This window comes from Saccopteryx bilineata, chromosome 3, assembly GCF_036850765.1.
Source record: "Saccopteryx bilineata isolate mSacBil1 chromosome 3, mSacBil1_pri_phased_curated, whole genome shotgun sequence".
Lineage (NCBI taxonomy): Eukaryota > Metazoa > Chordata > Mammalia > Chiroptera > Emballonuridae > Saccopteryx > Saccopteryx bilineata.
In genome coordinates, this window is record NC_089492.1 from 132,744,012 (window position 1) to 132,816,100 (window position 72,089).

The following is a 72,089-nucleotide window of genomic DNA, read 5'->3' on the forward strand; positions in this document are numbered from 1 at the left end:
AAAGCCTTGAAACTAGAATTCAACTGCAAAAAAGAGGGGGAAAAACCCACAAAAATGTGGAAACTAAACAACATACTTCTAAAAAATGAATGGGTCAAAGAAGAAATAAGCGCAGAAATCAAAAGATATATACAGACAAATGAAAATGAAAATACGACATATCAGAATCTCTGGGATGCAGCAAAAGCAGTAATAAGAGGAAAGTTCATATCACTTCAGGCCTATATGAACAAACAAGAGAGAGCCAAAGTAAACCACTTAACTTCACACCTTAAGGAACTAGAAAAAGAAGAACAAAGACAACCCAAAACCAGCCGAAGAAAGGAGATAATAAAAATCAGAGCAGAAATAAATGAAATAGAGAACAGAAAAACGATAAAAAAAATCAATAAAACAAGGAGCTGGTTCTTTGAAAAGATCAACAAAATTGACAAACCCTTGGCAAGACTCACCAAGGAAAAAAAACACAGGACTCAAATAAATAAAATCCAAAATGAAAGAGGAGAGATCGCCACAGACATCATAGATATACAAAGAATTATTGTAGAATACTATGAAAAATTATATGCCACCAAATACAACAATCTAGAAGAAATGGATAAATTCCTAGAACAATACAACCTTCCTAGACTGAGTCAAGAAGAAGCAGAAAGCCTAAACAGACCAATCAGCAGGGAGGAAATAGAAAAAACTATTAAAAACCTCCCCCAAAATAAAAGTCCAGGCCCAGACGGTTATACTAGTGAATTCTATCAAACATTCAAAGAAGACTTGGTTCCTATTCTACTCAAAGTCTTCCAAAAAATTGAAGAAGAAGCAATACTTCCAAACACATTTTATGAGGCAAATATAACCCTCATACCAAAACCTGGCAATGATGGCACAAAGAAAGAAAACTACAGACCAATATCTCTAATGAATACAGATGCTAAAATACTAAACAAAATACTGGCAAACCGAATACAACAACATATTAAAAAAATAATACATCATGATCAAGTGGGATTCATCCTAGAATCTCAAGGATGGTTCAACATACGCAAAACGGTTAACGTAATACACCATATCAACAAAACAAAGAACAAAAACCACATGATCTTATCAATAGATGCAGAAAAGGCTTTTGATAAAATACAACACAATTTTATGTTTAAGACTGTCAACAAAATGGGTATAGAAGGAAAATATCTCAACATGATAAAGGCCATATATGATAAACCATCAGCCAACATCCTATTAAACGGCATAAAACTGAGGACTTTCTACCTTAAATCAGGAACAAGACAGGGTTGTCCACTCTCTCCACTCTTATTCAACGTGGTGCTAGAAGTTCTGGCCAGAGCAATCAGACAAGACAAAGAAATAAAAGGCATCCATATCGGAAAAGAAGAAGTAAAGCTATCACTTTTTGCTGATGATATGATCCTATACATCGAAAGCCCGAAGGACTCCACAAAAAGATTATTAGAAACAATAAACCAATACAGTAAGGTCGCAGGATACAAAATTAACATACAAAAGTCCATAGCATTTCTATATGCCAACAATGAAATATTAGAAAACGAACTCAAAAAAATAATCCCCTTCACGATTGCAACAAAAAAAATAAAATACCTAGGAATAAACATAACAAAGAACGTAAAGGACCTATATAATGAAAATTACAGAGCATTGTTAAGGGAAATCGAAAAAGATACAATGAGATGGAAAAATATTCCTTGTTCTTGGATAGGAAGAATAAATATAATCAAAATGGCCATATTACCCAAAGCAATATACAAATTTAATGCAATTCCCATCAAAATCCCTATGAGATTTTTTAAAGAAATGGAACAAAAAATCATCAGATTTATATGGAACTATAAAAAACCCCGAATAGCCAAAACAATCCTAAGGAAAAAGAATGAAGCTGGGGGCATTACAATACCTGACTTTAAACTATATTATAGGGCCACGATAATCAAAACAGCATGGTATTGGCAGAAAAATAGACACTCAGACCAATGGAACAGAATAGAAAGCCCAGAAATAAAACCACATATATATGGTCAAATAATCTTTGATAAAGGGGCCAACAACACACAATGGAGAAAAGAAAGCCTCTTCAACAAATGGTGTTGGGAAAACTGGAAAGCCACATGCAAAAGAATGAAACTCGACTACAGCCTGTCCCCGTGTACTAAAATTAATTCAAAATGGATCAAAGACCTAAATATAAGACCTGAAACAATAAAGTACATAGAAGAAGACATAGGTACTAAAATTATGGACCTGGGTTTTAAAGAACATTTTATGAACTTGACTCCAATGGCAAGAGAAGTGAAGGCAAAGATAAATGAATGGGACTACATCAGAATTAAAAGTTTTTGCTCAGCAAGAGAAACTGATATCAAAATAAACTCACAGCCAACTATATGGGAACTGATATTTTCAAACAACAGCTCAGATAAGGGCCTAATATCCAAAATTTACAAAGAACTCATAAAACTCAACAACAAACAAACAAAGAATCCAATAAAAAAATGGGAAGAGGACATGAACAGACACTTCTCCCAGGAAGAGATACAAATAGCCAACAGATATATGAAAAGATGCTCAGCTTCATTAGTTATTAGAGAAATGCCAATCAAAACTACAATGAGATACCACCTCACTCCTGTTAGATTAGCTATTATCAACAAGACGGGTAATAGCAAATGTTGGAGAGGCTGTGGAGAAAAAGGAACCCTCATTCACTGTTGGTGGGACTGTAAAGTAGTACAACCATTATGGAGGAAAGTATGGTGGTTCCTCAAAAAACTGCAAATAGAACTACCTTATGACCCAGCAATCCCTCTACTGGGTATATACCCCAAAACCTCAGAAACATTGATACGTGAAGACACATGTAGCCCCATGTTCATTGCAGCACTGTTCACAATGGCCAAGACATGGAAACAACCAAAAAGTCCTTCAATAGAAGACTGGATAAAGAAGATGTGGCACATATACACTATGGAATACTACTCAGCCATAAGAAATGATGACATCAGATCATTTACAGCAAAATGGTGGGATCTTGATAACATTATAAGGAGTGAAATAAGTAAATCAGAAAAAAACAAGAACTACATGATTCCATACATTGGTGGAACATAAAAATGAGACTAAGAGACATGGACAAGAGTGTGGTGGTTACCAAGGGTGGGGGGGGGAGGGAGGACATGGGAGGGAGGGAGGGAGAGAGTTAGGGGGAGGGGGAGGGGCACAGAGAACTAGATAGAGGGTGACGGAGGACAATCTGACTTTGGGCGAGGGGTTTGCAACATAATTTGATGATAAAATAACCTAGACATGTTTTCTTTGAATATATGTACCCTGATTTATTAATGTCATCCCATTACCATTAATAAAAATTTATTTAAAAAAAAATAATACTGCAATGAACATAGGGTGCATATATAATTTCAGATTAGTGTTTCTGTTTTCTTTTGTGATATTCCTAGAGGTAAAATCACTGGGTCATAAGGCCATCTTATTTTTAATATTTTTAAGAAACTTCATACTGGTTTCCACAGTGGTTGCATCAAGAGTACACGGTTTCCTTTCTCCACATTCTCACCAACACTTGTTTTTTGTTGATTTTTTTATGAAAGCCATTCTGACAGGTGTAAGGGATATTTCGTGCGGTTTTAATTTATATTTTTCCAATGCTTAGTGATGTTGAGCATTGTTTTATATGTCTAGTGACCATCTGTATGTCTATTTTGGAGAAGTGTGCATTCAGGTTATTAGCCCATTTTTTAATTAGATTTTTTTTTTTGGTGTTGAGGTATATAAGTTCTTTATAAATTTTGGGTATGTCCCCTTATCAGATGTATCATTAGTGAATATGTCTTTCCAGTCAGTGGATTTTATTTTTATTTTTTTGACAGTTTCCATTGCTATGCAATAACTTTGTATTTGATTTAATTCCATTTGTTTAGTATTGCCCCATGTATATACTTGGAGAGTAAGAAAGGCAAAATGGAAATCAGTAAAGATGTTTGCTCTTTTTTCTTCACTGAGCTCCAGGGCTCCAGTCAGAGCAATCAGTTCTGCTCATTGAATGAGGTGCCTTGGGGTAGAGGCTGCTCCTCCACAGTCTCAGTCAGAGTTACCACTGCATACCCGGCCTGCCTCTCTCCCCTGATTTGACAGAACTGCTTCTTTCTACACAAAGCTTTCAGTCTGGGTCTCTCATGGGCTGGTCTAGCAAGTCCTACCAGCTTGAATACACTGAATCAGCACCTTAAGGCAATTGTGCCATGGTTCTTCCTCCTGCACTGGGAGTAGCGTAGCTAGATTTAATGTGGTGCACACTTCTATTACTAGTCTTGGGCTTTCACATAGCAAGATTTGGTATGTAGTGAGGCAGGTATTGGTGAGCCAATGATGTCCTTTGACATTCATCAGAATCACTACAGCATGTGGTACTTGCACCTTTTGGTCTTTTTCTAAAGTTAATTTGTCTGCCTCTTGTACTAACATAGCTGTAGTTTCCAATGTTGTTAAACAAGGGGTCCAGCCTTAGCAACCCCATCTAATTGTTTGGAAAAGTAAGCAACTGATCTAGGCCATGGTCCTAGGTTCTGAGTTAACACAGAGACATACAGTATAAAAGGTTTTGTTGGATTGAGAAGGCCTAGTTCTGGGGCAACTTGCAATTCCTTTTTGAGAGTCTGCAAAACACAGTTCTTATCAGGCCCCCCTCCATGGGTTCCTTTTCTCTTTCCTTTGTGATCTCATAGAGAGGTTTTGCCAGTGCTTCTAAATTGGGGATCCACAAATGTCAGAATCCTACTGGACCCAGGAAATCTCTGATCTGTCTCCTAGTGGTGGGATCAGGATGTTTTGAATGACTTGCTTCCGTTCACTTCTAGCCTTCTCTCCCACTGCTGGAGAATGAATCTCAGGTACTTTACTTGCCTCTGAAAGATCTGGGCCTTTTTCTTGGAGACATTATATCTATTTTTTTCTAGACGATATAAGAGCTCATCAATTCCTTGAGCCCATCCTTGCAGTCTTGTGGCCCAGCAACAAGTAATCTACATTCTGAAGGAGGATGCTTCCAATGTCTTGTGCTGGAAACTGCTGGAGGTCACAAGAAAGAGCTCCCTCAGAGATAGTGTGGGGGGGTTATTGAACCCTTGTGGATGTCGGGTACAGGTGTGCTTTACCTTTGCTCCTGTAGATGGCTCTTCCCACTGGAAAGCAAACAGTTCACAGCTCTCAGGAGCTAATCTTATACTGAAAAAGGCATCTTTTAAGTCCAAGCAAGTCAAACAAGTGGCTTGAGCAGACAGGAGTCTTGGGTGTGTGTGTAGGGGTTTGGTACTGTTGGATGTAGAGTTACTGCTGCCTGGTTACTGCTTCAGTTCTTGTACTGGTTGGTAGTCATTGGTTCCCAGTTTCCTGTCAGGGAGTAAGAGAGTGTTTCAGGGCAACCCGTATGAGATGATAATGTCATATTCCTTGAGACTCTGCAAATATACTTGGATTCCTTCCAAGGCCTCTCAAGGACTTGGGTATTGTCTCTGGTTGACAGGCAGGACCCCAGGCTTTACCTCTATTTACAGTGGCAATTGGTTTATGACCAGCCCAGGAGTATTGTGAACCAGTGTGACTAGTAATTCCAGGTCCTGAGTGGGAGCAGCATGGAATTAAAAAATTACACTTAAAGAATTAAAGAATGGGATTGGGAAGGCTCTGCAAAGCTGATAGCAGAAACAGATCATGACCCAAAATCACATCTTCCTTTATTTATAGGGCACAGTGGGCCATTAGCAAATCAATGAGATCTCTGGTCATGTTTCCAAGGCAACCCAAGAATTTTACCAAGTGCAGAAAACCCCCACCATACATTACATCTTAACTTTGCTAAACAAAGGATAGAAGAAACTTACCTTCAGTCTTTCTGGGGAACATGTGGGGTAGGATGAGTATTAGCTAACATGAAGGTGTGGGAAGGACTTAGACTTTTGCAACTTAATCAGGCAAGTGAGGTGGGGGGTTGAGCAGACTGCTATCTTACAGCTGGTTCCCCATACTTCTGTCCCCCAAATATCTAAGCTGCAAAAATCCTGTTGGCTTTTTTGGTCCCCAACATATCCCCCTTTTCTATTTTTAACTTCTATTTATGTGCTGTGATTCATATTCATCTGATTTAAAATAGCCAATACAAACAGATACCAAAACAAGTGTCATAATACAATGAAGGGATTAAAGCCTTTTAGATTCTCAAGCAAATTCTTAGCTAATACAGAAGGATCTAAAATAAAATCTGTGTAGTTTTTAATGTCCTTAACATGTTAATGCAATTTTACCAAGTCCATGTTGACACCATCACAGCTTTATATTATTCATAAATGCAACCTAACCCCATTTCATTCTGAGAACTGTCCCAAGGAGCAGGAGTCACACACATTCAGGAAATGTTTGTATGGCACTGGAATTATTCACACAATTCTATACTCTGCAGCTAGTGTCCAATTCCCAATGACCACTGTTTCTAGCATATTAAGCTTTTGTCTCAAGCTTAATGTCAATACTAGATTTCTGGCAATGATTCAGATAGACTGGAAGGGCCATCTGAAGCATGTATGGAGATGGAACCTCTGTTCTCTTTAACCTGGAGAGATGAAACCAGGGGGTCCTTGGAGTTTTGCAGCTCTGGGGTGGTGAAAAGAACTTTGGGATACACTATGCTGGTGGTAGAGGTAAATTCATAACAGAAGTGGGCAAAAAGGAGAGAGAGAGAGGCTTTACATTTGGAGTAGGTCCCACCCTAAAATAAGCATGGGGCATTGAGGCTGGAGGAGAAAAATGTGTATAAAGGAGACACTGTATATTAAGGCAGTGGATCCATGGCAAATGGGGAGGAGAATAAGACCATCAACACGCACAACAGAGATCTTTGAGGGATGAGCATAACCCAAATATTCAGGCAAGGCAGAGTAAGCAGCCCTCGTGTCCATAAAAAATGAGATCTGTTTACCTGCTACTTGAATGATTGCCCTAGGCTCGTCTACAGTGACATGAGATGATGCCAATGATCCTGGGCACATTCAGTCTTCAATAGCAAGTGCCAGCAGGCTGGGCAAGGTTAGGTTAGAGGTGGCTGGAGCAGGGCTGGAAGAGACTGAGCCTTTCCTTCGAGAAGCAAGGGGGATGCCTACCTTCCAGTGTACCTTTTTCCCACAGCAAAGGCATGGCCCTGGTGAGGGCCAAGAAGCCAGGCAGGTCTTAGCCCAATGACCTTCCTTTCTACTCTTGAAGCAGGGCCCCAATGGAATCTTATGAGGCCCCTTTGGGGCAATGGAGCCTTTAAGGGCTCATGCCAAGAGCTGGTATTTTTCCTGATCGTTTTGGGCTCTGTCTGCCTTTTCCTGTTCCCTTTGGTCATTATAAACTTTAAAAGCCATGCTCAGAAGATTTCACTGAGGGGCTTGAGGATCCTCCTTTGCTTATATAAATGTTTTCTGTATATTTGGAGCTGATTAAGAAAAGATAGCTGGATCAAATAAAGGAGGGTAGGAATTTTTAGGAGAAAGAGGTTTGGAGTGTGCTAAGAGGATTTGATAGATGAAACGGTTTGACAGAGAAAGAGATGAGAGCATAGTGAATACAATTGCTCTTGTGAAGTGAGTCTCTCATCCTGGCTCATGGTGTCTCTCACCAAACGTTCAGGAACCCACCGAGGACCTTCAGCAGACCTAGGAAAAACACACACATATCCTCGGCCCTATAAGAAAACAGGGTCTGGCCCTTGCCAGATTCCTGTGAGTGGGTCCCTCCATCGCACTTCAGGGGAAGCTTTCCTTAAAGGATTCCAGAGTCTCTCGGCTGCTGAATGGCCCTGTACATCAGCATTCAAAAATTTTTTTTAAAGTAAACAGCATAATCAGAAAGATTTGCAGGAGTTCCAGGGTATGACTCCCCTTTTTTTATTTTTTAAAACTGACCTTTAAGCATTTGCTGGGTACACTTTATCATGCCTTGACCTTGAGGATTATAAGGAAATACCTGTTGTCAGGTTAATTCCAAAAGTATGACAAAATATAATAAATGCTTTTCTAAGTAACACTCCCATGTTCTTCAAAACATTTCTACCCTATTAATTAATAAGCAATTTAGAGAGTATATTAGGGCTGGAAAAATCTGATATGACTTTCATTATATTCCCATTTTTTTAAAAAAAGTTACACTTTTGTTACGGAAAATCCACCCTGCCTCAGCCTTGCAGCTTGTAGCTTGCAGCTTGCAGCAGCTTGGTGACTGTTTCATGAGTGGGTAATCAATGTTGCTTAGCAATTACAGATGCATCTGCTTAAACAAATTAGCAAGTCTTTAGGACCCACATTCCATTTTATTTAAATTTAAATGAGTGCTCCTTACAAATTCCAATTAAAAAAATGTAGGGATAAAATCATTTTATTTTTTCAATATTAGAGCTGGCATTTTCAGTTTTTGCATGCAATAACTTAATTCAGGCTTTAAAAGCAGACACATTTTAGACAACATTAAACAAAGACTAAGCACAAACAAAATCAGATGATTCAGACAAACAAGAGAGAAACCCGGTATTTCATTTTTTGAGAGAGAAACAAAAGATGAATGAGGCTAAACAAAATTCTTTTGAGAAAAATCTCCGGCGGCCGCAAAAAATTTTGCATATCAAGATCCAAACAGGTGTCTCCTGCCCCAATTTCCAGGCAAAGAATAGGAAAACAAAATAATAGTTCAGAGGATTGTAGCTAAAATATTAAAGAAAATTAGACAATAATAAGAAAAGCTGTAACTTTCCTAACACCTGAGTCTTCTATTTATTTTCATATTCCAATAGCTGCTGCAATGGGCAGTTCAGATTGATTATGCTGAGATTTCTCTACCTCAATTTTAGCTGAGTGACAAACTTAGTTGATGGGGGTGAGGAAGGCTCCATTGTCCATTTGTTGTAAAGTACTGTTTTGCCAGGTTTATGCAGAGACAACAAGTCCAAATGAATTTTTAGGAGTTTTACTAATTTCTTATTAATTTCTTATATATTAATAAGCCAGCTGCATATGACAAACACGGGGTATAGCTGACCCAAATTGTGCCATCTCGAATATAGCTCTGAGGCTGGCTATATACACTTAATCACATACAGGTTGGCGGGAAAAGGAGGGGGGCATGACATAATCATTTTCAAGCTTATAACATTCCTCTATAGGATCTATAAAAAACATCCCTACATATTAAAATTTATAAGGTAACACAATAGCAAAAAATGTTGTTTTATATATTAAAAGACATTCCCAAATCTTTTAGTGTTTATCTGCCATCCCTTTGTATTAGAGGTATATACATTAATCACACGATTTCAGGATGGGGGGCTTACATGATGTCAGAGGATAAGCATTTGTAAATTGTCCATTAAAGAGAAAGAATGAAGGGAGAGGAAAGGGCTGCTTAATCTTTCTTCCCTTCACTCACACCTGGCTAGCTATTTACCTTCTTCCTAACACCTGTGAGGAAGGCACAGGGTCCAAGTTTCCTTCCTACTTTCATTTAAAACCTAGTACATTTACAATACAATGCTGTCAGCCATCCTGAGCTGGTGTAAATCACACAAGCATAAAAATAATATTTATAAAATCTCTTTGTATGCTTAGCCTAAATTATAAAATGCCATTTAAACTTCTTAGTAAAAGGGGGTTTCTTATATGGTATGTCCCCGTAAGCCAGGAAACTTCCACATTCCTCTCCCTTTATTCTCTACAGAAAGGAGAGGGCAAGAAACCTGACTCTTTCTCCTAAAATATTAATATTAATTTTTGCAATTCTTTGGTACCTTACCACACATTTCCCTGAATAACCTGCCCTTCAGCAGTATATTTACATTCATTCACCCAATGTTTCCTGCTCCTCCAGAGTGGACAGAGCTCTGGAACCTTAAGAGCTGGCTGCCCTTGAGGGAGAGGCTGAGACTGATATCTGGGGGGAGAAGGACAGTTTTTAGCAAAATACCCCAAACCCCTGCATTGGAAACAAGATCCATGGGCAAAAGTACTTTCCTGTCCTTCCTTCTTTTGTTTGTTTTGCCTTTTATTAAAGTATCCTGAAAGTCTCACCTTAAGCGCTATGGCAATAGCAAGACCTTTCATATGTGAAGTCCCAATATCAGCACATATTCTGATATAGTCCTCTGTATCTCCCTTCTTACAGTCAGAGCAAAGTGCAGCCTGAAAAACGGAATTAGCATTTTCATAATCCATAATCCTCTGAAAACCCATTCTTAAAGTTTTTGATCACGTTGGCCAGGGGAGTGGGTTTTCCCTGTGAACCTCTCATACCTCCTACGACAGGCAATAGTCATGCCATATGGAGAAAATGGGGAAACAGTAGGGGGAATTTAGAGGGGACATCATTCACTTCCTCCTTTACTAGCAGCTCTAGTTGTGGAGGTGTCAGACCATCTTGGCTTATGGCAGGCTGATACAAACCATCAGCATGCAATTCTTTCTCTGAGCCATATGAGGTATCCTATGAACCTGTGCTTTGAGACTCAACAGTAACTTTGGCCTTGTTGGAAGAATCTGGAATCCTCCAATGTCTGTCTTATTTACTCCATACTCACTCTTTTACATAGCCTCCCAATACTCCTAACCTGTCCTCCGGAGGGTGATCAATACTCCTAATCAGCCCAACTGGGCAGGACCTCTTAGCTAGCTACCCTTGCCCAGTTTGCCTTACTGTAACTCAGGCATACCTGTGATCTCCTATTACTGCATTGTCTGATCCTTGCTGGGACGATGGAGGGACTGCCTCTCAACCCCCTGCTGTTCCATTTTTGGGAGACATTCATAAAGTGCCCCAGTGGGCTGTGTCTACAGAACAGTTCTGGGGCTCTCCAATGGAGTGCCCACAGTTCACCAATTTCTCTACGCTTCCTAGCCAATGCAGCAGAAATTTTATTGCAGGGAACAAAGGAAGCAACTCGTGGAAGACAAACACACTCTGACCATGTGCTGGAGGAAGGGGATTTATTTGCTGGTGAAGCAGTATGGCCCAATAAGCATCAAGACACTGGATCTTCAAAGTTGGCTTTTTTCAGTATTATATACCTTTACAGCTTTCACTCAAAAGGCACCTGTTTCTTTTGTCTGTAGATCTATGTCCCTAATATCTCTGGGAGGGGCGGTAGTGAGGGGGAGTTTCAGACCATTTGTCTTGACCATTTACATATCTTGTTTTTCTTACTTGTGCAGCAAGTTGTTCTAGGAAGCAGATAAAGGAACTGCATGGCTGTGGGCTGTAACCTTATAAACAGATTCATTTAGCCCTTTGGGCCCTTCCATCCTCAGTAGTGGCTCTCTCAAAACTACACCATGAACCTATCTCTAGAGTTTTGTTTTCTCTGACTTATCAGTAAGCCAATAATAGCACTATCTTGGTTCACTTCTGCCACTGTGACATTTACTTCCAGTGGGCCAAAGCAGCCCTGCCTAAGCTCATTTTTTTTCTATAACATTTATAGAGAGCAAAAACAGCTGTGCTTGGGCCCTCTGATGTTGTTTCTTCTATCCTTATCCCCTCTTTGTTTTACTGTTCTCAGCTTTAATAAATGTACTCTCAGAATCAAAAGAAAAATTAATTGACCAACAAGGCATGGCTTCTTATCTGGGGTCTCTATTCTGTTCCACTAAATTATATGTCTGTTTTTATGCCAGTATCATGTTGTTTTGATTTCTATGGCCTTGTAGTAAAGTTCAATATTAAGTAGCATGCTTCCTCCAACCTCATTCTACTTTCTCAAGATTACTGTAGCTATTGGGGTATTTTGTGGTTCCATATCCATTTTTAGAATATTTGTTGTATTTCCTTAAAGAATATCATTGGTGTCTTGATAAGAATTACATATAATCTACAGATTGCTTTGGGTAGTATGGGCATTCTAATATTATTAATTCTCTCTAATTATGAAAACAATATATTTTTCCACTTTTTGGTATCTTCCTCAATTTTTCTTTAGAATCTTATAATTTTTTTTAAACTATTTATTGATTTTTTTTTGTATTTTTCTGAAGCTGGAAATGGGGAGAGACAGTCAGACAGACTCCTGCATGCGCCCGACAGGGATCCACCCGGCACGCCCACCAGGGGGTGGCGCTCTGCCCTCAAGGGGGCGATCCTCTGCCCCTCCGGGAGGTCGCTCTGTTGTGACCAGAGCCACTCTAGCGCCTGGGGCAGAGGCCAAGGAGCCATCCCCAGCGCCCGGTCCATCTTTGCTCCAATGGAGCCTCGGCTGTGGGAGGGGAAGAGAGAGACAGAGAGGAAGGATAGGGGGAGGGGTGGAGAAGCAGATGAGTGCTTCTCCTGTGTGCCCTGGCCGGGAATCTAACCCAGGACTTCTGCACGCCAGGCCAACGCTCTACCACTGAGCAAACCGGCCAGGGCTATCTTATAATTTTTTTTGAGTACAGAATTTTTATGGACAGTTTATATGATGAAGAGGACACAACAGCAAGAAAACATAACACTTCATAGTATTTTTTCACTGAATCATGAAGCAATAAAATATGTAAAGCAAATACAGGAATAAAAGGAGAAACAGACAGAAACACAATTATAGTTAAGGAGCTTAATACCCCAATGGCAGTTCTAAATAAATTATCTAAAAATAAAATTAATAAATCAATATTGGCCTTAAATGACATGTTAGACCAAATGGACATAACTGACATTTACAGAGCCTTTCATCACAAAACATCAGATCATACGTTGTTCTCCAAGGCATATTGTACATTCTTAAAGCTCAATCATATGTTGGGTCACAAAACTAGCCTCAACAAATTATAAAAGGTTGAACTTATACCAAGCATATTCTCTGTCCACAATGCTTTGAGATTAGAATTGAACTGCAAAAACCAGGTAAAGAAATACACAGAAATGTGCAAATTAAACAACATACTATTAAAAAACGACCTGGTCAAAGAAAAAACAAAAAAGAACCTTGAAAGATATATAGAGACAACTATGAATGACAATACAACATATTAAAACTTCTGAGATTCAATGATAGGAGTAATAAGAGGGAAGTTTATATCATTCCAGGCTTATTTCTAGAAATAAGAGCTATTCCAAGTAAACAATCTAACACTACATCTTTAGGAAGTAGAAACACCCTTGACTAGTTTCACTAAGTATAAAGGAGAAACAACTCATATAAACAAAATCAGAAATAAAAGAGTAGTTACTATACCCATAATAGGTATACAAAGGATCATACTAGAATACTGTGAGAGACTACATGCCACCAAAATAAATGATTCATAAAAAATGGATACCTTCCTAGAACTAAACAACCTTCTTAGACTTACTCATAAGATATTGCAAAACCTAAATAAATCAATAAACAGTGAGGAAATTGAAACAAATGCATAAAATTATCACCCAAATAAAAGTTCATGACCAGATGGCTTTACTAGTGAATTTTATCAAACGTTCAAAGAAGATTTGGTACCTATCTTTCTCAAACACTTCTAGAAAACTGAAGTAAATGCAATACTTTTTAACACATTTTACGAGACTAACATAACCCTGATACCAACATGTGTCAGGGAAAAACAAAATAGAAAGCTACAGACAAATATCTCTGATGGATACAGATGCAAAAATCTTAAACAAAACTAGCAAATTGAATATAACAATATAACAATACCTTAGGAAAAAATATACATCACAGTTCAGTGGGATTTTTTTCTGGGTATAAGAACAGTTCAACACATGCAAATCAATCAATGTAATACACCATGTTAACCAAATGCAGGGCAAAAAAAAAAAAAAAAAAGACCCTATCAATAGATGAGGAAAAGACATTCTATAAAATGCAACATTTATTTATGATTGAAAAACACTATAAGTTATGTATAGAAAGAAAATTACATCAACATAGTAAAGTTCAAATACAAAAATCCTCAGCCAGTATTATACTCCATTGTAAAAAACTGAAAGTTTTTTCTCTAAAATCAGAAAAAAACAAGATTGTTTACTCTTACCACTCTTATTCAACATAGTTTTTTAAGTTCTAGACAGAACAATTAGGCCAATAAAAGAAATAAAAGGAATCCAAATCAGAAAAGAAGTCAAGTGTCACTTTTGCAAATGACATGACTCTGTATACAGAAAACCCCCCAAACTCTTAGAAACAATAAATACTGTAATGTATCAGAATATAAAAAAAATCTTCTGCTTTCTTCTATGCCAACAATGAATCCTTAAATAACTAAATTAAAAATTTTTTTAAATTGCAACAAAAATATTAAAATATTTAGGAATAAACTTAAGGAAGTATGTAAAGCACCTAATTACTGAAAACTACAAAGCTGTATTAAAACAATGATAAATATGCAATGCAATGAAAAGATACTCTACATTCATGGATTGAAAGAATCAACATAGTTGAAATGGTTATATTACCCATACAGATTTAATGCAATTCCCATTAAAATACCAATGTCATTTTTTAAAAGAAATAAAACAAGAAATCATTAGATTTCTATGTAATCACAAAGATCCTGAATAATGAATACTAAGTGAAAAAAAGAATAAAGCCAGAAGTATCACACTACTTGACTTCAAATTATACCACAGAGCCACAATAAAAGAGCATGGTATTCGCAATAAATCACACTGACCAATGGGACAAATTGAGAGCCCCGAAATAAAACCACTTGTATAGGGGCAAATAGTTTTTAATAAAGGAGCCAAATACACAAAATGAAGAAAAAAAATCTTCAAATTGTGCTGAGAAATTGGAAACCACATGTAAAAGAATGATGTAGATTACTGTTAGTTCCTATATGCAAAAATGAACTCAAACTGGATCAAAAACCTAAATATAAGACCAGAAACAAGAAATTACATAAAGAAAACTGGAATAACTATACTTATAAACCTTGGTCTTAGAGTGGATTTTTGCATTTGACCCTAAAGCAAGAGAAATAAAGGCAAAAAGAAATGAATGGAACTACATCAAAATAAAAAGTTTCTGATTAATGAAACAGACTACCAGCAAACAGTAGGACAGGCAACCAAATGAGAGAAGATATTTGTAAATAGCTCTGACAAGGGGTTAAAATCCAAAAAGGTTAAAGAACTCAAACAAATCAACACCAAAGAACAAACAATCCAATAAAAATTGAGCAGAGGACATCAACAGACACTTTTCCCAAGAAAACAGACAAACGGCCAACAGGTATATGATTGTCAACTTCACTACCCATTAGGGAAATGAAAATCAAAACTATAGTGAGGTAGCACCTCACACTGTTACAATGGCTATTACCAACAAAACAAGTAATAAGAGTTGAAGAAGTTGTGGAGAACAATAAACCCCCATTCACTACTGATGGAAATGAAAACTAGTAATCACTATGGAAAACAGTGTGAAGGCTCCTCAAAAAATTAAGAATAGAGTTACCATATGACCCAGTATTTTACTTTTAGGCATCTACACCAAAAATTTAAAATTATTTATTTGCAATGATTGATACACTTGTATGTTCATTGCAGCATTATTCATGGTGGCCAACACATGGAAACAACCAAAGTGTCATTTGTTAGATAATTGGATAAAGAAGATGTAGTACCAAAACATTTGAATACTAGTCAGACATAAGAGAAGATAAAATATTGTTATTTTCAAAAACATAAGTAGATTTTGAGAATATTATGCCAAGCAAAGTAAGTAAGACAGAAAGAAATCAGGAACTATACGATTTTGTTCACATTTGGGACTTAAAACTGAAGCAACAAATAAACAAGAAAACAAGCAAACAAAAACTCATAGACACAGACAATAGTATGGTGGTTACCAGAGAGAAGGAGGTGGGAGAGTAGTATGAGTTAAAGGTATTCAAGTATGTTGTGATGGAATAAGATTTGACTTTGGGTTGTGAACACACAAGGCAATATACAGATAAGGTGTTATAGAACTTACAATTTAATCCTATATAGTTTCATTAACTAATGTCACCTCAATAAATTTAATTAAGAAACCAAATAACTACTGGCAGTAAAAGGAAATAATATGCTTATAGAAACACCTATCAAAGCCAAAAGTTAGTTTTTGAAAAATTTATAAAATTGTTAAATACCTGTCAAAATTAGAAAGAGAAAGAAAATATGAGAAAGAGAATAAAATTTCCTGACCAGGCGGTGGCGCAGTGGATGGAGTGTTGGACTGGGATGTGGAAGGACCCAGGATAGAGACCCTGGGGTCGCCAGCTTTAATGCAGGCTCATCTGACTTGAGCAAAATGCTCACTAGCTTGGACCCAAGTTCGCTGGTTCGAGCAAGTGGTTACTTCGTCTGCTGAAGGCCTGCGGTCAAGGCACATAGGAGAGAGCAATCAATGAACAACTAAGGTGTCACAATGAAAAACTGATGCTTCTCATTTCTCTCCATTCCTGTCTGTCTATCCCTATCCATCCTTCTCTCTGACTCTCTCTCTGTCCCTGTAAAAAACAGAAAAAAAAAATTTCAAGACCTGGCAAAAAAGATACATGACTATGAACCCTCCAGATATTAACATGATAATTAACAAATATTATGCACAGTGCCAACAATAAGTTGGACATTGAAAACTTGGACAAATTCTTGAAAAACACAATATAACAAATATGACACAAAAATAATATAATTTGAATAAAGATATATTTATTTTTTAACTAGCTGTGAGATTTACACCCTACTAAAAAAAATATGTTCCAAACAATATGGCTTCACTGGTGAATTATACAAAATAGTAATAGTAAACACACAAACCATCTCTGAAAATAGAAATATGGAAAATATTTCTTGATTCAACTTATGAGGCAAACAATCCTTAATAGAATTACTTAATAGGAAAGTTACAGATAATCAGTAACAATATATTATAAGCAAAATATACCAACTAAATTCATATATATATATACACATTAAGAATAAGAGAGATATGTTATAGAAACACAATTTTATTTTACCATTTGATTATTAATAAATGTGATTTACTCTATTAAGGACAAAATATAAAATATCTTATTTCAAGACAGGCAGAATAAGCACCTAATAAAATTCAATAGCTATTCATAATAACAGTAATAATGATAAATATAAATATTTAGCAAATTGAAAGATAATGTTTTTAGTTTTCTAAAAAAATTACAAACTCTTAACAGTAATTATAATAACTAATGTTAAATCCTGAATAATTCTTGTCTAATATAATATATTTAAACAGATGAGAATGTCAGCTGTCAGTTCTCCTCAATAGTACTAGAGCTCGTAGACAGGACAGTTGGGCAAGACAAGCACTAAAGGATCCAAAGAAACAATTGAATTTTTCTTATTTATAGATGTCGTAAAAGTGTGTATAGACTATCCAAGAGGAACTACAGATAAAATATAAAAGTTCCTCAGTTAATTTTATAGATACTGGGAGCCAGGTATAAATATTTTAAACATATTTTTATGTATTAGCAAAAATCACAGGACAACATATACATGTACAAACACTATTGCCAAAAAAGAAAAAAAAAAGTTGAAAAGCTCATGAATCATGAAACTGAAATTCCCTTTCTAAAAGTCATTTATTTAGAAGTCATATGAATATCATGTGTAAATTAACATGTTCTAATGTGAGGACACTTAGAGGAAAATCATGAGTTCGGGAAACTACATTGTAGAGATGATGATTTGAGGGAGGAAGGAGATTAAGAAGAACAAAGAAAATAAAGAAAATTTAAGAAGAACATGAAAAGACTGTTGCAAGTCATGAGATGGCAAAGAAATCAAAATTTTCAAGGAATTTAAAGATTAAACTAAATTAATTTAAAAGAAACAATGAAAGCAGGGTTTATATAACTAGATATCCAGAGGTAGCTAAGTCCCCACGAAGAGCAGGATTTGATCTTTAGCTCTGTCAATTCATCATTCTATTTATTTGTGCACTTTATTCCTGGTCAGCATTATTCATGGAAAAAAATTCTGTGGCAATTTTGAGCTTTGAAGGTGGCATACTGTCCAGACAAAAAAGACCCCATCTTTTCTCATCCACCAAATATAATCAATTAGTCAATGTTAGCTGGATTGGACCAAATTGGTCACATACACACTGTGAACAAATTATTCCAACTAAGCAGGCTCCCATCAGAAGTTGAATTTACCCCCTAAAGGACATTTGGCAGTATCTGAACCATATATAGTAGCCAGATTTGGAAATATACCACTGGCATCTTAAGAGTAGAGATGCTGCTAAAATTTCTATGGTGCACAGGACAATCCTCCATAACAAAGAATCATCTGCCCCCAAATATCAATAGTAAAAGGCTGAGAAATATTTAGACTAGGAGTTTTCAAACTTAAATGTATATCAGAATAATCTGAAACACTTGTTAATACACAGCTTTTTAGTTTCATTTTTTGGGTTCTTTTATGTAATAAGTTATAGTGGGGTCTGAAAATTATATTTTCTAACAAACTCATAGGTACTGCTGCTGATGGTGACTCATAGTCCACACTTCAAGAAACATGGATTATTTAGGACCCTCGACTGTAGCTGAGGGTGCAGTAAAGCATACAACAACAGGCCTACTCTACAAGATGAGGTGGAGTTTAATGCATTCTGGAGAAGTAATTTGCTATTCTTATGCCGAGAGCATAAATCTATATATTTTAAGCTATTTTCTTCCCATCTCAACTGCTAAAGTTGACATTTTCCTAAAATTTTCAGGTGAGAGAAAAGCTTCCAGAACCTCTCACTTCTCCAAAAGTTCTGCTTGTTGTGACTTCCCTTTTTAAATTTTATACAACGTAAATTCAAATGCTTTTCACCTTTATCCTGCTGCATTTTAATCAAATGGATTTGGATTTTTAAAGTAGTGATTTTAGAAAACTATGGAATAAGCCAGTGGTGGGATTCAGTCAGTTTTCACTGGTTCATCAGAACTGATACCTAATTTTTTGTTGAGTTTGGCAAACGGGTTGTTAAAATAGCACTTTAATCAAGGTTCTATCCAATGTGGACTCCTGGGCAGCCACTCAATGTGAAAATCACAAGTTAGCATTCTTTATTCTTTTTTAACATTCATCTGTGCAACTTCATACTGTAAGCACCCGTGGTAATGTTCATTTCGTCCATCGGTACAAAAAGATTGCAAGTGGAAATCATTGCTTGCAATATGGAAACATCTTTTTATTATTTACTTATTTATTTATTTACTGTGACAGAGACAGAGAGAGAGAGAGAGAGAGAGAGAGAGAGAGAGAGACAGAGGAACAAACAGACAGGAAGAAATAGAGATGAGAAGCATCAATTCTTCATTGTGGCATCTTGGTTGTTCATTGATTATTAATCATTTTTTCAATTGTGCCTCAACTGGGGCAGGGGGCTACAGCAGAGTGGACAAACACTTACTCAAGCCAGTGACCTTGGGCTTCAAGCCAGCCACCTTTGGGCTCAAGGCAGAGACCATGGGGTCATGTCTATGATCCCATGCTCAAGCCAGCAATACCACACACAACTTGGTGAACTTTGCTCAAACCAGAGGAGACCACACTCAAGCCGGTAATCTCAGGGTTTCAAACCTTGGTCCTCTGCATCCCAGTCCAATGCTCTATCCACTGTACCACCACCTGACCAGGCTGAAAATATTTTAAATAACAGTTTTATTGCTTTCCGTTGAGTATTATTCAATTTTTTTAATGAATATTTTAAAACTTTTTTATAACATAATCTAGTTTTAGGATCCTCTTTTTTTGTTCTTATTTAAGTATTAAATGCATAAAATAATAAAATACCTTTTGGTATATCATTTTTTAATACTTAAAACGATAATTAGGGCAGAGAATGTGTTGTGAAATTTATCTGAATCCTACCACTGGAATAAGCAAAATAAATAAATAAATAAATAAATAAATAAATAAAATATGTAAATTAAAGATAAAAATGAATTGCTACATTATAGGTCTTAAAGTCCCTGAAGGCAAAAAGAGCCCTCTTGATTCTGACTTGACTATTTAACAACTTCCTTGCATTGTTATTCCTCACACATTCTACTTCTCATTTATTCCCACTAAGAAATGAAGAGCAGAATCATATTCAGATTAATCTTTGGAGGTAAACTCTAGTTATAGTATGGGCATTAAGGTGTTTTTTTCAGAGGGGTTCAGGGCATAAAAAGGGAGAACATGATAAATATATATAAATATATATTTGCTATATAAGAAATACTTTATTGATAACAAGAGGGAAATGTAAAATATCAAATATAAAAAATAAAAGGAGGAAAAAAGTAATTTTGAGGAAACCTATTAACATGGCAGCTATATAACTCAGATAATTTTACTGAACTAATACATATGCAAGTTAAAAATCTTGCCAGAGATCCATTTAGAACAAGCTTTCCCTCAAAGGATTTTCAAATACAAAAGAAAGAAAAGTTACTGCTATGTTGAGTACATTGAGTAAAATGGATCTCTGCATGACACCAGACAGGAAAAGGTATTTCCATTGTAGAGCTAGGGAAGGAGAAAGAAGTGTCACAAATGGGCCATGAGGGTTAGAAAGTTATCTAGATAGTGACAGAGAAATCACATTAAAATAATTAGTATCTCTGCAAACACAACTATTCCAGCATAATTTTAGTTAGCTTACTTTGACAAATGTTATTTCAGCACAAGCAGAAAAAATGTGTAACAATAAGACAAACAATACTTCACCATTAAATTGTATACAGATGCTTCTTTTTTTTTTTTGTATTTTTCTGAAGTTGGAAACAGGGAGGCAGTCAGACAGACTCCCACATGTGCCTGACCGGGATCCACCCGGCATGCCAACTAGGGGGTGATGCTCTGCCCATCCAGGGCGTCGCTCTGTCATGACCAGAGCCATTCCAGCACCTGAGGCAGAGGCCACAGAGTAATCCTCAGTGCCCAGGCCAACTTTGCTCCGATGGAGCCTTGGCTGCTGGAGAGGAAGAGAGAGACAGAGAGGAAGGAGAGGGGGAGGGGTGGAGAAGCAGATGGTCACTTCTCCTGTGTGCCCTGGCTGGGAATCAAACCCGGGACTCCTGCACGCCAGGCCAACGCTCCACCACTGAGCCAAATGGCCAGGGCCACAGATGCTTCTTGACCTACAGTGTATAAACATGCCAAAAATCCATGTATGTCAAAATATCGTATGTCAAAAAAGAATTTAATGCACCTGACCAGGTGGTGGCACCATGGATAGAGCATCAGCCTGGGATGCTGAAGACCTAGGTTTGAAACCCCAAGGTTACCAGCTTGAGCACAGGTTCATCTGGCATGAATGCAGGTTCACCAGTTTGAATGCTAGGTCACAAGCTTGAGTGTGGGATCATACACATGACCCCATGGTTACTGGCAGACCTAAAGAACACTGGCTTAAGCCCAAACTCACTGGCTTGAGCAGGTGGTCACAGTTTCAGGTAGAGCCTTCCAGTAAGAAAGAAATCAATCAATGAGCAACTAAGGTACTACAACTTCAAGTTGATGCTTCTCATGTTTCTTCCAGTCTGTCTGTCTGTCCCTGTCTATCCCTCTCTCTGGCTAAAAATAAAAAAGCAGTTAATGTAAGTAGCTTACTGCATAGTATAACTAAGCTTTGCATACTTAAACATGCTGAAAACACTTTATCCTACATATGGGCATAATCATCTAACACAATAAGCACACAGTAGAATATTAGTGGTTTATCCTCATGATCTCGTGACTCCATGTGTAGTAAGGTACCAAAAAGCTACAAAATTAATATTGATATTCTAGGAGGAAAGGTCAGACTTTTCTGTCCTGTCCTTTCTTTGGAGGGGAGGGAGAAGAATGTAGAAGTTTCTGACTTGTAAGGACAATGGTTCATTTAGCTCTAACTATAGAATAAAGGTTAACTGAGGAATGTCTTTTACCTTTCAGTAAGAGACAAAATTTACATACCTCCCTTCCTGGAATCCTGAGAGTAAAATACCTCTAATCAAAGGAGGGGAGAGAGATGCTGAAAGATCTGTAAATATCTTTGATTGTATTACCTTAAAAGTCTTACAGATTTTGTGTATCCTCTAAACAAATGTTGTAAGCTTGTGCCATGATGTCATGCTGCCCTTAGCCTGTGTGTGATCAAGGTATATATCCAGCCTTTGAAATATATTTATGCACATGATTTGGGTCTGCAAATGCCCCATGTCAGCCATATGCAGCCAGCATATTTAATAAATCTCCTTCTTTACTAGAACCCTTCAAAATTCATCTGGACTTGGTGTCTCTACATAAACCCGCAGAAGTGAGGTACAGTACTTTTTAGCATTTGAGGTATGGTACTTTACAGCACAGGTGGGTAGCTAAAGAAAGAAAAAAATTCAAGTACCATTACTACTAAATATGTATTGCTTTCACACTATTATAGAGTAAAAAAATGTCAGTTGAGGACCATCTGTACTTTATCTATTATAAGATACATTCTTTCTCCCATCTTACATCTCTGAAATCTCATTGGAGTTTATCGTTGATACCATCTTATAGTTCTTAATTATTTTTTCTGCTATTATGTAAATTATGATATATCTCACAACCTATGAAAACTCTGAGTTGTTCAAATATGATAATTATTTTATTAAATATGATGACATTGACTCCTGGGCTGACAACTTGAGCTTCTGGTCTTCTGAGTATTCATTGCAAATAGAAAAGTAGACATGATGAAATCTCACTGGATATTCTGATATGACCTGTTAAGAACACAAGCAGTTTTAGCTCTACATAAGATATATTAGTATACCCATTTCATACCAGAATTTTTCATAATGACCAAAATATGAAATTAACCCTGATACCATTGCCAGGTGAACAGATAAACAAACATGTTATATAAATACAAAAGAATATTATTCAGTGTTCCTTAAAAAGAAAATAAATTCTGACACATGCTACAACATAGCTAAACCATAAGTACATTATACTAAATAAAATAATCAAGTCATAAAACACAACACCAAATAATGATTCCACTGATATGAGGTATGTAGAGTAGTCAAATTTATATAGGCAGAAAATGGAATGTTGGATGTCCGGGCCTAGAAGACCAGGAAATGACAAGATGTTATTTAATGGGTATACAACTTTACTTTTTCTAGATGAAAACTGTAATTAATATTGTTAAGCTATGCATTTAAAATGACTGAGATAATAACTTTCATGTCATGTGTACTTTACCACAATTAAAACACAGATTTACATAAAATAGGTGGGAAGTGGGGGAAAGTGCAGAGGCAGGGACACAGGAACAGATGGACAGCTGTCAGAGGGACAGGGGAAGAGAGGACTGGATCAAAGAAGGTGAAGGGATTAGCCCAAAACATAAACAGGTAAGACATAGATACAGACAACAGGGTGGCAGTAGTCAGAGAGAATAGGGGGTGGAGGGAAGAGGAGGAGGGTAGAAAAAGACTGAGTTGGGGAGAGGGAGCAGGATGCGGAGTGCAGATGGTGGTATATTGAGTTGTACACTTGAAACCTGTGTTATTTGGTGAACTATGTCAACCCAATAAATTAAAAAATAAATGAAAGGGAGACCAAGGCTGAACTGATGTAAATAAATAAAAATGGTATAAAAGTTTGGGAGATAAACAAAAAAGAAAGATTTTAAAAGACTTACCTTCTCCTCAAGTACCATAATGCAAGACATATCAAAAGAATAAAGGTGGCCAATATTAATTCCAAAATTATCACCATGGTGGAGGTGGGATGTCCTGACATTTGGGAGAAGACACACAGATGTGCCTGAAATACCCATTCTCTGACTCTTCCTGCCCTTCCTTTGCTTACCTGAGTGTCAGCTCCATCACTCACCTGCTTTTGATGTAAAGGCATAGCCAACGGTTTGCCTGGTCTGCTATCACATAGAAGCAGGCTGGGCGGTATCAACGGAAGACCTGGATTTTCTCACAGTTCCAGAGGCTACAAGTCGGAGAGGAGGTTGTCAGCAGGGCTGGTTCTTCTCGACGGGTTTCCTCCTGGCTCGTGGATGACTGGGTTCTTTCTCGGTGTCCCGTGGACTCCTCTCTGAGCTTCCATGTGCCCTCCCCTCCTCTTCTAAAAATGCTGCTCATACAGAATTAAGACCCCTGCATTCACTTCACCTTAACTCCTTGCTTAAAGACTAAAATCCAAATAGAGGTACAGTCTGAAGTTCTAGGGGTTCCACGGTCATGGAGCTTGGGTGACCCCATTCACACCACAATCTCACTACCTTTACAAATCCCCAGCTGGACTGCCTTCACACTATCCCCAGCTGGAGCCAGACGCCCACCGCTGGTGGAAGGACACACTCATGTAAAACTCGAACAGATTCAGCCAGGTCCCAAATCAAAGGCTATAGCTGTGACGTTGCCAACATCAGTTTTGTGATACTGGCTGTTGCCTTAACTCCAGCCCACCAGGGAATTTTCACTCATTTAAATTTCTACCAATGCAAGGGAAGGTGTCCAAAGCAATCACGGTGGTGCATGACTTGCAATTGTCTCACGGGGACGTTGACTCACCTGTCAGCCCTTCACCGGCTCCAGGCATTTGCTCCTTCCCGAACCATCTGCTCAGATGCCTGCCTGGTGGTCGCTTTGTCCAGTCCAGAGTCCCCAGGCATTTGTCCCTTTGGCTGCAGTGGGTCCCCATCATGAGGGTCTCAACACCTTTTCATGTAAAAGGAAGAAAGATAGTGTCTTTCTGGAAATCAACAGTTTGTAAAGGTCATGTCTATCCTGCACTGTCTCAAAACTGTGGAGGGACAATGCTCCCCAGAACCTCTAAGTCCTTGTCAGAAGCACATCAGACTCTGGTAGCTCAGAGGGAATGCCATGCAGCCCCAGCTTTGCACGGTCTTCAATTCTGACCTGCATGACCTCGAGCAGCCCTGTGACATCCTTAAGCTTCTGTGTCTTCCTCTCTAAAATAAGTATGTTTCGCCTGACCAGGCGGTGGCGCAATGGATAGAGCGTTGGACTGGGATGCAGAGGACCCAGGTTCCAGACCACGAGGTCGCCAGCTTGAGCACGGGCTCATCTGGTTTGAGCAAAAGCTCACTAGCTTGGACCCAAGGTCGCTGGCTCGAGCAAGGGGTTACATGGTCTGCTGACGGCCCACGGTCAAGGCACATATGAGAAAGCAATCAATGAACAACTAAGGTTTTGAAATGCACAACGAAAAACTAATGATTGATGCTTCTCCTCTCTCCATTCCTGTCTGTCTATCCCTCTCTCTGACTCTGTCTCTGTAAAAAAAATAAAATAAAAATAAATAAATAAATAAAATAAGGATGTTTCTTAAGGCCTCAAGGTGACAATGCTCTCTCCATATAGATATTTTTAAAAATTTATTTGCTGATTTTTAGATGTGTGTGTGGGATGGAGGGAGAGAGAAAGGAGAAACAGGAAGCTTGAATTAGTAGCAGTTGCTTCCTAAATGTGACTTGAGCGGGAAAACCCAGGGTTTTGAATCATTGACCTCAGCATTCCAGATTGACACTTTATCCACTGTGCCACCAGAGGTCAGGCTGTAGACTGTTAATATGGAGAAGAGTTGTTCTTCAGCTAAAAAGCTATGCCTAGAAGGCAGCATTTGTGTAAACATCCCCCCACCCACCTAGCCTTGAGGGTAATTTTCAAACCCAGAACCTCTTCAGCACAACTCTGAGGGGCAGGGTATTTCTGGGGAAGCTCCACACCTCAGTCCTCCTGGTGATTCATGGTGATGCCACTGACTGGATGTCCCTCCTTGTCCTGCCCAGTGTGCAGCTGAGTTAACGCTTCACTTCCCTGAGGTCCACAGAATGTGGGCCCTCCAGAGAGGGTCCCTAGAGAAGGTGGCGTCCTCTGTGATACCAGCTTTCCCGGCAGGAAACATCCTCCGTGTTTCCATCTTCATGTCCATCCACCCGGCCTTCTCCAGAGCCTGGCAGATCCTGAGCCAGCTGTGTGCTAGGTGAGTATGCACACCCCCCAACACAGTGGCCACTCTCCCCACTGCTAGCCGTGTCTCCTGAATGTCACATATCTCTCTGAGCCTCGATTTCTGCTCTGAAAAGTGGGGAGATGGAGGAGAAACCTCATCAGATTCTTGCTCTTGCAGAGACTACTGTGCAGACAAGTCATGGCCTGGGCTTACCTGGTGCCTGGTCCTGTTGGTAGGGCTGTTAGATAGGAGGTGGTTGTCGATGGCTGTGTTGTCTCTGTCTCCCCAAGAAGTAATCGGTCTCGCATTTCAATGGCTGGTGACATTTCTGAGGATGGAAAAGCTCATGCAAAACAACCTGTCAAAGAGTTTGGGAATCCACTTAGCTGACCCTTGTCCTGGTCTTTGGTGTTGCCACATTAGGGAAGTCTGGGGATAGCAGGGGGCCTCGGGCCCACTCAGGTATCTGGGATGGTTCTGCTTGGAGTTCCTTCTTCGACAAATTATATTAAGCCCCTACTACAAGTAGGCATTTTTTGGAGACACTTGGGCTAACTCAGTGAATGAAGCAGATACAATCCCTGAGCCTCAGTTCTACTCAGTGAGTCAGACAGTCACAGTAGACGTCATTCGCAGGTCCTGGCCACTGTCCATCGTACATGATGCCATTACGGTCTTTACTTCATCTGGAGGCTTACCTCCCTATAATGACCAGGGTGACACACCACAGGATCAAGTAAAAAAGTGAGTGTGCTCTTTGGGTCCAGCGCAAGGAGGGCCTCCTGTGTCAATGGTGTGGGGGCTCAGGGTGGGGAGGGCCCGGCAGGACCGTGACCTTGCACATCTTCTGATTCCCTAAAGAGGCCTGAGCTCTGGAGGATTCTATTCCAGGAGGACAGGAGTCAAAGAGGACTGTGAAGGGGGCCCCTGGCCTCATACATGGGAGGGTCAGGTGGGCTGAGTTGTCCCCAAGAGTCCCAAACCCACCACAGTCCCATCTGGCTCTACCTGCACTCGCCACAGTCATCTCCCCTGACCACCAGCACCAGGTACAAAACAGGAGATGTGGTGAGCAGCCGGCTCACAAATCTGTCTCCATCCTCAGGCCAGATGACCAGGTGCATGGAGGGCTGGGAAGGGCAGTGTCCAGGGCCTTCAGGAGAAATGTCAGTGGCAAGATGAGAGTCACACAGACCCCATGTTAAGCCTGCCACTCTAAGGACAGCCACACGGGGGTCAGAGGAGGCATGGGGCTGTCCTCTGGGTGAGCAGGGGCCGGCACAGAGGTGCGGTCTCAAACAAGGGTGCCATGGGAGGGCAGTGTGAAAGGGGAAGACCAGCGCTCTGACTCTTCTGCCCCACTTCCTCTCCCAGGGCCATTGCTTCTACGGTGGGAACCTGGCCACACCAGGTGAAGGATTTCGGCCAGCCCCTCCTCCTTCCCTGGTTCCGGCTGAAGCAGGCTTTGGTGCTGGTCAAGTCTCCTGCCTTACACCATGTGGGCCACCCCAAACTCCTCTGGGTAGAGCTGGAGCATCTAGAGCCTACCCAGGAGTCGCCGGAAAGTGAGGGGACTGCAGTCTGGGAAGATGATCTGGGGAGGGGCGGTTCATGCACCGGGGTCCCCTGAAAGGCAGTGGCATCCTTCCTGTCCCTGGAAAGGCATGGGAGAGTCGGGGATGTGTGTAGAGCTGTGTCTCCCTCTTGCCCCAGGTCCACCTCCCCAGCTCCAGAGCACTGCAGAGCCAGAGGAAGGGTCTGCTCAGGGTACTGTGCCTGGTTCAGCCAGAGGCCCCGCCGCAGCCTCGCCAGGCCTGAAGCGGTACCAGAAGCCGAGATGAAGGCATCTTTTGGAGCCTTACAGCTTACTGCCTTTTAGGTTCTAAGCAGCTATTTTAAATAAGTAATGTAAGAGGAATATCTCCCCATATTATAGTGGTATTATAATAATAAAAATAATAATCCTACATTATACTAGACTGTTTTTGTAAAATATAGTTAATTAAATGTAATACTATGGAACTAGAAAATAAAATTATTGATTAAAAATATGTAGACTTTACCTACTTGTGTGTATATATATATATATATATATATATATATATATATATACAAAATATAATTGGGTCCATTACATTAATACAGGAGGATGCTTACTGTACAATTTATTTTTTTAAATAACAGTAAAAACAGATTTATATTTAATGACAACTATAACAATATAAAGTAACACAATGGAAAAATAAAATTTGGAAATGGATGCAGCACAATGTTAACACTTGTAAACTCTAGCAAGTGGGACCACGAGAATCCAGTTGGAAAATGGGCAAAAGACATGAAAACTCATTCAAGTAAAGAGCATCTGTTAAAATCAAATAAGCACACAATACTATATAGTCAACATCTCTATCCGTTACAGAAATGGAAATTAAGAAGACTACATTGAGATACCACCTCACACCAACTATAGCAACTACAATAAAAATGAGTGAACATACTTATACTAAAATGTCCATTAGTGGGTAAATTGATAAACAAATGTGGTATATCTATTCCACAAAACTCGACTCATCAGTAAAGAAGAATGAACTATCAACACGGGCAGCAACACAGATGGACCTGAGAGTGTTATACTGGGTGAAATAATAAAAAGCAATCTCAAAGGGTCACATGCTATATGATTTCAACCACATGACACTGTCAAATAACATTGTAAAGATGGAGACCAGACTAATGCCCCCATGTTTAAGAGTGGTGGAAGAGAGAGTTGGGGGTGTGTATAAGTGCCTGACAATGAGCATCATTTTAAAGATTTACTTTTTATTCTGATTGATTCTAGAGAGAGAGGAAGGGAGAGAAAGATCAACATCAATTTGTTGTTCCATTTATTTATGCATTTCTTGGTTGAGTCTTATATATGCCCTGACTGGGAACTGAACCTGCAACCTTGGTGTAGTGGGGCAATGTTCCAACCATTTGAGCTACTGGCCAGGGCTAGCTTTATTTTAATGTAAGTGGCTGATGTTAAGCTTTCTATTGCTGAAGCATCTACTTTAAATCTGGAATAAACACACTACCAGCTATACAATTCAATGGAGCACTAGTCTTCCCCAACCATGAAGCTTAAAATAAGTTATGATGATTATACAAAGGTGGATGACCTGGGCCAAGAAAGCTGTCACCTGGATAACTAATGCTGGGAGCAAAGAGGAACAATAGAACAGATGAGTAGAAACCAGGCCCCAGCATGGAGCCCAGTGAGTTGTGTCCATGCATAGTTGTTATGTTTGTAATGGGTGTGCTACAGTCAGTGTGAAAATTTCAAGGTAAACAAGACTCCAGGCTCCGTGGCCAATCGCATCTGTGGCCAGTATGTTTGATCTGGTGGACAAGCGCGGTAGCAGAGACAGGCATCCCATGATGATAATTCACAGCCATGCTATTGACACAGCTCAAGACTGGCAGCAGCTGGGAAGGTGTGTAGCTGCCATCCAACCCATTTTGGAGAGAACTTAAAGCTAGTCCAGCCAATCACACGGCATTGTCAGCCAGTGTGGTTCTCTCCTCCAGCCTCCGTGGGTGCAGTTATTTCATGTGTCATACTTCAGCCCTGAGGAAAAGATCGAGATGTCTATAAAGATAAGCCCTCCTGTCCTGGCAGGTTGGCTCAGTATATACAGCATTGGCCTGACATATGAATGTCTCAGGTTTGATTCCTGGTCAGGGAACACAGGAGAATTGCCCATCTGCTCCTCCACTTCTCTCCTTTTCCCTTCTCTGTCTGTTTCTGTCTCTCTTCCTTTCCTACAGCCATGGCTCAATTGGTTCGAGTATATTGGCCCAGGTACTGAGGATGGCTCTGTGGAGTTTCCACCTTAGGCACTAAAAATAGCTTGGTTGTGAGTATAGCCCCAGGTGGGCAGAGCATCAGCCCCAGATGGGGTTGCTGGGTGGATCCCAGTTGGGGCGCATATGAGAGTCTGTCTCTCTATCTGCCCTCTTCTCACTTAGAAAAGAAGAAAGAAAAGAACATCAACCTCCCTTTTCTCTCTTTGGTCAGCCTGAGATTAAGTTCGCTTAAGAAATGGAGGATACTTGACTGAGGCTTTCTTTATTTATAGGCCACTGTCACTTTCAACACGGTACTAGTTGAAACACCCCTCCTGATACTTTTACCACTGTATTGGTCACTAATATATCTGTGTGTCTCCCAGAGTCAACTGTGAGCTTCCTGAGGGGAAGGGTGGTGTCAGACACCCCCCAGAGCCTAGCTCTCTACCTGGCATATCATTGATACGATCATCAAGATTGTTTGTTAAGTGAGTGAATTATTGCATTCTGGTTCAAGATTTTTTTCTGTTCTTACTTTTATGCTGCTACCACTCATTCCTTTCAAGTGGGGTTTTCTGTGTTTTCTTGTATATCTCTGAGTATTTTTAGTATGTCTATTTTAAATTCTCTGTCATTTAACTCCAAGGTTTCCAATATATTAAATTTTTTTCTCCATAGATTTTTCCTCATCTATCTGTGTTACTTCTCTTTCTTTTGTATCCATGATATTCGATTTTCTCTTCCTTAATGGCATCTGAGGGTGGTTTTGTTTATAGTATTAATGAGATTTAATAAAGAATAAAAAGTTAAAAAAATAAAAAAATCAAAATGAGTTTTTTTTTAAAAATTAATAATTATGTAAAGAAAAATGAAAATAAAATAAAAATTAAAAAAAAGAAAATTATTCCCCCCCCCTTCTTTTTCCCTCTCCTCTCCTCTCCCCTCTTTCTTGAGAAAATCTTGTGGTGAACTGTGAATTATATTGTACTAAATAGAACAAACAATGCCTGTAATGGAGGGCCTGAATTGGGGAGAAGGAATAAAGGGGGAAAATAAAAGAGAGAAAAGAGAAAAAAAAAGAGGGTATGGACCCACAAAGAGCAAATAAGAAAAAAAAATTTGGGTCAAGAATAAAATGATTTGCTTTTAGGTTTTGATTGACTAAGAATTATGATGAAAGGAATTAGAGGGAAACAAGAAAAAGGGGGGGACAAATTAAAAAATTACTATTGTATTTACTGAAAGAAGAACTAGATAAAATGTAGAGCCAGGGATGTGAGCACTGCTAATGAGTTAAAAGTTTAAAGTAAAACCCCCCAAAATTCCACAAACATGAGTTTGTGTCTCAGATAAGATAATTTGTTCATTATTGAGGTTTGAATGAGAGGAGATGTAAAGGAGAAAGGAAGAAACTAATATAGAGGGAGAAAAGAAAGAGAGAGAGAGAAAAAAAGAGGAAACTACTAAAAGAAGAAAAAAGAGGAGAGAGAGAGAGTTAAGGGTTTTGGAGTGCAACCCTCATAGAAGAAAGGAAAAGGAAAGAAAAGATAATGGGAGATGTAATACTTATGAGTAGTGTAATTCAAGGAGAGGAGAGAGTAAGACCGGCAGAGAGTTAAACGACCAAATTGGAGGAGGAAAAAAAATCAAGAATGAAGATAAGAGAAACAAACGAACAAATATAATAAAATGGAATAGGTTATAAAGACTGTGGATTATTCTTGATTTTGAGAGGTTATCTTCTTGCTTTTTCTTTTCTCTCCCTTTTCCTGGTCGGTGACTCTGTACCTGGGGTTCTGCCCCTGTGGCATGCTCAGGTAGAGGTTTGCAGTTGATAAGTCTCTATGGCGATATCATGTATTGTGCTTCAGTCTCGTTGGCAGTTGAGGCTCATTAGCATTTATAGGCTCCGACAGTGAGAGAGTCCATGTTCCTGGAGCCTCTCTCCTAGTCTTTCCTTCCTGAATTAGTAGCCTGATAATCCAGCTATGGGGTTGCTGCTGCCTCTGCCTGGATAGTAAGAGGCTCAAAGAGCTGACAACTCCCCACTTTATTCCCACTCAGCACAGGGCTCTGGGTAAGGCTCAGTCAGTCAGAGCTGCTAGCATAATCAGGCGGGGCTTCCGCCCACTCAAAGACCTCTGGCTCTGCCACTCTGTCCAGTAACACGGGCGGACGCCCTCTCCTGGGGCACTTGGAGGAAACTCTTGCTCACTATCTGCGCGCGCAGACCAGGATATCATGCCGGCAGTCTTACACTTTGAGTGAAACCCCCGCCCGCACGGTAAAGTTCCAGCGTTGCAATTGGCTCTCGCTCCCTCCCCGTGCGTGGCTTTTTCAGGGTGCTAGGTCAGCCTGGAGATTCCGCTTTTGGCCCACACAAAGGCCCTTGACTCTGCCCCTCTGTGGGATAACACGGGAGCCCACTGCCGAGGCACTCGGAGGAATCTCTCGCCCACTATCTGCGCGCCCCGACCAGGAGATCGGGGAAAATGGCTGCCTCACTTGTCTTTCTTTGTCTGGTTTTGGCGCGAGCATTAGCTTGTATTGCCTGGGTTGCCACAGGCACAGTTTTTCCTCGGCTTGGATCTCTGTGCCACAGCCTGGTTTGGCCGTTTGTGCCGCAGCCTGGATCTATTCACCCCCTTTGCCCGCCTTACTTTCTATACTCTCAGTTCCCAGTGAAAGCCGCCCTGTTTAGGTTAGTGAGGAAGGCGGAGCATTTCTTACTCCCTATTTCCTTCGGGGTTTGATTATATATTTAGCCAATTTTTCACTTGACCATACCTTCGGGTGTATTGCAAAACATCTGGAGGCTCCAAGGATAGGTTTTTCTGTTTCTGGTTGAAGATCTTGTTGAGTTTTGGGGGAGATTTATCGGTATTGCTTCCTACCATGCCATTACTCTGACATCATCTCCCCTCCTTACTCTTTTTAAAGTTTATCTGCACAACAGTATATTCTAAGTGCCAGTGGCAATGTTCATTCTGTCCATAGGTGAAAAAGAATTGACAAAACTACACTTGTAATATTTATTTATTCATTTCATGAAACTCATTATACCTTTGATGAAATACTACATGTTCATTCTTTCACATTTATTACTTCAGTAAACAAGCATATACTGTAAAAAGAAAAGGTGCCATACAGCCAGAGGTGACAAGCTGTCATTGGAAATATCTTAAATAACAGTTTTATTGTTTTTTGTCAGGTATTATTTAATACTTTTTCATTAATATTTTAAAACTCTTTGTTATGACATAATCTAGTTTTGTGTACCTCTTTTGTTTTTCTTATTTAAGTATTAAATGCATAAAATAATAAACTACCTTCAAGTATACCATTTTTATACTTAATATAAACTGGTCCCTAGGGCAGAGAACTGGTTATTAAATTATCTAAATCCCACCACTGTGAATAAGTGCTTTATAACCTCTATATCAAACTAAGACAATCTCCTGTGAGAAATAAGACCTTTTAAACATTTTTATTTTCAATTACAGTTTATATTCAATATTATTTTGTATTAGTTCCAGGTGTACATATAGTGGTTAGAGAGTCATATAGGTTGGAGAGTCATATAATTGAACCCTGGCTCGTTGTCACAGTGGTTGAGAGTCGGCCCGGCATGTGAATATCCCGGGTTCGATCTGTACTCAGATCAGGGAACACAGGAGAGGTGACCATCTGCTTCTCCATTCCTCCCTCTTCTCTCTCTCCCTCCCCACCCCCACACAGTTATGGCTTGTTTGGTTCCAGATCATCACCCTGGGCACTGAGGATGGCTCTGTGCTAAAAATAGCTCAGTTGGGAGCATGGCCCCTGATGGGCAGAGCAACAGCACCAGATGGGGGTTGCCAGGTTGATCTCAGGCAGGGTGCATGCGAGTGTCTATCTCTCTATCTCCCCTCCTGTCACTTGGAAGAGAAGAAACACACACACACACACACACACACACACACACACACACACACACAAAGTCCCCTGCCCACTTATGGTCTGTCTGACCCAGCTCTTTCCATGGGCAATGTGAGGCCAAGGCAAGAGGGGAATTTTCCAAGGCCTTCTGCAGTATCACTCATTCATCTATTTCTTCTCTTAGGTTATGGCATACCTCTTATCTTTGGTCACCAGGCACTAGTACCCACACTCAGGAGCTTACAGACACTGTAAGAAGAATTTTTAAAGTGCTTTGAAACGTGTAGACACAGCCCTTGTGATATGCTAGGTGTTCTCACCATTTCTCAAACATTAATCCTTTAACACTCCCCATGACATCAGAGACGCTGTGTTTTATACTATTGCTGGCATCAGAGGGAAACACTGGCACTAAATATACTGCACTCAAACTCAGCACCTGGAAAGAACTCATGTTAACATACCCTCCCAAGTTCTGTGGCCCAGGCATTGGGGCATGGTTTGACTGGGTGCGTCTGCCTCAAGGTCCTTATGAATGAGGAGATGCATTTCATCTGAAATGAACCAGGAATACATTGCTTGGTTTTCTCCAGAAAGCAGCGTGGACTGAGAGCCCCAGGTCCTGCCTGCTGGCCTGGGCACTGCCTCGGTTCTCTCCTATGAGGCCTCGACATAGGGCAACTCAAAACCACGGTGTTCACTCTACCTTTCCCAGAAGTATAACAGACAGACAGGGACCCATATACAGAGAGAAAACAAAATGGACATTCTGAGAAAACAAGGAAATTTAAGATTAAGAGTATGAGAGAAGTGCCAGGCCCTGACATCCCACCATCCTGGCTGTATTCTAAGGTCTTCAAACGCCAGTCCCTAACCACTCAATGGATATATAGGGAAGTTCCTCCCAGGAGGCGGGAGTGATGAGAAGCCAGTGTGAAGGGTTCCCCCACAGGGACCCACATGAAGCACTTGGTCTGACTCTAAGTTTCACAAGAGACTGATGGCAGTTATCAAGCCAGATGATGACAATGTGTGAATTCCCTGTCATTTCAACACCTTAAAAATATGGGTCTGAAAATGAGGCCAAGATGGGCAGTGACACCCACGACACTGGTTCCCTGACCCAAGATCACACACAGGACCACAGGCCCGTTTAGACTGGCATTCAACATCATGTCCCACACATTCTTGTAACACTTCCACCTCGACATTTGTGTATCAGATTTACGGGACACAGGCCCACAGGTGTTAGAGGCATCATTTCATCCACACCTGACAAAGTCCTTCAAAAAGGTGTCTAGCATTGTCCTAGTGGCACTGGAAAGGAGTCTGGGTGTCAGAATGCACAGAAGATTCCCCAGGACACCACGGCATTGGTAAAGAAGTAGAGGTTTGAACTCAGCTATCTCCTACAAGCCGGGGGCCTTGTACATCCCAGAGAGCGGCGGGAGAACTGTGTTAGGTCTCGGTGTACACGTAGCTATTGAGATGAGATGGGCAAGGAGAGAGAGCAGTCATCAGCCCTGAGAAGGTTGTGCATGGCCCTGACTGGAGGAAGGGGCCCAGGTCACGGAACTTTGAAGGGGTGACCTCACTTCCTTGGTGACAGATGCCCAACAGAAATTAGAAGCCTGGTATCTAGGGACCCACATTCCAGAGACAGCTTCCAGTCTAGCTCACTTGACTGCACGCAGTCAGGAGAGTACGATGTTTCTGTGTTGCTTTCTGTCCTTCCGAGGCTCTGGGCTGAAGAAAGCCCAGAACAAGAGAAGTTTCTGTTGCTGGCGACCATGGCGCAAGCGCCAACGCCAACCCCTCTCGCCCTCTGGCACGTGGCACCCTCAGGTAACCAGGGGCAGTTCAGGGCAGGTCCATCTGCTTCAGGCCTCACCTGGGCCTGACCTGGGCAATCCCGCATGAACGAGTGGCACTTATCCTGGGCAGGAGCTGGTTGTGAGGGGTTGGAAGTCTGGCACGTCTGTCGTGCTAAGAGCCCAGGTCATGGCTGGAAGGAAGAAAAGGTGAGGGCTGAGGACCAAGCTTCTCTACCATCTTGTTCATCCGAAGCCAGAAGTCGTCTTCCCATTCACCCTGGATGAGGTCTTTGCAGGTGCCTGTCTGTGCAGGATCTGGGGAACAGAAGGTGAGGGTATCTCCCAAGAGGCAATGCCCGCGCAGGCCACTGATGCTTCCTGTCCCGGTACCGGGCTGTCTTTGTAGAGCTTCTTTGAGGACAGCGTAGAGGAGCCGGCTGACGGGTTCACTTCCGCCCTCAGCTGGTCCATGGGACCAGAGCGCCAGGCCAGGAGCAGCGTCCAGTGCCGTGCTGAGGTGAGAGCTGGCCATACCCAGGGCCCCAAGACTGCTGAGATGGGTGTCCCCCTCCCAAAGAAATCTGTACCTCCAATACTCCTGACCAGGTTCCTGCTTGCGTAGAAATAGAGTCTTCACATGTTTGTTGGAACCGTACAGAAAAAAACAAATTCTTGCTGTCTTTGCATTTGGCTACTTTCTGTTGTTTATCTACCTGCCCAGGGATTCTGTGGAGCTCCCAGATCTACTGTTCGTGCCCAACTTCTCCGAGCCTGACACATCATCACATTTGGGAGGGTGGTTTGAACCAAACAAGGAAAGAAGGGATGGGGGAGGGGGATTAAGGTTCTGGACAAATGTCTCTAGAACATGCCTTCTCACAGAGCATGGCAAACCACTGCCGGCCGACCTGGTCTGGAGCTCTGGCTCTGTTCATCTCCAGTGTCCCATAAGAGTTCATTTTCCTCAGTGATTCGGCCCTTCCCTGCTCATGCATCCTGACGTGACTCAGCTCCGCTGCCCTTGCAGCAGGGAGACCAGCAGCGTCCCCGCTGTGTGCTGTCAGCCTGCATTGGTGCGCTAGGTCTGCCGTAACACAGGGGTGCAGGTTGGGGGAAGGTCTCCCATGCTAATCGCTCAGCCTCCTGCTCTGTCTTTGCAGCGTTTCCATAAGGACAGCGTGGAGGAGCTGGCTGACGGGTTTACTTACGCCCTCAGCCGATGGAAGGGACCAGTGGGCCAGGCCAGGAGCAGCGTCCAGTGCCGGTCTGAGGTGAGAGCTGGCCAAATTCAGGACCCCAGAATCGCTGGGGTAGGAGTCCCCAGCCCAAAGAAATCTGTACCTCTAATTCTCCTGACCAGGTTTCTACTTAGGTAGAAATACAGTCTTCACATGTTTGTTGGAACCGAACAGAAAAAAAAAAACTAATTCTTGCTGTCTTTGCATTTGGCTACATTCGATTGTTTAACTACCTGCCCAGGGATTCTGTGGAGCTCCCAGATCCACTGTCCAGGAGTGCAAGTTGGAGAGGAAGGTCTCCCGTGCTACTCGTTCAGCCTCCGGCTTTGTCTTTGCAGAGTTCCCACGAGGACATCATCGAGGAGCTGTCCCGCGGGTCAAACCACATCATCTACCGGGTGAGGGTGCAGGTGCACCAGGCCGACAGCACCGTCCAAGGCCAGGCTGTGGTGAGAGCTGGCCCAGGGGGTTCTACTTAAGCAGGACCCCAAGATAGTCCTTGGACCAGGAGGGACCAAGAACTCAGACTCAAATCTGGGTTCTCCCCGTAGAGGGTCCACATCCCATGCACGCACAAATGGATTCTGACTTCCACCCCTCCTTCTTGCTGTATGGGTCAATAGAAAGACCCTCCGCACATAATACTGTGGAACTAGCAAATAAAATTATTGATTAAAAATGTGTAGACTTTACCTACTTGTATATATATGTAAAATATAATTGGGTCCATTACATTAATACAGGAGGATGCTCACTGTACAATTTAATTTTTTTAAATAACTGTAAAACAGATTTATATTTAATGACAACTATACCAATGTAAAGTGACACAATGGAAAAATAAAATTTGGAAATGGATGCAGCACAAATTTAACACTTTTAATCTCTAGCAAGTGGGACCACGAGAATCCAGTTAGAAAATGGGCAAAAGACATGAAAACTCATTCAAGTAAAGAGAATATGTTAAAATCAAATAAGCACACAATACTATATAGTCAACATCTCTATCCGTTACAGAAATGGAAATTAAGAAGACTACATGGAGATACCACCTCACACCAACTATAGCAACTACAATAAAAATGGGTGAACATACTTATACTAAAATGTCCATTAGTGGGTAAATGGATAAACAAATGTGGTATATCTATTCCACAAAACTCGACTCATCAGTAAAGAAGAATGAACTATCAACACTGGCAGCAACACAGATGGACCTGAGAGTGTTATACTGTGTGAAATAATAAAAAGCAATCTCAAAGGGTCACATGCTATATGATTTCAACCATATGACACTGTCAAATAACATTGTAAAGATGGAGACCAGACTAATGCCCCCATGTTTAAGAGTGGTGGAAGAGAGAGTTGGGGGTGTGTATAAGTGCCTGACAATGAACATCATTTTAAAGATTTACTTTTTATTCTGATTGATTCTAGAGAGAGAGGAAGGGAGAGAAAGATCAACAGCAATTTGTTGTTCCACTTTTTTATGCATTCCTTGGTTGAGTCTTATATGTGCCCTTACCGGGAACTGAACCTGCAACCTTGGTGTAGTGGGACAATGTTCCAACCATTTGAGCTACTGGCCAGGGCTAGCTTTATTTTAATGTAAGTGGCTGATGTTAAGCTTTCTATTGCTGAAGCATCTACTTTAAATCTGGAATAAACACACTACCAGCTATACAATTCAATGGAGCACTAGTCTTCCCCAACCATGAAGCTTAAAATAAGTTATGATGATTATACAAAGGTGGATGACCTGGGCCAAGAAAGCTGTCACCTGGATAACTAATGCTGGGAGCAAAGAGGAACAATAGAACAGATGAGTAGAAACCAGGCCCCAGCATGGAGCCCAGTGAGTTGTGTCCATGCATAGTTGTTATGTTTGTAATGGGTGTGCTACAGTCAGTGTGAAAATTTCAAGGTAAACAAGACTCCAGGCTCCGTGGCCAATCGCATCTGTGGCCAGTATGTTTGATCTGGTGGACAAGCGCGGTAGCAGAGACAGGCATCCCATGATGATAATTCACAACCATGCTATTGACACAGCTCAAGACTGGCAGCAGCTGGGAAGGTGTGTAGCTGCCATCCAACCATTTTGGAGAGATCTTAAAGCTAGTCCAGCCAATCACAAGACATTGTCAGCCAGTGTGGTTCTCTTCTCCAGCCTCTGTGGGTACAGTTATTTCATGTGTCATACTTCAGCCCTGAGGAAAAGATCGAGATGTCTATAAAGATAAGCCCTCCTGCCCTGGCAGGTTTGCTCAGTGGATACAGCATTGGCCTGACATGTGAATGTCTCAGGTTTGACTCCTGGTCAGGGAACATAGGAGAAGTGCCCATCTGCTCCTCCACTCCTCTCCTTTTCCCCCTCTCTGTCTGTGTCTCTCTTCCTTTCTACAGCCATGGCTCAATTGGTTCGAGTGTATTGGCCTAGGTACTGAGGATGGCTCTGTGGAGTCTCCACCTTAGGCACTAAAAATAGCTTGGTTGTGAGTATAGCCCCAGGTGGGCAGAGCATCAGCCCCAGATGGGGTTGCTGGATGGATCCCTGTTGGGGCGCATATGAGTCTGTCTCTCTATCTGCCCTCCTCTCACTTGGAAAATAAGAAAAAAAAAGAACATCAGCCTCCCTTTTCTCTCTTTGGTCAGTCTGAGATTAAGTTCACTTAAGAAATGGAGGATACTTGACTGAGGCTTTCTTTATTTATAGGCCACTGTCACTTTCAACACGGTACTAGTTGAAACACCCCTCCTGATACTTTTACCACTGTATTGGTCACTAATATATCTGTGTGTCTCCCAGAGTCAACTGTGAGCTTCCTGAGGGGAAGGGTGGTGTCAGACACCCCCCAGAGCCTAGCGCTCTACCTGGCATATCATTGATACGATCATCAAGATTGTTTGTTAAGTGAGTGAATTATTGCATTCTGGTTCAAGATTTTTTTCTGTTCTTACTTTTATGCTGCTACCACTCATTTCTTTCTAGTGGGGTTTTCCTCTTAGTTTGACCTTGCAAAACAGGCAAGATGGAGACTTCTTAATTATAAAAAGACCAAAACAAAGAACAAACAAAATCCCTTCTACACTGGACACTAGACAGCCCTGGCAGGATAGCTCAGTTGGTTAGAACATCATCCCGATACCCTGAGGTGGCTGATTTGGTCCCAGGTCAGGGCACAAACAAGAAAGAATGCATGCCATTTGCTTCTCCACCCCCACCCCTCCTTCCTCTCTGTCTCTCTCGTCCCCTCCCGCAGCCAAGGCTTCATTGGAGCAAAGATGGCCCGGGCTCTGGGGATGGCTCCTTGGCCTCTGCCCCAGGCGCTAGAGTGGCTCTGGTCGTGGCAGAGTGACACCCCGGAGGGGTAGAGCATCACCCCTGGTGAGCAGAGCGTAGCCCCTGGTGGGCGTGCGGGGTGGATCCCGGTCGGGCGCATGCGGGAGTCTGACTGTCTCTCCCTGTTTCCAACTTCAGAAAAATGCAAAAAAAAAAAAAAAAAAAAGAAAGAAACAATGCATGAGTAAATGAAAGAACAAATTGTTGTTTCTCTCTGTCTCTCTCTCTCTCTCAAATTAATTTATAAAAATACCACTGTGCTCCTCTCCAGAGAAGAGGAGGTAAGAATTCCTCTGGAGAGTAATTTTTTTTAAAAATAATTTTATTTTTTTAATGGGGCAACATCAATAAATCAGGATACATATATTCAAAGATAACAAGTCCAGGTTATCTTGTCTTTCAATTATGTTGCATACCCATCACCCAAAGTCAGATTGTCCTCTGTCACCTTCTATCTAGTTTTCTTTCTGCCCCTCCCCCTCCCCCTCCCTCTTTCCCTCTCCCTCCCCCCCCCCCCCCCCCCCCCCGGTAACCACCACACTCTTGTCAATGTCTCTTAGTTTCACTTTTATGTCGCACCTACGTATGGAAAATGCAGTTCCTGGTTTTTTCTGATTTACTTATTTTGCTTCGTATCATATTATCAAGATGATCCGATGTCATCATTTCTTATGGCTGAGTAGTATTCCATAGTGTATATGTGCCACATCATCTTTATTCAGTCATCTATTGATGGGCTTTTTGGTTGTTTCCATGTCCTGGCCACTGTGAACAATGCTGCAATAAACATGGGGCTGCATGTGTCTTTACGTATCAATGTTTCTGATTTTTTGAGGTATATACCCAGTAAAGGGATTGCTGGGTCATAAGGTAGTTCTATTTTCAGTTTTTTGAGGAACCATCATACTTTCTTCCATAATGGTTGTACTACTTTACATTCCCACCAACAGTGTATGAGGGTTCCTTTTTCTCCACAGCCTCTCCAACATTTGCTATTACCTGTCTTGCTAATAATAGCTAATCGAACAGGTGTGAGGTGGTATCTCATTGCAGTTTTGATTTGCATTTCTCTAATGACTAAAGAAGATGAGCATCTTTTCATATATCTGTTGGCCATTTGTATTTCTTCCTGGGAGAAGTGTCTGTTCATATCCTCTTCCCATTTTTTATTGGATTGTTTGTTTGTTTGTTGTTGAGTTTTATGAGTTCTTTGTATATTTTGGATATTAGGCCCTTATCTGAGCTGTTGTTTGAAAATATCATTTCCCATTTAGTTGGCTGTCTGTTTATTTTGTTACCAGTTTCTCTTGCTGAGCAAAAACTTCTTAGTTTGATGTAGTCCCATTCATTAATTTTTGCCTTCACTTCTCTTGCCTGTGGAGTCAAATTCATAAAATGCTCTTTAAAACCCAGGTCCATGAGCTGAGTACCTATGTCTTCTTTTATGTACTTAATTGTTTCAGGTCTTATGTTTAGATCTTTGACCCATTTTGAGTTAATTTTAGTACAGGGGGACAAACTGTAGTCCAGTTTCATTCTTCTGCATTTGGCTTTCCAGTTTTCCCAGCACCATTTGCTGAAGAGGTTTTCTTTTCTCCATTGTGTGTTGTTGGCCCCTTTATCAAAAATTATTTGACTATATATATGTGGTTTCATTTCTGGGTTTTCTATTCTGTTCCATTGGTCTGAGTTTCTATTTTTCTGCCAATACCATGCTGTTTTGATTGTCGTGGCCCTATAATATAGTTTGAAGTCAGGTATTGTAATGCCCCCAGCTTCATTCTTTTTCTTTAGGATTGCTTTGGCTATTCGGGGTTTTTTATAGTTCCATATAAATCTGATGATTTTTTGCTCTATTTCTTTAAAAAATGTCATTGGAAGTTTGATGGGAATTGCATTAAATTTGTATATTGCTTTGGGTAATATAGCCATCTTGATTATATTTATTCTTCCTAACCAAGAACAAGGTATATTCTTCCATCTCATTATATCTTTTTTGATTTCCCTTAATAATGGTTTATAGTTTTCATTATATAAGTCCTTTACATTCTTTGTTATGTTTATTCCTAAGTATTTTTTTGTTGTTGCAATCTTGAAGGGGATTATTCTTTTGAGTTCGTTCTCAATTGTTTCATTGTTGGCATATAGAAAGGCTATTGACTTCTGTATGTTAATTTTGTATCCTGCGACCTTACTGTATTGACTTATTTTTTCTAGTAGTCTTTTTGTGGATTCTTTGGGGTTTTCGATGTAAAGGATCATATCATCTGCAAAAAGTGAAACCTTTACTTCTTCTTTTCTGATATGGATGCCTTTTATTTCTTTGCCTTGTCCGATTTCTCTGGCTAGAACCTCTAGTACCACATTAAATAAGAGTGGAGATTCCAGGGAGAGACAAGATGGCGCTGGAGTAGGCGGACATACCAGCATCTACCTCCCAGAACCAAAGTGGATTACAAACTAATTTTATGAACTATCATCTGGAAAAACCAACTTTGGACTAAACTAAAAGGACTCTTCAACCAAGGAACGCTGAAGAAGCCACACAGAGACTGGTAGGAAAAGCGGAAATGTGGAAACGCGGAGAGGGCTGCCCAGCTCCTCGGATCGAACGGTAGCAGGGAGTGACTCGTGTGACAGGAAGTAAGTTTAGCAGAGGGGAAAGGGTCCTGAGCCCCAGAAACAAAGCCCCAGCCTGCAGCCCCAGACCCCAGAAGAGGTGTAAGGACAGTATTTAGCTGGAAACAAGTCAGGATACTGTTTGTGAGAGAGTCTGATTTCTCAGACCCAGGATCCTTCTTAAAGGGACCGCGCAGAACATCTCTCTCAAAATCAATCACCTGGGGCTCCTAGGGATGGGCTGAGAGTGGAGAAAACCACAGTAACAGGAAGAGAGTGCAATCTAGGAGGCATAGGGGGAAACATTTTGGGAGATAGCCACCCTAACCCCTGGGACGAGTCACTCCCCAAAGCTGAAGTGAATATTTCCCCCAGAAACAGCAATACCAGCAAAGGGAAGCAGGAGAGCAGCCAAACAAGCTCCCCCGCAGCATTCAGAGCAGAGTCAAATAGAAGGAGGGAGCTTTCAGGTCTACAGTAATGAGTCCTAGGGTCCGAGCTGCAACGCCCCCACCCACGTGGCTGAGGGCGCACCGGAGAGCGGGCGGCAGCGGGAGACAAAAGCGCGGTTCTGCTGGCAGGGGCGGAGGCAGGCTGGCCACCACTGGGCTCAGGTGTGAGCTCAATCTTGCCTGGCTGGGGAGAAGGGGGCGTGCAAAAGCGGTCAAGCTCAGCTGCCGCAGCCTGTAATCCAGCCCCGGGAGAAGGGCGGGAACCCCGGAAAGGGTAGAAACCAGCCCCGGAGCAAGGGCAGAGGAGCACAGCCCTGCCCCGCCCATGCAACCCAGGCTTGCAGTCTGACTTGGTAGCCAGCTCCTCCCGTGGAGGTGGAGCCAAAAGCCCAGAAGAGGCAGAGTTCCGCTATGGAGCTGAACTTGGGCACGCAGCCCTGCCCGGTGGTAGAGTCAAGGCTAGCAGCTGTTCCTTGAGTGGGATCATCCTGCAAAGGCAGGGCAAAAGCTAGGAAACAGGCGGAGACCCGCAGCTGAGCAAAGGTGCTCGCCAGTGCCCTCAGGACCGAGCATAACATCACACACAGGGGAGGGGCAAAGGCCAAGGCCACCAACCCTTGTCCACCCGAGCATGTGATCACAGCCACTCCCATGAAGAGAAAGTGCGGAAGCAGAGAAATACAACACAAATAAACCAAGAGAAATCCCCAGAAAAGGTCCTAAGTGAATCAGATATAACCAAATTACCAGATGCAGAGTTTAAAATAATGATTGTTAGGATGCTCAAAGATATTAGAACAACCATAGATGGCCATTATGAAAACCTAAATAACAAATATAAAAAAGGACATTGAAATAATAAAAACGAATCAAACAGAAATGACAAATACAATATCTGAAATAAAGAATACAATGGAAGGAATTAAAAGCAGGATGGATGAAGCAGAGAATTGAATCAGTGAGTTAGAGGACACAATAAATAAAGGCATGGAAGCAGAGCAGAAAAAAGAAAAGAGACTCAAAAAGTCTGAGGAAACTCTAAGAGAGCTCTGTGACAACATGAAGAGAAATAACATCCGCATCATAGGGGTTCCTGAAGAAGAAGAGAAAGAACAAGGGATAGAGACTTTGTTCAAACATATTTTAGCAAAAAACTTCCCCCAATTAAGGCAGGAAAACATTTCGCATGTTCAGGAAGCACAGAGAACTCCATTAAGGAGAAACCCAAAGAAACCAACACGAAGACACATCATAATTAAATTACCAAAGCTAAAAGATAAAGAGAAAATATTAAAAGCTGCTAGAGAAAAAAAGACTATCACCTACAAAGGAGCCCCCATAAGGATGACTTCTGACTTCTCAACAGAAACACTTGAGGCCAGAAGGGAATGGCAAGAAATATTCAAAGTAATGCAGAACAAGAACCTACAACCAAGACTACTTTATCCAGCAAGGCTATCATTTAAAATTGAAGGAGAAATAAAAAGCTTTACAAACAAACAAACAAAAAAAACTCAAGGAATTCACGGCAACCAAACCAAGGTTGCAAGAAATGCTAAGGGACCTGTTGTAAACAGATCAAAGGAAAAAAAGAATATAGCAAAAGAGAAAAACAGTTTTAAAGAAAAAAAATGGCAATAAACAATTACATATCAGTAATAACCTTAAATATTAATGGATTAAATGATCTGATTAAGAGGCATAGGGTAGCTGCGTGGATAAAAAAAAAGGACCCATACATATGCTGTCTACAAAAGACACACCTTAAATCAAAAGATGCACACAGACTGAAGATAAAAGGATGGAAACAATATTTCAAGCAAATGGAAATGAAAAAAAAGCTGGGGTAGCAATACTTATATCAGACAAAATGGACTTTAAAACAAAAACCATAGTTAGAGATAAAGAAGGTCACTACATAATGATAAAGGGAGCAATCCAAAAGGAAGATATAACCATTATAAATATCTACGCACCTAATATAGGAGCACCTAAATATATAAAGCAGACTTTGATAGACTTAAAGGTCGAGATCAACAGCAATACTATAATAGTAGGGGATTTCAATACCCCATTAACATCATTAGATAGATCCTCAAGAAAGAAAATTAACAAAGAAACAGCAGACTTAAAGGACATATTAGATCAACTTGAGTTAATAGATATCTCCAGAACCTTTCACCCTAAAACAACAGAATATACATTCTTTTCAAGTATTCATGGGACATTCTCTAGAATAGACCACATGTTAGGGCACAAAAGTGGGCTCAACAAATTTAAGAAGATTGAAAGTATATCGAGCACTTTCTCTGATCACAATGGCATTAAACTAGAAATCAACCACAATAGAAAAATTGAAAAACATTCAAACACTTGGAAACTAAATAGCACATTATTAAACAATGAATGGGTTAACATTGAGATCAAAGAAGAAATTAAAAAATTCCTAGAAACAAATGATAATGAGCATACATCAACTCAAAATTTATGGGACACAGCAAAAGCAGTCCTGAGAGGGAAGTTTATAGCATTACCGGCATACATCAAGAACCTAGAAAAAGCTCAAATAAACAACTTAACCATGCATCTAAAAGAACTAGAAAAAGAACAGCAAGTAAAGCCCAGAGCTAATAGGAGGAAGGAAATAATAAAGATCAAAGCAGAAATAAATGACATAGAGGCTAAAGAAACAATATAGAGGATCAATGAAACTAGGAGCTGTTTCTTTGAAAAGGTAAACAAGATTGATGAACCTTTAACAAGACACACCAAGAAAAAAAGAGAGAAGACTCAAATAAATAAAATTAGAAACGAGAATGGAGAAATAACAACTGACACAATAGAAATACAAAATATTGTAAGAAAATAGTATGAAGAACTGTACAACAAAAAACTAGACAACCTAGATGAAATGGACAAATTCCTTGAAACATATAATCTTCCAAAAATCAATCTGGAAGAATCAGAAAACCTAAACAGACCAATTACAACAAATGAGATTGAAACAGCTATCAAAAAACTCCCAAAAAAGAAAAGTCCTGGGCCTGATGGCTTCACAAGTGAATTCTACCAAATATTCAAAGAAGAACTAACTCCTATCCTTCTCAAGCTATTTCAAAAAATTCAAGAGGAAGGAAGACTTCCAAATGCCTTTTATGAGGTGAGCATAATTCTGATTCCAAAACCAGGCAAAGACAACACAAAAAAAGAAAATTATAGGCCAATATCCCTGATGAACTTAGATGCAAAAATCCTCAAGAAAATATTAGCAAACCGTATCCAGCAATATATGGAAAAAATCATACACCATGATCAAGTAGGATTTATTCTTGGGAGGCAAGGCTGGTACAATATTCGCAAATCAATAAATGTGATTCATCACATAAACAAAAGAAAGGAGAAAAACCACATGATAATTTCAATAGATGCAGAAAAAGCATTTGATAAAGTCCAGCACCCATTCATGACCAAAACTCTCAGCAAAGTAGGAATACAGGGAACATACCTCAAAATGATAAAGGCCATCTATGACAAACTCACAGCCAACATCATACTCAATGGGCAAAAATTAAAAGCAATCCCCTTAAGATCAGGAACAAGGCAGGGGTGCCCCCTTACACCACTCTTATTCAACATAGTTCTGGAAGTCCTAGCCACAGCAGTCAGACAAGAAGAAGAGATAAAAGGCATCCAAATTGGAAAAGAAGAAGTAAAACTATCATTATTTGCAGATGACATGATATTGTATATAGAAAACCCTAAAGTCTCAGTCAAAAAACTACTAGACCTGATAAATGAATTTGGCAAGGTGGCAGGATATAAAATCAATATTCAGAAATCAGAGGCATTTTTATACACTAATAATGAACTGTCAGAAAGAGAAATCAGGGAATCAATCCCCTTTACCACTGCAACCAAAAAAATAAAGTACCTAGGAATAAATCTAACCAAGGAGATTAAAGACTTGTACTCGGAAAATTATAAAACAGTGATAAAAGAAATCAGGGAAGATACGAATAAGTGGAGGCATATACCGTGCTCATGGTTAGGAAGAATAAACATCATTAAAATGTCTATATTACCCAAAGCAATTTATAAATTCAATGCAATACCGATTAAAATACCAATGACTTACTTCAAAGACATAGAACGCATATTCCAAAAATTTATATGGAACCAAAAAAGAACACGAATAGCCTCAGCAATCCTGAAAAGGAAGAAAAAAGCGGGAGGTATCACACTTCCAGATATCAAGTTATATTATAAGGCCATTGTACTCAAAACAGCCTGGTACTGGCATAAGAACAGGCATATAGATCAATGGAACAGAACAGAGAACTCAGAAGTAAACCCACAGCTCTATGGACAACTGATATTTGGCAAAGGAGGTAAGACAATACAATGGAGTAAAGACAGCCTTTTCAACAAATGGTGTTGGGAAAACTGGACTGCTACCTGCAAAAAAATGAAACTAGACCACCAACTTACACCACTCACAAAAATAAACTCAAAATGGATAAAAGACTTGAATGCCTAGGAATAAATCTAACCAAGGAGATTAAAGACTTGTACTCGGAAAAACTTGCCGTGAAACCATAAGCATCTTAGAAGAAAACATAGGCAGTAAGCTCTCTGACATCTCTCGCAGCAATATATTTGCTGATTTGTCTCCACAGGCAAGTGAAATAAAAGACAGGTTCAACAAATGGGACTTTATCAAACTAAAAAGCTTCTGCACAGCTAAAGACAATAAGAACAGAATAAAAAGACAAACTACACAATGGAAGAATATATTTGACATAGTGTCTGATAAGGGGTTAATAACCAAAATTTATAAAGAACTTGTAAAACTTAATACCAGGAAGACAAACAATCCAATCAAAAAATGGTCAAAAGAAATGAATAGACACTTCTCCAAAGAGAACACACAGATGGCCAACAGGCATATGAAAAAATGTTCAACATCAGTAATGATTAGAGAAATGCAAATTAAAACCACAATGAGATATCACCTCACACCAGTCAGAATGGCACTCATCAATAAAACAACACAGAATAAGTGCTGGCGAGGATGTGGAGAAAAGGGAACCCTCCTGCACTGCTGGTGGGAATGCAGACTGGTGCAGCCACTGTGGAAAACTGTATGGAAATTCCTCAAGAAATTAAAAATTGAACTGCCTTTTGACCCAGCTATACCACTGTTGGGAATATAGCCCAAGAACACCATAGCACTGTTTGAAAAGAAGAAATGCACAACCATGTTTATGGCAGCATTGTTCACAATAGCAAAGATTTGGAAACAGCCCAAGTGTCCATCAGAGGACGAGTGGATTAAAAAGCTTTCGTATATATATACTATGGAATACTATTCAGCCATAAGAAATGATGACATAGGATCTTTTACAACAACATGGATGGGCCTTGATAACATTATACTGAGTGAAAGAAGTAAATCAGAAAAAACTAAGAACTATATGTTTCCATACATAGGTGGGACATAAAGATGAGACTCCGAGACATGAACAACAGTGTTGGGGTTACAGGGTGGGGGAGGGGAGGGAGGGGGTTGGGGGAGGGGAGGGGCACAAAGATCATGGCTTTTCAGCATTTGCCATATTCCCCCCTTAATCTATAGACAGACAGCAAATATTTACGTATGGTGTTCCCACTATAAAGACTGCTATCTTAGGGACAAATGCTGATAAACTATTTCAGCAGTTCCTCCTTCTTCAAAGACTTATATGTCAACATAGAGCTCCATGTTTCATAGGACATACTCAAGCTCACTCCATGCTCCCTGGAGCTTTAGCACAAGGGAATGCCCCCCCCCCTTTTTTTAGTATTTTTTCTTTTATTTATTTATTTTTTGTATTTTTCTGAGGATGGGGATGGGGAGGCAGTCAGACAGACTCCTGCATGCTCCTGACTGGGATCCACCTGGCATGCCTACCAGGGGGGAATGCTCTGCCCATCTGGGGTGTTGCTCTGTTACAACCAGAGCCATTCTAGTGACTCGGGTGGAGGCCATGGGGCCATCCTTAGTGCCCAGGGTGGCTTTGCTCCCGTAGAGCCTTGGCTGTGGGTGGGAGGAGAGAGATAAAGAGGAAGGAGAGGGGGAGTCGTAGAGAGGTAGATGGGCACTTCTCCTGTGTGCTCTGGCCAGGAATCGAACCTGGGAATCCTGCACACCAGGCCAATGACTCTGACGGGTCTACCATATCATGCTTTTTATTAAAAAAAAATTACATTTCTTTTGAATGGGAGACACCAAATCTTTTTCGCCTGCAAACTACTACCTTCTTTATTAGATCTAGTTAATAACACTGTTCTGTCTTTTTTCCAAATAGCTCCAGATATATGGAAAAGATTTATATAGGCAGATGGGGATCCTCAAACCCCTCAGCGAGATCTTCTGAGAATGGCTTTTAAGATACCTAGAGGCAGAAAAAGCCCAATAGAGATCAGGGGAACTACCAGCTTTTAGGATACACCCTTAAAGGCTCCAACGCCCCAAAGGGGTCTCATAGGATGCCATCTGGGTCCTGCTTCAATAGTGGAAAGGAAGGTCATTGAGCTAAAGCCTGCCAGGCTTACACACCTCTGCTGTGAAAAAACAGGGACACTGGAAGGTGGGCTTCCCCCTCGCTCCTCTAAGGGAGGGTTCAGGCTCATCCAGCCCTGCTCCAGCCACCTATGACCTAACCTTGCCCAGAAAGCTGGGGTTTGCCACTGAAGGCTGAAGGTGCCCAGGGCTGTCAGCCCCATCTACGACACTGTGAATGAGCCTAGGGTATTTCTTCCAAGAAGCAGGTAAACTGATCTCATTTGCACAAGGACCACTTAAGTATGTTTTGCCTGAATAGTCAGGTTTTTTATTCTTCCCTCAAAGATCTCTGTTGTGGGTGTTGACAGTCCTATTTTCTGCTGCTTTGTTTAATATATAGTGTTTCCTTTATTCCTCCTACCTCAATGCCCCACTCATATTTCAGGCTGGGACCTATTCCTAAATTAGAGCTCTCTTTCCCCCTTTTGCCAACTTCTATTATGAATCTACTTTTGTCACCCAGCTTAGTGTATCCCAAGGTTCTTTTTTCCATGCCACAGTCGCAGAGCTCCAGGGAAAAGCAACCTGGTCTCGACTCTTCATGCAGAGGAGAACAGAAGCTCCATATCCACGCATGCTGCAAATGGCTTTTTCCAGTCTACCTGAATCATCACCAGCTAGAAGCAGAGTTCATTGGGACTTGGACATGAGCTGCAAAGTATAGAATGGTGACAACAATTCCAGTGCCATGCGGACTTTTCCTGTGGGGAACTTTCCTGGACTCCTGCTCCCTGTGGCAGCTCCTAACAGACTGAACTGTGGTTGGGTTGCATTTTTCAGGGATTTGGCATGGTGATGGGGCCAACTTGGACTTGGTGAACATGTTAAGGACACTACTCTTTTATGGATTCTTGCTGTATTGGCCAAGAGTATGCTTAAAGGATTTTAATCATTGTAAAAAAAATAGAGGACTGGATGAAGAAAATGGGGCACATATACACCATGGTATACTATTCAGCTAGGAGAAATGATGACATCGGATCACTTGCAGTGGAATGGTGGAGTCTTGGTAGCATTGTGTGGGGTGAAATGGGCGAATCAGAAAAAAACAGGAACTGCAGGATTCCATACATTGGTGGGACATAGAAGCGAGACTAAGAGGCATGGACAGGACTGTGGTGGTTATGGGGGGTGGGGGGAGGGAAGGAGCGAGAGGTGGAGGGGGAGGGGTACAGAGAGAACTGGATGGAGGGTGGTAGAGGATGATCTCTCTTCGGGTGATTGGTGTGCAACAGAACTAAATGACAAGACAACCTGGAAATGTTTTCTTTGAATGTATTTACCCTGATTTATTGATGTCATCCCATTAAAATAAAAATTTATTTAAAAAAAAAAAAGAGTGGAGAGAGTGGACAACCCTGCCTTGTTCCTGATATAAGGGGGAAAGCCTTCAGTTTAGTGCCATTTAATATGATGTTAGCTGATGGTTTATCATATATGGCCTTTATCATGTTGAGATATTTTCCTTCTATACCCATTTTGTTGAGAGTCTTAAACATAAAATTGTGTTGTATTTTATCGAAAGCCTTTTCTGCATCTATTGATAAGATCATGTGGTTTTTGTTCTTTGTTTTGTTGATATGGTGTATTACGTTAACGGTTTTACATGTTGAACCATCCTTGAGATTCTGGGATGAATCCCACTTGATCATGATGTATTATTTTTTTAATATGTTGTTGTATTCGATTTGCTAGTATTTTGTTTAGTATTTTAGCATCTGTATTCATTAGAGATATTGATCTGTAGTTTTCTTTTTTTGTGCCATCCTTGCCTGGTTTTGGTATGAGAGTTATGTTGGCCTCAGAAAATGTGTTTGGAAGTATTGCTTCTTCTTCAATTTTTTGGAAGACTTTCAGTAGAATAGGAACCACGTCTTCTTTGAATGTTTGATAAAATTCGCTGGTATAGCTGTCAGGGCCTGGACTTTTATTTTTGGAAAGGTTTTTAATGTTTTTTTTCTATTTCATCTCTACTAATAGGTCTGTTAGGCTTTCTGCTTCTTCTTGACTCAGTCTACGAAGGTTGTATTGTTCTAGGAATTTATCCATTTCTTCTAGGCTGTTGAATGTAGTGGCATAAAGTTTTTCATAGTATTCAACAATAATTCTTTGTATATCTACGGTGTCCGTGGTGATTTCTCCTCTTTCATTTTGGATTTTGTTTATATGAGTTCTTTCTCTTTTTTTCTTGGTAAGTCTTGCCAAGGGTTTGTCAATTTTGTTGATCTTTTCAAAGAACCAGCTCCTTGTTCTATTAATTTTTTCTATAATTTTTCTGTTCTCTATTCATTTATTTCTGCTCTGGTTTTGGGTTCTCTTTGTTCTTCTTTTTCTAGTTCCTTAAGGTGGGAAGTTAAGTGGTTCACTTGGGCTCTCTCTTGTTTGTTCATATAGGCCTGAAGTGATATGAACTTCCCTCTTATCACTGCTTTTGCTGCATCCCATAGATTCTGATATGTCGTATTGTCATTTTCATTAGTCTGTATATATCTTTTGATCTCTGCACTTATTTCTACTTTGACCCATTCATTTTTTAAAAGTATGTTGTTTAGTTTCCACAATTTTGTGGGATTTTTTTCCTCTTTTTTGCAGTTGAATTCTAATTTCAAGGCTTTATGATCAGAAAATATGCTTGATACAACTTCGATTTTTCTGAATTTGCTGATGTTGTTTTTGTGGCCCAACATATGGTCAATTCTTGAGAATGATCCATGTACACTGGAGAAAAATGTATACTCCGTCACTTTGGGATGAAATGTCCTGTAGATGTCTATCATATCCAGGTGCTGTAGTGTTTTGTTTAACGCCACTATATCTTTGTTGATTTTCTGTTTGGATGACTGATCTAGAGCCGTCAGCGGTGTATTGAGGTCTCCAAGTATGATTGTATTTTTGTCAGTTTTTGTTTTAAGGTCAATTAAGTAGCTGTCTTATATATTTTGGTGCTCCTTGGTTTGGTGCATATATATTAAGAATTGTTATGTCTTCTTGATTCAGTGTCCCCTTAGCCATTATGAAATGGCCATTTTTGTCTCTGAGTACTTTTGCTGTCTTGTAGTCAGCATTATCAGATATGAGTATTGCTACGCCTGCTTTTTTTGGATGTTATTTGCTTGGAGTATTGTTTTCCAGCCTTTCACTTTGAATTTGTTTTTGTCCTTGTTACTTAGATGAGTTTCCTGTAGGCAGCATACAGTTGGATTTTCTTTTTTAATCCATTTTGCTACTCTGTTCCTTTTTATTGGTGAGTTTACATTTAGTATAATTATTGACACTTGTGAGTTCCCTATTGCCATCTTATAGATTTCTTTCTGTTAGTTTTGTGTCTTGTTTGATCCTTCTCTTTCGTTTTTCTATCTTTTGTTTTTATTTGGTTGTATTCCATACATCTTTCCTCTATTGCTATCTTTTTTATCTCATGTGCTTCTGTGGTGGTTTTTTCAATGGTGGTTACCTTTAAGTAATGAAAAGGGTGCCTACCCTGTTCATTGTAGCAAACTATTTTGTGAGTACTTTTGCATTCCATCGTCCTTTGCTACTGTTAATCTCCATCTTCTCCCTCCCTTTCTTTTTGTTGTTGTCACAGTTTAAATTTGGTTTTATTGTGTTCTTCTTGGAGCTTTTACTTGTGGCTCTGTTTTTTTTTGTTCTTTGTATCTGATTGGAGAACACCCTTTAGTAATTCCTGGAGTGGGGGTTTTCTGATGATAAATTCCCTCATCTTTTCTGTATCTGTGAATGTTTTTATTTCTCCTTCATATTTGAAGGATAGCTTTGATGGGTATAGTATTCGTGGCTGAAAGTTCCTCTCTTTCAGGACTTTAAATATTGGGGTCCGCTCTCTTCTAGCTTGTAGAGTTTCTGTTGAGAAATCTGATGATAATCTAATGGGCCTTCCTTTATATGTTGTATTCTTCTTTCCCCTGGCTGCCTTGAGAATTTTTTCTTTGCTGTTGGTTTGTGCCAATTTCATTATGATATGCCTTGGAGTAGGTTTGTTGGGGTTCAGAAAACTTGGAGTTCTGTTTGCTTCTTGAACTTGAGGCTTTAGTTCTTTCCAGAGGCTTGGGAAGTTCTCATCTATTATTTGTTTGAGTATGTTCTCCATTCCATTTTCTCTCTCTTCTCCCTCTGATATACCTATTATTCTTATGTTATTCTTTTTGATGGAGTCCAATAATTCTTGTAGGGATATCTCATTTTTTTAAATTTTTGAGTCTCTTTCTTCTTCTCTCTGTTGTGCCTCAAGTTGCTTGTCTTCTATTTCACTAATCCTCTCTTCTATCTGACCTGTTCTATTAGCTAAGCTTGTTACTTTGTTTTTCAGCTCGTGAATTGAGTTTTTCATCTCTGTTTGGTTTGTTTTTATAGTTTCAATTTCCTTGGACATATATTCTTTGTGTTCATTGAGTTGTTTTCTGAGCTTCCTAAATTGCTTTTCTGTGTTTTCTTGTATATCTCGGAGGATTTTTACGATTTCTATCTTGAATTCTCTGTCATTTAGCTCCAAGGTTTCCAATATATTAAATTTTTCTCCATAGATTTTTCCTCATCTAGCTGTGTTACCTCTCTTTCTTTTGTATCTATGACACTTGATTTTCTCTTCCTTAATGGCATCTGAGGGTGGTTTTGTTGATAGTATTAATGAGATTTAATAAAGAATAAAAAGTTAAAAAAATAAAAAATCAAAAAGAGTTGGTTTTTTAAAAAACAATTAATAATGAAATAAAGAAAAATAAAATAAAATAAAAATTTTAAAAAAAGGAAAATCCCCCCCTCCTTTTTTCCTCTCCTCTTCTCTCCCCTCTTTCTTGAGAATATCTTGCGGTGAACTGTGAATTATAACAAACAATGTCTGTAATGGAGGGGCTGAATTGGAGAAAAGTAATAAAGGGACAAAAAAAGAAAAAAAAAGAAAAAAAAATGAAGGGGGGTATGGACCCTCAAAAAAGCAAATAAGAAAAAAATTTGGGTCAAGAATTATTTGCTTTTAGATGTTGGTTGTCTAAGAGTTATGATGAGAGGAATTAGAGGCAAACAAAAAAATGGGGGGACAAATTAAAAAATTACTATTGTATTTAGTGGAACAAGAACTAGATAAAATGGAGAGCCAGGGATGTGAGCACTGCTAGTGAGTTAAAAGTTTAAAGTAAAAACCCCCCAAAATGCCACAAACATAAGTTTGAGTCCCAGATAATTTGTTTGTTATTGAGATTTGAATGAGAGGAGATGTAAAGGAGAAAGGAATAAACTAATATAGAGGGAGAAAAGAAAGAGAGAGAGAGAGAAAAAGAGGGAACCACTAAAAGAAGAAAAAAGAAAAAAGATGAGAGAGAGAGAGAGAGAGTTAAGGGTTTTGAAGTGCAACCCTCATAGAGAGAAAGGAAGAGGAAAGAAAAGATCATGGGAGATGTAATACTTATGGGTAGTGTAGTTTAAGGAGAGGAGAGAGTAAGACCATCAGAGAGTTAAACGACCAAATTGGAGGAGGAAAAAAAATATCAAGAATGAAGATAAGAGAAACAAACAAACAAATATAATAAAATGGGATAGGTTATAAAGTCTGCAGATTATTCTTGATTTTGAGAGGTTATCTTCTTGCTTTTTCTTTTCTCTCCCTCTTCCTGGTCGGTGACTCTGTACCCCGGGTTCTACCCCTTTGGCATGCTCAGGTAGAGGTTTGCAGTTGATAAGTCTCTATGGCAATGTCATATATTGTGCTTTAGTCTCATTGGCAGTCGAGGCTCATTAGCATTTATAGGCTCCGACAGTGAGAGAGTTCATGTTCCTGGAGCCTCTCTCCTAGTCTTTTCTTCCTCAATTAGTAGCCTGATAATCCAGCTATGGGGTTGCTGCTGCCTCTGCCTGGATAGTAAGAGGCTCAAAGAGCTGGCACTCCCCACTCTATTTCCACTCAGCACAGGGCTCTGAGTAAGGCTCAGTCAGTCAGAGCTGCTAGCATAATCAGGCAGGGTTTCTGCCCACTCAAAGACCTCTGGCTCTGCCACTCTGTCTGGTAACACAGGCGGGCCCCCATCCCCGGGGCACTTGGAGGAAACTCTCACTCACTATTTGCACACGCAGACCAGGATATCAGGCCGGCAGTCTCACGCTCTGAGTGAAACCCCAACCGCATGGAAAAGTTCCAGCATTGGAATTGGCTCTCGCTCTGTTCCCGTGCGCACCTTTTTCAAGGCGCTGGGGTGGCCCGAGATTGCACTTTGGCCCACACAAAGGCCCTTGACTTTGCCCCTCTGTGCGATAACACGGGCGCGCAATGCCGAGGCACTCGGAGGAATCTCTCGCTATCTGCGCGCGCAGACCCTGATGTCAGGCCAGCCGTGTTTCCCTCTGAGTGAAACCGCCACCAGCACGGGAAAGTTCCACCTTTGGAATTAGTTCTCGCTCCCTCCCATGTGCGGCTTTCCCACAGTGCTGGGGCTGCCCAGAGATTCTGCTTTCGGCCCACACAAAAAGCCTCTGACTCTGCCTCTCTGTGGGGTAACACAGGCACCCACTCCCGGGGCTTTGGAAGAAACCTCTCACCCACTATCTGCGCATGCTGACCAGGAGATCGGGTAAAATGGCTGCCTCACTTGTCTTTCTTTGTCTGGGTTTGGCGCGAGTGTTAGCTTGTATTGCCTGGGTTGCCACAGAAACAGTTTTTCCTCGGCTTGGATCTCCATGCCACAGCCTGGTTTGGCCGTTTGTGCCACGGCCTGGATCTGTTCACCCCCTTTTCCCGCCTCAGTTTCTATATTCACAGTTCTCAGAGAAAGCCACCCTGTTTAGGTTAGTGAGGAAGGCGGAGCATTTCTTACTCCCTATTTCCTTCTGGGTTTGGTTATATATTTAGGCAATTTTCACTCCATCATACCTTCAGGTGTATTGTGAAACATCTGGAGGCTCCAAGGATAGGTTTTTCTGTTTCTGGTTGAAGATCTTGTTGAGTTTTGGGGGAGATTTATCGGTATCGCTTCCTACCCGCCATTACTCTGACATCATCTCCGAGAGTAATTTTTGTTGCAAATCACACAATCTTTGTTTCTTTTCCAAATTAGAAAAATAACAGAAAAAAATTTTTCAAAATTTTAAGAAAAGAAAAGAAAAAGAATTCAAACAGGACAATAGGCCAAGAATTTCCATGTGACGTATGGGCAGCTAGGCCATGAGATTGCACCTCATTCAGATCCTTTGATCTATTTCTTCTGTGAAAAAAAGAACGTTTCCTGGCCCTGGTCAGTTGGCCCAGTGGTAAAGCATAGGCTGGTGTGTGGAAGTCCCAGGTTCGATTCCTGGTCAGAGCACACAGCAAAAGCAACCATCGGCTTCTCCACCCCTCCTCATTCTTTTTCTCTTTTTTTCTCTCCCTCCCTTTCCCTCCTACAGCCATGACTTGATTGGCTTGAGTGAGTTGGCCTTGGGTGCTGAGGGTGGATCCATGACCTCAATTCAGGCGCTAAAAAAACGGCTCCCTTTGCAATGGAATAAAGGTCCCAGATGGGCAGAGCATGGTCCTCTAGTGGACTTGCCAGGTAGATCCCAGTTGAGGTGCATGTGGGAGTCTGTCTCTCTATCTCTCTTCATCTCACTAAAAATAAACAAACAAAAAACAAAAAACAAAACCCCAAAACTCTTCCTATTATACTTTTATCACAGATAAAACCATTGGAATATGCAATTCCTACTTCAAGAAAACTGGGCAATGATACGCTAGCTCGCTTACACAGAAAAGATTTAATTAAAAACATGTTAAAGCTAACAGCATTGTTGGAAGACTTGAAGACATAAAGTCTAGAAGATTGAGAATTCAGAAACATCTCCCAAATCCATACTGAGCAAAAAGGCCACCAGTAGCTCTCTCTGCTTTGCTGGGAGCCTGTCACCCAACTCTAGAACTTTTTCTACAATTTTCAGAGCAATATGGTGCCTCTTATCTTGACACCTCCCTGATTTAATTCAATTCTGAATTCAGATGTCACCTGAATCCATATGATTGGTGAATGGCAATCAAACTTAGAGCTCTAGATGCAATGCGAAAAGTGCTCTTTAGGCTTCTTGCCTCTACAATGCAGGAAGGCACACTAGGCTGGAGCAGATATGGAGGACCACAATCCACAGCATCCACTGCAACTGGCCACCTTTTCCCTTGGCTGTCCCCACAGAAGGTCTTATTCCACCCAGTTTCTCTGGGACCTTGCCGATCTAGTGTTAGCTGTGACCCAGCAGCACCAGCACCACTGTGTGCTTTTAGAAACACAGAACCTCAGGACTCACCCTTGCTTAACAAGAACTTACATTTTATCATGGTCCTGGGTGATCTATATGAATATTAGCACTTGAGAAGTACTGGTCAGACATTGGTTCTCAAACTTGGCTACAAATTGGAATCACTGGGGGAGATTTAAAAATTCTGATGCCTCCTTCCTATGTCCAAAGATTCTGATTTTGCTGGTCTGGGGTACCATCTGAGCATCAGAATTTAAAAAATCTAATATGCAGAAAAATTCGAGAACTATTACCCTGGAGAAACAGACACACTTGCTTCGTGCTTTGTGTGATTTGGCCACAGCATTGAGCATCGCATTGGTCACACCGAGTTCGGAGGTTAGTGCCCTCACATTTAGCCTGCCAAGGCTTTCAGGCAATCACAGAGCTAGTTTCCTATTTCAAGAACTTGCTATTTAGTTGGAAGGACCATAAAAACAAAATGGTGCTGACTTATAAATTTTGTAAATTACCATGAGAAGTAAATTCCAAGACAAGGAAGTCACAAATTGAACAACATCCTTTCCTAAAGTCTCCTCCTTAGATACTTAGCATGTTGCACACATCTATTCAATAGCCACAGAAGTGAATTTGATATTGATGATGAATTAACGAGCACAAATACTTTCATTCTGGTCATATTCATAAAAATATGCACTGTACAAGCAATTAAGATGAAATTCGAACTGATTTTTGTAATGATGATATGATGTCTTGGGCTCTATGTCTCGGGTCCTGGTGAAGGTGTGGTGCATTGCATTCTAAAGCACTTAAATCCATGTTTTAGTTCCAAGATGGACCTATAGTACAACAACAACAAAAAATTAAACATAATGGCATTCACAAAACCTGATATGATGTTCGTATTGAGTGTGTACATTAATACAGCGTTTAAACTAGGTAGATGCTCAGAAATATTTTTCAGCTTTAAGTACAATTGCTTTTTCATTCAAAGCTGGACAGAGTCCACCTACAAAGACGGAAAGATGAGTTCTATCTGCGAACAGTGCTGTTCATTTCCCAAAGCGTCTGTGTATTCTCTTCCACCTCTCTGGCATTACATCATCATGGCCTCTACAGTTCAGAGTGAGGCCATTTTTGATTAGAGAATTTAAGACTTAAGTGGCCCCACACCCATCCCCACTTAATCCCCTCCATGCACACTGTTAGTAGCCAGAATTACATAAGTTAGCAATTGGGGGCTGGGAGAGTTGGATGAGGGTTTGCCCCAGGCCACGTGGCCAGCACCTACAGCAATGTTGCCTGCTTTGGACTTAGAAGGAGTTCTACCAATGCAGCCCAGAGCAGAGGCCAGGCCAGGCCAGTATCCACCCAATAAGGGCTTGAGCCACCCTACACCCACCACGTTCTCCAACTCCCACTTCCTGCCCAAGAGGACGTGGTCCATGGGGAAGGGACTGCGGCAGAGGGTGTCCAACCTCCTAGAGATTGGCCGCAGTGTGGACCTTTTGTTCTACTCACCTCTCCCTGTGCTGACCAAGAGGCTGGTTAAGGCGGTGGAGAAAGAACCATAGGCTAGTTGAGAATAAGTGTCCCAAACACCCGGAACTCAAATGGGCCTGAAACTTCTTTCCTTATCTTACTTTGCCACCCCAGCCCTAAGGATGCTCAAGGTCAAGAGAAGCGCAGGATTACTAGACGGACTGCGCCATTGAGGAAGACATCTCGCGATAGGCGGGTGGTGGGCGGAGCTGAAAGAGGGCGGAGGGGGGAGGTTGAACAATGGCCGGGCCTGGGGGCAGAGAAAAAATATCTCGCGATAGGAGGGCGGAGCTGGCAGCACCTCTTCCTGCCTTCTTCTCCCGCCACGGGCCTTTGTTTAGTAGTCCAGGAGAGACCCCTGCAGCGTGGTAACCTTTGGGTTTCTGGTCCTTTTCTCTTCTCCCTAAGGTCGGTGAGGCTTGATGCCCTCTTGTCCGCGGAGCAGGGAGGCGGGCTGGTCTGGGACCATGCGGGCCAGCTGGGATGGGCCCGAGAGGCGGTCCATGTGCGTGGGTGGGAAACAGAGCCAGGATTGGAGGTCTGGCCACTGCCTCTGCAGCAGGCGTCTGATGATCGCTGGGGTGAACTTGACAGATTCCATTGGGAACCCCGTTTTCAACACTGCTGTTTGCGACCAGACAATTCTCCTCAGCGGTATTCAGAGTTCTGGTGGAAAGTTGACGTCATGGTCTCTGGATGGGATGTACTCTCCCTGATCTGCAGGCCTCTCATGCTGCCTATCCAGTCAGCCCCAATGATTCCGTGGAGACGTCCACATGATCATGTCTTTTCCTCCAAGCTTGCGGTGGACTCCTGTGGCCTTTAGCCATAAGTCCACCATCATCAGTCTATCCTCCCAGGTCCTCCCTGACCAGACCTTTGCTCCTTCTTCCAGGCCTGCTCTGCCCTCACCCATTCCCTCTGCTCACACTCTGACCCTCGTGGGCATCCTGCTCGCCTACCCCAGCTGAGGACTGTGTCCTGCCTGTGTCTTCAGATTCCCCTCTGCAGCAGTTAGGAGACTGCTGATGTTCCCTTCACATCTGTGTCATCTTTCCTGGTCCTCCTCTCATTTCCCCCACTTACACGTTTCTTGCACTACCATAAAATGATACAACCATGATCATCACTAGGAGTTGTGAGAATCTCATTCAGTGTGGAGGCTGCGGATTGGAAACAACAGAATACCAGAGGAACATGACTAAACGTGTAGGGATTTATTCTCACAAAATAACAAATCCACACAGACAGACGGACCCACGATTGATTGAGCTGCTGGATGATGTCAGTGTGAGGGGCTTTCCTCTACTCCTCATAGTCACAAGATGGCTGCCAGCAACAGGAAGGTGACTACAGCTCCTAGCATCAAAGAGAGAAGCAGGGTCTTGTCTTCATTCCTGTTCTTTTTCTCAGGGAGGAAAATATTGTCTCAGAAATCAATCAGCTGTGATCCTCTTTTTCAGGAGCCCTTGGCCAGAACTCTCCCAACTGCAAGGCATATGGGGCAGTTTAGTATCAACTGCTCCTGAAGGAGGCTGCCTCTGTCCAGTAGGAGGTGGTGAGAGGAGTGGCAGTTGGGAAGTGTCTGATGGTGAGTCTCCTGTGTATGCTGTGAACTCTGACAGTCCTGCATGTGTCTTCTGAATGGACTCGTGGATAAAAGGTATCCCAAAATTCAGGAATGGCTATTTCACCTGTATTAGCTAGTATCTTGAACTACCCTGTCCAATAGTGTCACTGTTAGCCACATAGAACTTTACTATTATTATTATTATTTTTTTTGTATTTTTCTGAAGTGAGAAGCAGGGAGGCAGGGAAACAGACTCCTTCATGCATGGAACTGGGATCCACCCAGCATGCCCACCCACTAGGGAGTGATGCTCTGCCCATCTGGGATGTTGCTCCATTGCAGTCAAAGCCATTCTCGTGCCTGAGGCAGAGGCCATAGAGCCATCCTCAGCTCCTAGGCCAACTTTGTTCCAATGGAGCCTTGGCTGCGGGAGGGGAAGAGAGAGATAGAAAGTAGAGGGGGAAGGGTGGAGAAGCAGATGGGCAATTCTCCTGTGTGATCTGACCGGGAATCAAATCTGGACTTCCACACACTGGGCTGACGCTCTACCGCTGAACCAACCAGCCATGGCCTAACCACATAGAACTTTTAAAAATTAAATTTACATTAATTAAGTGAATCTTAAACTTCATATAGAATAAATGCTTAGTTTTCTCTTTTTGGACACCTGAGACCTACTGGCTTGGATTATAGACTTGTGGGTTTTCAGTCAAAGGAAATATGAATTGAAAGGTAGCTTGTGAGTCTCCCCTCAGTGCCAGGTCTTAGCACAAGAGTGACTGCCTTTGGGTGATTCAGCCCCATGTCTCTGTGGATTTACATGGTGTGACTCCATCTTACACAATACGCCTTCTTTTGAAATGCTTGCCTACAGGTTGCATTTTCACATTTAATGTTTTGCTTGAATATTTTTGACATACTGGTTTAACTTTTAATTATAGCTTGTTCCAGCTGTATATGTGAACTGGTAGGACAGACTAGTTACTTTGTTTCCTTAACATCCTGTTCAAGTGGAACCACTGCCATTTTCTAAGTTGAATTACAACGGTTTGTTAAATTCTGGGCTCAGCAAGGAAAGGAAATAATTAAGAACGTGTTTACTGAAGGGAGTTCTTTTGAATTATATTTGCTACAGCCAAAGAAATACTCTTTCTATCCCTAGTGATTTTCAATACAGTACTGTAAATAACTACTCTGTGGTAATCACTGCTCAAATAGTAAACTAAACTAAACACTGAGGGTAGTAGAATATAGCCCATCAAGTAGATTGTGCTTCTTGAGACAATTTAAAGAAATAAAATGGCATCTGGGAAAGTTTAGAAAGATATTATTGATGATGGTGAGATTATTGACCTTTAAAGAATCTTAAAGTATAGTATATACGGTTTTAAAACGTCTCATTATGAATACATGATCCTTGTACAAAACCCAGAAATTATAAGGAAGAAACAGTCACTTTTTGTGGTCCCACTTGTTAGAGTTCACAAATATTAACATTGAGCTGCATCCATTTCCTAATATTATTTCTCCATTGTGTCACTTACATTGGTATGATTGCCAGAAAATATAATTCTGTTTTACATTAATTAAAAAATAAGTTGTACCGTGAGCATTGTGCCATATACAATGTATGGATGAACCCAATTATATTTCTGATATATATACAAGTAGATAACATCTACATATTTTTAATGAACAACTTTATTTCTGTTCATTCCACAGTATTACATTTTATTAGTTATATTTTACATAAGCATCCCGATTTATGGGGAATTATTGTTTTTTGCTATTATAATACTGGAGAGTGCTCCCCTTCAATTACTGATTTAATTAGGATAGTTGCTTAGAACCTAACAGGTAGTGACCTGTAAGGCTCCAAAAGATGCCTTCATATCGGCTTCTGGTACCACTTCAGGCCTGGCGAGGCTGCGGCGGGGCCTCTGGCTGGACCAGGCGCAGGACCCTGAGCAGACCCTTCCTCTGGCTCTGCAGTGCTCTGGAGCTGGGGAGGTGGACCTGGGGAAAGAGGGAGACACAGCTCTACACACATACACGACTGTCCCATGCCTTTCCAGGGACAGGAAGGATGCTGCTGCCTTTCAGGGGACCCCGGTGCATGAAGGGCCCCTCCCCAGATCATCTTCCCTGACTGCAGTCCCCTCACCTTCCGGCGTCACCTGGGTGGGCTCTAGATGCTCCAGCTCTACCCAGAGGAGTTTGGGGTGGCCCACATGGTGTAAGGCAGGAGACTTGACCAGCACCAAAGCCTGCTTCAGCCGGAACCAGGGAAGGAGGAGGGGCTGGCCGAAATCCTTCACCTGGTGTGGCCAGGTACCCACCGTAGAAGCAATGGCCCTGGGAGAGGAAGTGGGGCAGAAGAGTCAGAGCGCTGGTCTTCCCCTTTCACACTGCCCTCCCATGGTACCCTTGTTTGAGACGTACCTCTGTGCCGGCCCCTGCTCACCCAGAGGACAGCCCCATGCCTCCTCTGACCCCCGTGTGGCTGTCCTTAGAGTGGCAGGCTTAACATGGGGTCAGTGTGACCCTCATCTTGCCACTGACATTTCTCCTAAAGGCTCTGGACACTGCCCTTCCCAGCCCTCCATGCACCTGGTCATCTGGCCTGAGGATAGAGACAGATTTGTGAGCAGCCTGCTCACCACATCTCCTGTTTTGTGCCTGGTGCTGGTGGTCAGGGGAGATGACTGTGGCGAGTGCAGGCAGAGCCAGATGAGAAAATGATTGTTTGATGTGTTGCAAGATTGCTGAATAACAAATAATGATATATCTTTTGTGGGGCAACAGTACGTTTACAGTTATTTTTATGGGAAAAGAGTACCATAGTTAATAAATAATATAAGAATAAAAAAATAAATGCTAGCTATAAGGGATATAAACAGTGGAAGTAGAAATGGTAACATCCAGATACTTGGAGTCTGAGAAAAATAGAATAATAAAATCAACAGAAAATTATGTTTGTTATAATAATGATTTTAAAGATCTCAGAATTGAAAAGTCTCTTTATATGTTAAACTGTGTAGGTAAGAAAAAAATATCACATTTATACACTTCATAGACAGTGGTAGTCATCCTGGTCCCTACCACCCACTAGTGGGTGTTCCAGCTTTCATGGTGGGCGATAGTGGAGTATCCAAGGTATAAATAAAAAGATAAATTTAACTATAGTAAGTTGTTTTATAAAGTTTTATTCTTCCAAACAGAAAATCCAACATAAAGTACTTGGTAAGTGATTATTATTATATGCTTTAACTTGTTGTAACTCTGCTTTATAAATTTTATAAAGTAAAGTTACTTCCCTACTTTATAAATCACCATTACTGTGGAACTGGTGGGCGGTTAGAAAATTTTACTACTAACAGATATAAAAGTGGGCGGAAGGTTAAACACTTGACTATCCTTAGTTAAGAACATGAAAAAAAAAAGGAATATTCTAAAATCTTCCAGAAACATCAAGACAAAGAATCTCCAGAGTATATGACATACAAAGATATAAGAGCAGTGTGTGTATGTGTGTGTGTGTGTGTGTGTGTGTGTGTGTGTGTATATATATATATATATATATATATATTTTTTTTTTTTTTTTTTAAGTGAGATGAGGAGAGATAGACTCCCGCATGCTCCGGGATTGGGATTTACCTGGTAACCCCCTGTCTAGGACCAATGCTTGAATCAATCAAGCTATCCTCAGCGCCTGAGGCTGACGCTTGATCCAGTGAAGCCACTAGCTGTGGGAAGAGAAGAGAGAGAGAAGATGATTGGAGAGAGTAGATGGTGGCTTCTCTTGTGTGCACTGACTTGAAATTGAATCAGGGATGTCTATATGCCGGGCCCACACTCTATCTACTGAGCCAACTGGCCAGGGCCCAAGAACTGTATTGAGATCATTCTTTTGATATTATTTTTTTACAGAAACTGGATACAAAAAGTCAATAGAGCAATAATTTTAGAGTAATAAAGGAAAACAAGTTTATTTCCAGAATTTTTTATATGTCTGTTAATGTCTGACTACAATAAAGATATTCTCGGGCATAAAAGGCCTTAGAAGTTTACCACAGAACACTTTAGAAATTCTCTTAGGAGAAGTGATCAAACAAGCAGAGAAGTAGCCTGACATGTGGTGGTGCAGTGGCTAGAGCAATGACTCGGGACACTGTGGTTCCAGGTTCCAAACCCCGAGGTTGCTGGTTTGAGTGCAGGCTTGCCAGCTTGACCATGGGGTTGCCAGCTTGAGTATGGGATCATTGATATGAGCCCAAGTTTGTTGGCTTGAGGAAGGGTTCACTAGCTGGGCTGCAACCCCTCTGTCAAGGCATGTATGAGAAGCAATCAATGAACAACTAAAGTGACACAACTACAAGTAGATTCTACTTTTCATCTGTCTCCCTCTTTGTCATAAGAAAGAAAAAAAAAAAGAAGTAAACTAAAAGGAAGAGGGTGCAACCAGATATATGGGACATGTTAAGGTGATTAAATAATTTGTAATTGTTATCGTTGTCTAAAAACCTAATGACCAAAGGAAAAAAAGAGAAAAAGTATAACAAGCTGGAACAAATTTTCTAAACAATATCAAATTTGTCATGGTTATGAAGGTATCTTAAAGTTATTGCTTTTTTTAGGGTAATATGTTGATAAATACATTCAGAAGTAAACAAACATAAGTGTCAGACAAATAACATAACAGAAATAAAAAGGATTCAATTTTGCCAAGCCAGTGGAAAACATGAAAGGAGAAACATGAAACAAAGTGAACACAGAAAATATGAAGTAAGTCCCAGAAAGTTCAAGAAATATAGATTAGTAAAATTTATCAATTAAAATTTAGAAACTCTCGGCTCTGGCCAGTTGGCTCAGTGTAGATCATCAGCCAGGCATGTGGACATCCTGGGTTCAATTCTCAGTCAGGGCACAAGGAGAAGTGACCATCTGTTTCTCCACCTCTTCCCCTTCTCTCTTTTTCTCTTTCCCTCCCACAGCCATGGCTTGATTGGTTCAAGCACATTGGTCCTCGGGAACTGAGGATGACTCCCTGGAGCCTCTGCCTCAGGTACTAAAAATAGCTCAGTTTTGAGCATGGCCCCAGATGGGCAGAGCATTAGCCCCAGATGAGCATTGCTGGGTGGATCCTGATCAGGGCACATGTGGGAGTCTGACTGTCTGCTCTCCTGTCACTTGGAAAAAGAAGGGAAAAAATTTAGAAACTCTCCAGATAAAAAAAAATAAAAATAAAGCAAGATCCAACAATATGCTGTGTACATGAGACACTTTGAAAGCAAAGTAAAATAATATGTTTAAAAGTAAAGACTAGAAAAAGATATAAACAAAAAGAAAATTGGGTAGCAATCTTTCTATATGATTAAGTAGCATCCTAGCCCAAATAATAAAAGAAAAAGGGATAGTTATATGCTTGGAAAATGAACCTCTGAACAAGGATATATAGCCATCATGAACATATTAATATATGCAGTAACATAGTCTCAAAATATATAAAATGACAACTGACAGAATGCTGGCTTGATTATCATCGGAGATTTTTTTATTTTTTGTATTTTTCTGAAGCTGGAAACTGGGAGAGACAGTCAGACAGACTCCCGCATGCGCCCAACCGGGATCCACCTGGCATGCCCACCAGGGGTGACGCTCTGCCCACCAGGGGACAATGCTCTGCCCCTCTGGGGCATCGCTCTGCTGCAACCAGAGCCACGCTAGCACCTGGGGCAGAGGCCAAGGAGCCATCCCCAGCACCCGGGCCATCCTTGCTCCAGTGGAGCCTTGGCTGCGGGAGGGGAAGAGAGAGAGACAGAGAGGAAGGAAGGTGGGGTGGAGAAGCAAATGGGCACTTCTATGTGCCCTGGTCGGAAATCGAACCCAAGTCCCCCGCACGCCAGGCCGACGCTCTACCACTGAGCCAACCGGCCAGGACCTATCATCGGAGATTTTAACAAGAAACTGATAGATCAGCAAACAAAATATAAGCCCAGATACCGAAAATCTGAATACAATTAATAATATCTAACTGCTAAATATATTATATATGTTGAACTCTGCACTAAACGGAAAATATATTCTTTCTTAGTATAATGTAATATTTACAAAAGTTTGTTGTCCCAGTAGAGCCCAAGCTCTACGTTGATCAGGCGTCCCTGATTCGACTTCCCAGTGCAGAGGGACACTCCTGCTTATAAGCAGGGATGGCAGCCTCTTTGAGACTACTCTTGAGGCGGCTATTGGGATGCTATTGTTAAGTGCCACTGGAGGAAAAACATGACCGACACACAAACTAGTTGCAATAATCACACAGGCAGTTTATTATTCACAAATCCTTTTGGCGTGCCTGGGTACAGCTTAAGGGGGCCCCGTTGGCATGCTCCTCTCAGCTGTCTTTGATCAGAAGTCAGAGCGGCATGGAGACAGTCCACATCAAGGTTGCAGACTGGGCAACTACTGCAGCGCAGGGCCTCTCAGCTTTAGTACCTTTTCTGGCTGAGGCCTTCTAACAGGTGTCAATCTACAGGATTATCACCTCAAATCCCCTTTTTGGGAGTTCCTTGCAGGGAATCCCCTCTATGTCAATCTACTGAAATGTTTACATTAAACCACTTTTTTAGATGTTCTTATTTACATTAATTTACAAAGTTAGTGTAAATAACACCAAGACACTTCTTATCTATGTATAACTTCACACACATACTAACTGGGCCTTCCTTGAAAGTCAGAGTCTGTTTATCACATTACACAGTTATGGCACTAAGCCTCTATGTTAATTCCTATCCAAATGGCATATTTAATTTTATTAACTTTATTTAATTTTAATAATTATTTTCAATATCATTTTAATTACTTTTATATATCTTCCATATTTTTATATTTCTATATATTTAATTACTATAACCTTATATTACTACAGCATTTATCATGTACTAGACAACAAAAGAATCCCTGAAAAATTCCATAAGATCAGTATTATAAAGGCCATTTTCTGTAAAGAACCAGATACTAAATAATTTTGGCTTTGAAGAGTAGATGGTATCTGTTTTAACTACTCAACTTTACAATTGTAGCGCAAAAACAACCACAGATAATACATAAATGAATAGATGTGTTCAAGTAACTTTATTTACAAAAAAAATGTGGCTGGCCTGACCAGGCAGTGGGGCATTGAATAGAGTGTCGGACTGGGACGTGGAGGACCCGAGATGACCAGCTTGAGCTCAGGCTCATCTGGTTTGAGGAAGCCTCCCCAGCCTGAGCCCAAGGTCGCTGGCTCAAGCAAGGGGTCACTTGGTCTGCTGTAGCCCCCCTCCCCCGTGTTGTGGATCATTAATGGCAAAAAGCCATTATAGATTCGAGGCTTGACAGGGGGCTAAGTTCTTCCCCCTCCATCTCCTTATTTGGCTTTGATGCTGAGCATTTGCACCCACTCCACTTCCTTCCTTGGGTTGCAGGAAGCAATATACATGCCCTTCCTCTGACTCTTTGTTTATTTCAGTTGTTTGTAAATTTCACTAATGTATCCTGTTTTTGCCTTGGGAGAGTTCCTGTCTTAGCCTTTGATGTGCAACTTTGTATCAGGGTCCTTGATTTGCATAGGTCTATATAATAAAGCGAACTGGGGCTGTGGGGCACTCAGATACTGCCTGGCAGTTTGAAGAGTCCTCCCAGTCCCATCGGTTTTCTTTTGACAAAGTGTGTTTCCTTAATTCCGCACCATTATTTGGAGCTGCGCTGGGCCGCGGCACCCCTGGTTAAGGCACATGTGAGAAATCAATCAATGAACAACTAAGGAACCGCAAGGAAGAATTGATGTTTCTCATCTCTCTCCTTTTCTGTCTGTCTGTCCCTATCTGCCCTTCTCTCTGACTCTCTCTGTCTCTGCCAAAAAAAAAAAAATGTGGCTGGAAAAATTTTAAACATAGACTGTATAGTTTGTTATTCTTTTTATTTATTTTTCTTTTTTTTCTATAATTTTATTTTTTTAATGAGGTGACATCAATAAATCAGGATACATATATTCAAAGATAACATGTCCAGGTTATCTTGTTCAATTATGTTGCATACGCATCACCCAAAGTCAGATTGTCCTCTTTCACCTTCTATCTAGTTTTCTTTGTGCCCCTTTCCCTCCTCCTTTCCCTTTCCCTTTCTCCCTCTCCCCTCCCCCCCATACCCACCACACTCTTATCAATGTCTCTTAGTCTTACTTTTATGTCTCACCTACGTATGGAATAATGCAGTTCCTGTTTTTTTCTGATTTACTTATTTCACTTCGTATCATGTTATCAAGATCCCACCATTTTGCTGTAAATGATCCGATGTCATCATTTCTTATGGCTGAGTAGTATTCCATAGTGTATATGTGCCACATCTTCTTTATCCAGTCATCTATTGATGGGATTTTTGGTTGTTTCCATGTCCTGGCCACTGTGAACAATGCTGCAATGAACATGGGGCTGCATGTGTCTTTACGTATCAATGTTTCTGAGTTTTCGGGGTATATACCCAGTAGAGGGATTGCTGGGTCATAAGGTAGTTCTATTTTCAGTTTTTTGAAGAACCACCATACTTTCTTCCATAATGGTTGTATTACTTTACATTCCCACCAACAGTGTATGAGGGTTCCTTTTTCTCCACAGCCTCTCCAACATTTGCTATTACCTGACTTGTTGATAATAGCTAATCTAACAGGTGTGAGGTGGTATCTCATTGCAGTTTTGATTTGCATTTCTCTAATAACTAAAGAAGATGAGCATCTTTTCATATATCTGTTGGCCATTTGTACTTCTTCCTGGGAGAAGTGTCTGATCATGTCCTCTTCCCATTTTTTATTGGATTGTTTGTTTGTTGTTGTGTTTTATGAGTTTTTTGTATATTTTGGATACTAGGCCCTTATCTGAGCTGTTGTTTGAAAATATCATTTCCCATTTAGTTGGCTGTCTGTTTATTTTGTTACCAGTTTCTCTTGCTGAGCAAAAACTTCTTAGTCTGATGTAGTCCCATTCATTAATTTTTGCCTTCACTTCTCTTGCCTTTGGAGTCACATTCATAAATTGCCCTTTAAAACCCAGGTCCATGAGTTTAGTAACTATGTCTTCTTCTATGTATTTAATTGTTTCAGGTCTTATGTTTAGATCTTTGATCCATTTTGAGTTAATTTTAGTACAGGGGGACAAACTGTAGTCCAGTTTCATTCTTTTGCATGTGGCTCTCCAGTTTTCCCAGCACCATTTATTGAACAGGCTTTCTTTTCTCCATTGTGTGTTGTTGGCCCCTTTATCAAAAATTATTTGACTATATATATGTGGTTTTATTGCTGGGTTTTCTATTCTGTTCCATTTGTCTGAGTGTCTATTTTTCTGCCAATACCATGCTGTTTTGATTGTTGTGGCCGTATAATAGAGTTTGAAGTCAGGTATTGTAATGCTCCCAGCTTCATTCTTTTTCTTTAGGATTGCTTTGGCTAAAGTTCCATATAAATCTGATGATTTTTTGCTCCATTTCTTTAAAAAATGTCATTGGAATTTTGATGGGAATTGCATTAAATTTGTATATTGCTTTGGTTAATATGGCCATCTTGATTATACTTATTCTTCCTAACCAAGAACAAGGAATATTCTCCCATCTCATTATATCTTTTTTGATTTCCCTTAACAATAGTTTATAGTTTTTATTATATAAGTCCTTCACATTCTTTGTTATGTTTATTCCTAGGTATTTTATTTTTTTGTTGCAATCCTGAAGGGGATTATTCTTTTGAGTTCGTTCTCAAATGTTTCATTGTTGGCATATTGAAAGGCTATTGACTTCTGTATGTTAATTTTTTAATCTGCCACTTTACTGTATTGGCTTACTGTTTCTAGTAGTCTTTTTGTGGATTCTTTGGGGTTTTCAATGTATAGGATCATATCATCTGCAAAAAGTGATACCTTTACTTCTTCTTTCCTGATATGGATGCCTTTTATTTCTTTGTCTTGTCTGATTGCTCTGGCCAGAACCTCTAGTACCACATTAAATAAGAGTGGAGAGAGTGGACAACCCTGTCTTGTTCCTGATTTAAGGGGGGAAGCCTTCAGTTTTGTGCCATTTAATATGATGTTAGCTGATGGTTTATCATATATGGCCTTTATCATGTTGAGATATTTTCCTTCTATACCCATTTTGTTGAGAGTCTTAAACATAAAATTGTGTTGTATTTTATCGAAAGCCTTTTCTGCGTCTATTGATAAGATCATGTGTTTTTTGTTCTTTGTTTTGTAGATATGGTGTATTACATTAACCGTTTTACGTATGTTGAACAATCCTTGAGATTCTGGGATGAATCCCACTTGATCAGGATGTATTATTTTTTTAATATGTTGTTGTATTTGATTTGCTAGTATTTTGTTTAGTATTTTAGCATCTGTATTCATTAGAGATATTGGTCTTTAGTTTTTTTTTGCCATCCTTGCCTGGTTTTGGTATGAGGGTTATGTTGGCCTCATAAAAAGTGTTTGGTAGTATTGCTTCTTCTTCAATTTTTTGGAAGACTTTGAGTAGAATAGGAACGAAGTCTTCTTTGAATGTTTGATAAAATTCGCTGGTATAGCCGTCTGGACCTGGACTTTTATTTTTGGGGAGTTTTTTTAATGTTTTTTTCTATTTCTTCTCTACTAATAGGTCTGTTTAGGCTTTCTGCTTCTTCTTGACTTAGTCTAGGAGGGTTTTATTGTTCTAAGAATTTATCCACTTATTCTAGGTTGTTGAATTTAGTGGCTTAAAGTTTTTCATAGTATTCTATATACAATAATTCTTTGTATATCTACGGTGTCCGTAGTTATTTCTCCTCTTTCATTTTGCATTTTGTTTATATGAGTTCTTTCTCTTTTTTTCTTGGTAAGTCTTGCCAAGGGTTTGTCAATTTTGTTGATCTTTTCAAA